The sequence below is a fragment of the Herpailurus yagouaroundi genome, unplaced genomic scaffold, assembly GCF_014898765.1.
Source record: "Herpailurus yagouaroundi ecotype Mexico unplaced genomic scaffold, PumYag 203, whole genome shotgun sequence".
NCBI lineage: Eukaryota > Metazoa > Chordata > Mammalia > Carnivora > Felidae > Herpailurus > Herpailurus yagouaroundi.
The window spans coordinates 20,321,230-20,392,616 of record NW_024412434.1 but is presented as its reverse complement, the minus strand read 5'-3'; the positions used below and the strand labels follow the sequence as shown (position 1 = coordinate 20,392,616).

At 44.9% G+C, this 71,387-nt stretch overlaps 2 protein-coding genes across 7 annotated transcripts; one reads left to right on the top strand and one right to left on the bottom strand.

The window, feature by feature from the left end:
* The first annotated feature begins 11,571 nt into the window (after positions 1-11,571).
* RPP38 (ribonuclease P/MRP subunit p38) lies at positions 11,572-16,189 on the top strand. Of its 6 annotated transcripts, none has more exons than XM_040451334.1 (4): positions 11,574-11,683; positions 12,028-12,117; positions 13,184-13,399; positions 15,244-16,189. In XM_040451334.1, exon 4 carries the CDS (start codon positions 15,254-15,256, stop codon positions 16,097-16,099), a length of 846 nt encoding a protein of 281 aa, XP_040307268.1. In that variant the 5' UTR covers positions 11,574-11,683; positions 12,028-12,117; positions 13,184-13,399; positions 15,244-15,253; the 3' UTR covers positions 16,100-16,189. The 6 variants fall into 6 exon arrangements, with proteins under 6 accessions (XP_040307267.1, XP_040307268.1, XP_040307264.1 ...); XM_040451330.1 differs by having other exon boundaries at positions 12,028-12,136; positions 13,343-13,399; positions 15,242-16,189; XM_040451333.1 differs by lacking the exon at positions 12,028-12,117 and having other exon boundaries at positions 11,572-11,683.
* A 2,673-nt stretch (positions 16,190-18,862) lies between these two features.
* NMT2 (N-myristoyltransferase 2) lies at positions 18,863-63,324 on the bottom strand. The gene is made up of 14 exons (XM_040450954.1): positions 63,290-63,324; positions 62,085-62,254; positions 49,487-49,622; positions 49,042-49,084; positions 44,933-45,077; positions 41,703-41,821; positions 41,515-41,606; positions 41,273-41,389; positions 39,566-39,736; positions 38,285-38,393; positions 29,159-29,329; positions 22,220-22,387; positions 19,884-20,021; positions 18,863-19,712 (listed from the first exon to the last, which is right to left on the bottom strand). The coding sequence occupies exons 1-14, from the start codon at positions 63,322-63,324 to the stop codon at positions 19,692-19,694; spliced, it is 1,635 nt and encodes a 544-aa protein (XP_040306888.1). The 3' UTR covers positions 18,863-19,691.
* Positions 63,325-71,387: the final 8,063 nt, after the last annotated feature.

The window sequence follows — 71,387 nt, the reverse complement described above, 5'->3', positions numbered from 1 at the left end:
TAGTCCCTCAAAGATTCTACATGGGATGTGAAGGAAAGAGAGGAGTCGGGATAATTCCAAGAGTGTTGGCCTGAGTCACTGGGAGGCCCACTGGTGGAGTAGGTTTGGCGGGGAGCAAAGATCGGAAGTTTAGTTCTGGACATGTGAGTTTTGAGATATCAGACATCCAAGTGAGATGTCAAATAGGCAGTTGGATAGCAAGTCTAGTTTGGGCGGGGTACATTAATGTGGTACTCATGAACAGAGAGATAGTATTTAGAACCCTCAGACTGGGTGACTCTAGAAACTGAGTGTATATAAATGAAGAAAGAGGATTGAAGACTAAGCCATGGGAAATCACAACATTAAGAGCTTGGAAAGGAGAGGAAGAATGAGCGTAGGAGACAGGGAAGAAGTGGTCATTGAGTAAGAGAAAAACCAAGAGAATGTGGTGTCCAGAAAGCACATCAAGTGAGAAAGCATGTCGGGGGGGAGGAGGACTGAGAGTTATCGACTGGATCTTGGTCATTGTCAAGATCACTGACAACCTGGAGAGAGAAGTTTCAGTGCAGTGGTGGGGGACAAAGGCTGATTAGAGTGTGTTTAAGAAAACACCAGGTGTGGCGCACCTGGGTGGCTCAGTCGGTTAAGCATCCAAATTTGACTCAGGTCATGATCTCATGGTTTGTGAGTTCGAGTCCGGCATTGGGCTCTGTGCTGACAGCTCAGAGCCTGGAGCCTGCTTCCAATTCTGTGTCTCCCCCACTCACACTCTGTCTCTCTCTCTCTCTCAAAAATAAATAAAAACATTTAAAAATTTTTTTAAATAAAATAAAAGAAAAAAGAAAACACAAGATGCAATTATATAATCGTTTTTTTGGACTCTCCCTTTGTTTATCCCTCCACTCATGTCACACTGTCTTAATCATTAAATCCTACCTATTCTGTTCATCTTCACAACGCGTTTTTCTGGCACTTTGCTCTTCCCTCTAAACTCTAACATCCATGAGTCATGTTCCACAAAAGAAAATTCTTGAATTTTTCTTAGAATTGCATTGAAAAGCTACATCAGTTGGGTGGGGGAGGAGAAGCAGATATTTTTGTGACAGAGTTTCACTATTCATGACTCATATCTTTTTCAATTAGTTTTCTTTAATGTTTTCAGAGAGTTTTCCAATTTTCTCCATTAAAGGTCTACACATCTTATGTGTATTTTTTTTTTTTTTTTAAGTAGGCTTCATGCCCAGCACAGAGCCCAACTCGGGGCTTGAACACACCATCCTGAGATCAACACCTGTGCTGAGATCAAGAGTCCGATGCCTAACTGACTGAGACACCCAGGAGCCCCTTAAGGGGATTTCTTTCTAAGTATCTTTGTAATTTTTTTATTATGTTATAGATGAAGTCTTTAAAATATTTGCATTGTTCATCCTTTTGTAACTGGTACAGAGAAAGGGAGTTGATTGTTGTCTATTGACTCTTTATCCAGCAGCCTTGATAGATCTCTTAAGTTTTAATTACTTTTCAGTAAACGATTTGGGGTTTTCTATTTATCAAACAATAGTCTATGAATGATGATAGTTTTACTTAGTCCTTTGCATTCCTCAAATCTTTCTTTTCCTTGCCTTTCTGCACTAGCCAGGACCTGAGTATAATAATGGCTAGGAATAGTATATGGTTCCTTAAAGGTAACGTGTTCAGTGTTTCACCATCAAATGTGATATGTTCACTGCAGCTGGCTTATTTTGATGGATATACATGTTTTAGTAGGTTAAGGAGGTTTCTTCCTATTTGTAGTTTGGCAAAACTTGTTTTCATAAATGGATGTAGAATTTCATCAAAAGCTTTTTTTAATGTCTCTGTTGGGATTGGGATGATCATATGTTTCCCTTTTAATCTTTTCAAGAGAGCTTACATGAATTGATTTTCGATTGTTAAACCAACCTTGCATTCCTTATTAATTTTGACTTGAACTTGATGAAATGTTTCTCTTTTTTTTTTTTTTAAATTTTTTTTTTCAACGTTTATTTATTTTTGGGATAGAGAGAGACAGAGCATGAACGGGGGAGGCGCAGAGAGAGAGGGAGACACAGAATGGGAAACAGGCTCCAGGCTCTGAGCCATCAGCCCAGAGCCTGATGCGGGGCTCGAACTCACGGACCGCGAGATCGTGACCTGGCTGAAGTCGGACGCTTAACCGACTGCGCCACCCAGGCGCCCCATGTTTCTCTTTTTTTAAATACATGACTGGACTGTGAGTTATATTTTGAGGGATTTTTCATCCATCTTTATTTTGTAACTTCCCTTCCTCATACTGTCTTGTTTTGTTTTGTTTTTTTCCTGTATCAGCATTATGCCGGCACATAAAACGAGCTGGGAAAGCATCCTCCTGTCTGCGCTCTGGAATAAATCGTGTAGAATGAAGACAATTACAAATGAGAGAAGGTCGCACAGCGGCCAATGACACTCAGGCTGATTTTCTGCTTGCTGCCTCCTTCACTTCCAGTCCCTGAGGTTAAAGCCACTGTCCAAGCACAAGGGAGTCTAATGCTTATGATTCTTATGATAAACTCCAAACTATTTTTGGCAGCAGACTTCGCGCTAATGCTAGTGAGGCCCTCGGTGAAAGTCACCCGGGAGATTTTTCCCAGAAGAACCCATTAAGGGTTCTGACGCCCTGCCAAACTGCCCTGTGGAAACACCAACTGGCCTCCCCCGTGAGCACACGAGAACAGCGGGCCAAGCGCTGCAGAGCTTTGGCGGCTCCGGCACAAAGAAGACCACAGGGCCTCCGCGGTCTTGCCCAGGTAGGGGTGCCGGTGCCCGCCCCTCCCCTTGTCTCCCTGGAGGCTGCTGGCAGCCTTTTAAAGGTTAAGCTGCCGTGGTTTGGGAAGCGATGCTTTTGAATGCCGCAGAGGTGCTGCTGTCCGCTTAAATGGAACTCCACTGAGAGATAGCTGTGAGCGCGTGGACCCTTCTATCCACCGTGCAAAATCCCCTTGGCCGGAGTACGCTGCACACACAGGGGGGCAAATTTCTTCCTCGGCTCCTACTGGCCACTCTTTGTGTGCAGCCTCTGGCCGGTCTCCTGCACCTTCTCACTGGGCTGCATGAAATTCACGTTCTTTCTACCCCATGTCAAGTGTAATGAGCACGGCTTGGCCTCCCCACAGTTCTCCTTTATCACTGTTTCTGCTCTCAGTCTGTGAGGTCTGAGTGTCTCCTATCAGTGTTTGCTTTCAGGTTCCTTCTGGCAAACCTGAAACACAGATGTCTCAGTATGAACTTGAACCTGAACCGGCTGAAGAAGTTCTCAGTGGTCCCCTGCCGCCCCCTGCCCCGGGAATGGCTCATCTGTGGGAAGTTGCCAAGGTAGATCGGGTTTCCTTCGGCCGCACCCGGGAGGAAATTGGTTCCCTCTGTCGCTTTGCCACTGCTTCTGATGTGTGGATGGAAGAAGTGGCCGAAGGGACACAATTGGGAGGCTGTGCTGGGCTGGGGCACCTGAGAGGTCTGGGGGGCACAGCCCTGAGGCCTGACTGGGCCGTGGCACTTGGGTCCCTGCGGGTGCGGCCTTGTTGGGACACTGGGGTGCAGAGGTGGAGTGTGGAGGGGAGCACAGGTTGTGGAAGCCCCAGACTCTGGCGGCGTGAGGCTGTCTCTGCCCTTCTGCATGGAGGCCTGGCCGAGGCCAGCCTCCTCCCAAAGCAGGGAATTCAGAAGTTGATTTGTGCTGGTGGAGGGGCCACTGCTTCTGAAGGTGAGGGTGGTCTCTTCCTCTCCAGGCAGGGTGGGGGACTGGTGGAACTTCTACCCTGACACCTGACCATTGTCAGGTGGCCCATGTTCTGTGTTGCTCCGCTGAGCGCTCTTAGAGCAGGAATCAGAGGTGAGAACAGCCAGCTCACGGCTACCTTGCTCCGTGTTGCAGACTCCACGCCGTACCTGGTGAGACGAGAAAAGCATGCTGCTGTTGGTTAGCTCAGCCGAAGCCTGGGGTTTCTGGGCCACGACATGGCCCTCCAGCTCAGCTCCCTCGTAACTCAGGAGCAAACAGGAGGTCATTGCTTCCTTGTGCTTACGGCCCATCAACGAGTCTTGATCTCTTCCCTGTGTGACTCCCGGGCACGATCAACTCAACCAGGCTTCCTTGTAGTCAGGGAGTGGCTCCACATAAGGGTTTTTTAGTTCGTCTCCATGACCTGTATTCATCCATAGATCTTGGGCTCTAAAGTGCTCTCTTGCTGAGACTGACAATGAGAGATTTCTTGAGCAGTTTTTCACATTTCCTGCATATGTAAAAGGGGATATGGTATATTCCACTGAGTACTCCTTGGAGGCAGGGGTCCGCTGACCAGTGTCTATAGAACACCCTCAGATTCCACACACCCACCACGGTTCCATCTTATCTGACCCTGGAGGGGTTCCGGGGCAGCACGGAGAGGGGGCTGCCAAAGGAGGCACCCAGCTTGTTGCCAAAGGTGAATTGTGACTGAAGCCAAAATCTTCAAACTTACCATGTCAGCATCCAAGAACATGCCTTTAAATCTACGGACAACACACTCCTGGTGACCATACCCCACAGACATCATCTGATGGAATTTGCCTGTGGCCTTCTTTTCTTGCAGACTGCCGTGAGCCAGTAGGAACTCAAGTTCCTCTCTTTCACTAGAGTATTCCAGGACAAGGCAGAGTCTGGATCACTTCAAATAATTGTTTTGGGATGGTTCACGGCCTTCCTGATTCTTATTCACAGGATAGTCTCTTGAGTTTGGAGGAGTTCTGCTAAGTCTTGTCAATGATTTTCATGACCACCTCTTTCCTAAGGCAGGATGCGTCAAGCCAACTTCAGCTTGGCCAAGTTAACCCTTGATGATGGTCTTGAGAGCTGGTGGCTGGCCATATGGACCCTCATCAGCAGAGACAGCAGAGAGGCCCGGGGGCATGTTGGACTTACTGTTGACTTTGGAGTCAAGGTATCCCAAGGCCAACTTAAAATTGGGAGAAGTTGGTGAGAAGCTTGGCCCACGTCACCTCAAAAGAAAATTCCAGAGTCCACCTGATCAGCTGATCTTTGTAATGGAATCAAAACACAATGCTAGATGAGCATAGAAATAAACAAAACTGAACACTAACAAACTAAATAAAAGGAAAAGATGAGAAAAAAATTAAAAGGAAGAAATGAGAAAAAAGTAAAGAAAAAAATGAAAATGAGATAAAAAAAGGAATAGTAAAGAAAAATGAGTGAAAAAACAGTATTTAGAGTGGTATTAAGTACATTCATAATGCTGTGTTAACCATCGCCAGTATTTCCAATATTTTTTCATCCTCCTAAATAGAAACTCTGTGCCCATTAAACACCTTCTCCCCTTCCCCCCAGCCTTGGTAACCTCTCTTCTACCTTTTAATCTACGAATTTGCCTAGTCTGGGGACTTTATACAGCATAATTGCACAATGTTTGTCCTGTTGCAACTGGCTTATTTCACTTAGCATAATGTTTTTCAAGTTCATCCATGTTGTAGCAGGTGTCAGTATTTTATTCCTTTTTATGGCTGAATAATATTCCATTGTATGTAAATAGGACATTCACTCATTCGTTGATGGACATCTAAATTGTTTCTACCTTTTGGCTCTTGTGGATAAAGCAACTATGGCCATTGTCATACTAGTATCTGTTCAGTCCCTGCTTTCAATTCTTTTGGGTATATCGTAGGAGTGGAATTGCTGGGTTATATCATCATTCTACGTTTTAACTTTTAGAGGAATTGACAAACTGTATTCCACAGCAGCTGCATCATTTTACATTCCAACTGGTGATGTAGTAGGGTTCAGATTTCACAGTATCCCTCACCAACACTGGTTATTTTCTGCTTTTTTTTTTAATGTTTATTTTATTTTATTTCTTGAGAGAAAGAGTCAAGCCGGGCAGGGGCAGAGAGAGACGGAGACACAGAATCCAAAGGAGGGTCCAGGCTGTGAGCTGTCTGCACAGAGCCCAAAATGGGACTTGAACCCATGAACCATGAGATCATGACTTGAGCCAAAGTTGGATGCCTAACCGACAGAGCCAACCAAGCTCCCCTCTGTTGCTTTAATAATAGCCACCCTCATGGATGTGAAGTGGTATCTCATCATGGTTTTGATTTGCATTACCCTAATGATTAAGGATGTTGAGCATCTTTTTATGTGCTTATCGGACATTAGTATATCTTCCTTGGAGAAATATCTTTTTCAAGTCCTTTGCCCATTTTTGAGTTGGCTTTTTGGGAGACTAACAACCCCAAGATCAAGAGTTGCATGCTCTACCAACTGAGCAAGCCAAGGGCCCCATGGTTTTTTGTTTGTTTGTTTTTGCTTTTTGTGATTGAGTTGTTGTTCTTTATATATTCTGAATATTAGTCCCTTATCAGATATAATTTGCAAAAATATCTCCCCCTGTGGCTTTTCACTCTCTTGATGGTGTCTTTCAATGCACAACATTAATTCTGATGAAGAACCAATTTATCTATTTTTTTCTTTTGTTGCCTGTGCTTTTGTTGTCAGATACAAGATATCACTGCCAAATGCAGTGTCACAAAGATTTTCCCCTATGTTTTATGAGTTTTATGGTTTTGGCTCATAAGTTTGGATCTTTGATCCAGTTTGAGTTTCATTTTTCATGAGGTATAAGTAAGGGTCCAACTTCATTCATATGCATGTGGATATCCAGTTTTCCCAGCACCGTTTGTTGAAAAAACAGCTCTTTCCCCATTAAAGGGTCTTGGCCTCCTTGTCACAAGTTAATTGACCATTTATGTGAGAGTTTATTCCTGGGCTCTCTGTTCCATTGATGTATAAGTCTGTCTTTATACCAACACCACACTGTTTTGATTACTGTAGTTTTGTAGTTCGTTGCTAATATCTGAAAGTGTGAGCCCTCCAATTTTGTTCTTCATTTCCCAAGATTGCTTTGGCTGTTCAGGGGTTCTGTGAGATCTGATATGAATTTTAGGATTAAAAGCAGGCTCCAGGCTCTGAGCTGTAAGCACAGAGCCCAACGCGGGACTCGAACTGATGAACCATGAGATCGTGACCTGAGCTGAAGTCAGATGCTTAACAGACTGAGCCACTCAGGCGCCCCTAGGATTTTTTTAAATTCAACAAAAACGCCCATTGGGATTTTGATAGGGATTGCAATGACTCTTTAGGTCACTTTGCATAGTATTTATCTTAATTGTGGCTGAGCATTTAATCTGGAAGACAAACCACAGACACAAACCTAATGCCTGATTCCTGCCACCAGAGATTATGTTAAAGGCTGTGGGGTGCAAGCACCAGGAGTGACACAGCAGGGCTGAGATCTATTGTCTGAAGCAAAACGGTAACTCTTTTATTTATTTTTATTATATTTTAAAATGTTTTTTATTTATTTTTTGAGAGAGAGCACGTAAGCAGGGGAGGGGCAGAGAGAGAGGGGGACAGAGGCGCAAGATTATGACCTGAGCCAAAGTCGGAGGCTCACCCAACTGAGCCACTCAGGCGCCTGCTAACTCTCCTTTTAGAATAGCCTCTGCATAGTGTATGTGGTGGTCCGGGATTATTCAGGTCCTATTGACCTGTTCAACCTCATCTTTCACTGCTCTCTTTCCTCACATGCACATCCCACCCCCAGCTATCCAGGCCCATGGCTAGCTACCACCCCACTGTCTGGAATGCTCTTTCCCATCTTCTTAACTGGCCAGGCCCTCTTTCAAGACTCACACCTCCTCCTCCAGGAAGCCTTCAGGGTAAGAATTATCTTTAGTGTGGGCTACAAGCCTAGAGCCACTTCTCTCCTCTCCTGTCATTCTCACCTTCCTTCCGAGGCTTCCCCCTGCTGCTTGGGTCTCTTTCCCCGTTCTAACAGGTCAAGCACACTCCTGCCTCAGGGCCTTAACCTTCCCCCACTCTTCCCCGGCTCAGTCCTCCACTTCCTCCAGGTCTTGGTTGAACCGGCACCTCTCTGTGAGGCCTTTTAGCACCCAGCCCAGCTGAGACACAGAGAGAGAGGGAGACACAGAATCTGAAGCAGGCTCCAGGCTCCCAGCTGTCAGCACAGAGCCCGATGTGGGGCTCGAACTCACGAACCATGAGATCATGACCTGAGCCGAAGCCAGATGCTTAACCACTGAGCCACCCAGGCACCCCAATATCAATGTCTACTTTAAAAAAGTCTAAAATTATAGGTTTATGTTTATGTATATCTATGGTACATTGTGAATAGTTACCTGTAGCTTATTTTGTATCATACAGACACTTTATTTCCAAAATTACTGGTGCTGGCTCTTTAGGACCTATAGAAAATCTAAAGCCTAGATTCCTATCACATTAGGCCTCTGCCCTTAAAAAGAAAACAAAACAAGGGTACCTGGCTGGCTCAGTCAGTGGAGCGTGTGACTCTAGATCTTGGGGTTGTGAGTTTGAGCTCCACATTGGGTGCAGAGGTTACTTAAAAAAAAAAAAAAAGAAAACCTCAAAAAATAAACAAAACAAAACTCTAATAAATAGAATCTATTAAAAAAAAAAAAAAAAAAAAAAAAAGAGCATCCCCAGACAGCTCTTTGACCATTTAAGATCTTTCAAATATCTCTTTTTGAATAGGACAGCTCTCCTCCAAGGCCCCCTGACAACCTTGGATGTCTCCATCTAGCCATGTAGGCAAAGCTTGGCTGCAGGGGCAGAATGCCTGAGAACCCTTCTGCAGCGAGGGTCCCTATCTTGTGGAAGACTCCCACAAAGGTGTTTCTCTTCGGGGCGCCTGGGTGGCTCCGCTGGTTAAATGTATGACTTCAGTTCAGGTCATGATCTCATGGATCGTGAGTTTGAGCCCTGCCCTGCATCAGGGTCTGTGCTGACAGCTCAGAGCCTGGAGCCTGCTTCGGGCTCTGTCTCCCTCTCTCTCTGCCCCTCCCCAACTCTCTCTCTCAAAAATAAACATTAAAAAATTTTTTAAAAAAGGTGTTTCTCTTCCATATCCCTAGTTTTAGTGGAGACTAATGCTTTTCACCTTGCCCCCTGCCCTCTCTGCTCGCCACCTTAGGGTATATATAGCTGCAGGTTTCTGTGTAAGTCTATGAAACTGCTCAGCTGAAGTTTAAAGCTGGCTTGTCAATGCAGTGACCCCATCACTCATGACACCTATGGTTAGTGATCTCTGGGACTAGGGATGTCCCATGGGCCTAGGGAGGCAGGGAACTGATAAACATGCTGATCTTGCTTTTGCTGTCTCAGAAGTATAATAAATGGCCTACATCCAATTAGATTCTTTTTCTCCTTACTGGCCTTATCTATGGATGTGTGGCACGTCACCATGCTGTTGCTTAGAGATCGCTTAACGGCTTGAAATGTCTCACGTTTAGGTTGCATCTACAGATACCTAATGACATGACTTATCACCAAGGCCCTTAAACCACTCTTACATCACGACAAGCATATAAATCTACCAATAGTCCAATTCTGGAATTAATGTAAAAAGTAGACTTCATTATTCAAAGACCAAATTGAGGCTTTACAGGGCAAAATAACTGAATAGCTGTCATTACAAGGTTATATATACAGGGGCGCCTGGATGGCTCAGTCCCTTAAGCATCTGACTTCAGCTCAGGTCATGATCTCACAGTTTATGGGTTCAAGCTCCTTGACCGGCTCTATGCTGACAGCTCAGAGCCTGGAGCCTGCTCTGGATTCTGTGTCTCCCTCCCTGTCTGCCCCTCCCCCACTCACACTCTGTATCTCTCTCTCTCTCTCTCTCTCTCAAAAATAAACATTTAAAAAAAGGTTCTATATACATATGTACATATATATACATATACACCACGTGAGTTAAAGTGATAATTTGAAGACTATGTGAGAAACATTGAAAAAAGTTATATGGAAAGAAAATCAGAATACAAAATTTAATCTGTATCATTTCACAATTTAAATACATGCACAAATGTGAAACAAATCAGAAAGGAACACTGAAAGGAAATGTGTTTTGAAGTAACTGGGTCACGGGAGAAGTGTTTGGTTTTTTTCTTGCAATGTTTGTGTGATCCAACTTCTTTGAAGTGTGGTTATTCATTTTAGCAAAATTCTTGTGGCAATTATATTGGCAGTCTCAAAATAAAACACATGCACTAAAATCATAGAGGCTACTGTTAATTTTTATTAACTCTTAATTCAGATTGTTCCTAGATTCATCACAGTTACACTTATCCAGCACTTTTTCTGTGCCACTGTGCTAATCATCTTACAGAGATGATCTCTTCTAATAAGCACAACAGGTACTATTTTTATCACTTCATGGAGAGGGTTAATTAGCTTGCTTTAGGAGTCAGATACTTGGCCAGGGATGGAGTTAGGATTTCAATCCAGGCAGCCTGGCCCCAGAGCCATGGGGTGTAAATGGTAGGTAATACTCACAGAGGGAATGCAAACTGAGAAGATGCTACAAATCTAACTACACAGTCTGGAACCTTAGGGGGACAACAATTTATTCACATTTCCTTCCCATCACTCTTAGCATTTCAATTAGGTATGTGCGTCTGCATTTCTGTTACAGCTTAAAAGCTAGAGATCTAAGACTACTTTAAAACTGAATGTTGGCAGTTCATCACGAACCAATAAGATTCATTTTGTGAAACAAAAGCCTGTTGTTACACTCAAACTCATTGTAACTTCATTCTTCTTAATCTTTTCAATTGTGATTAAGAAAAATCAAACTGTACTTTAACCCTGTGTAACCTGCAATAATTTTTGACCCAAGGGAACACAGTTTTTTGTTTTGTTTACTTTATCGCCAGTTGGGCGCTATGTAGGTGACAAAAACTGAAAATACAGGAAATAGATCCAAAAAATGGAAAACAAAACGAGCAGCGAAGAGATTGAGGACGGAAAATTTTTGAGAAAGATGGAGAGAGGAAAAGTAAAGTGGGGGAGGGGCGCTAAATTGGGCTGGAAAAGAGAAAGGAATGGGGTGGGGAGGGAGCAGGGTCTTTTAAGTCAGAAGCAACCTACTTTCTTCTAAGTTCTCGCCACAGCTAAATCAACAGGTTCAGAGGCCTGACCTTGCAAACGTCCTTCAGCTGTTTTGCGGCTGTCCGTGCCTTCCTAGCGACTCCATTCATAACCGGTAGTTTCCACTGGTCGGAGTTGCTACGGCGGACATTTGGAGGACTTTTCTGAGCCGCTGTCGCAGAACGCAAAGTCTTCTTTACTCTCTCCTTTCAGGGGGCTCATGATCGCCTACATTGTTGCCTGTAAGCACTTTTTTTTTTAAATCGCAAACCACCCCTCATCCCCCGTTTATCTTGACTTTCCTGGTACTGGGGATACGACGGAGATGGGGGCACTGGGACAAGGACTAGGGTTTTGCGTCCCCTTAGGCAAGCCAAATACAGAAAAGCGGGAAGAGAGACAGCCAACACCGCCAAGCGCTGAAAGGTAGAAACTGGATTAGAAGGGCGTGGGCGACGAGTGAAAAACCAGCCCTCCCGCGACTACCGTAGAAGAGCCCCCAGACCTAGCCTCGGAGACGGTGAGCGGCGGGTTACCACGGCAACCGTGATGTCTCGCGAGACAGACATTGCGCCTGCGCACTGACGCGATAGGACGCGGTCCTGAGCCTCCCAACCCCGCTCCCAACCAAACTCGGGCTTTTTGCAAGTTCCTGCCTCGAGACGCTGTGGGCAGACTCTCTCCCCGGTGAGTGTCAAGGCGGGATGACGAGATGGGAAGCTCTCTGAGCGTTTGGAAGGCGGAGCCGGGTAGGGCGAGGGCTCTGCGCACGCGCGTCGCGGCGCACGTGGGCGCCGTGGGGTCGCGGTCCTTAGTGGAAGTCGGACCAGGGGGACGCGGAGGACGGGAGGGGCGCGTCGGGTGGGATCGAGCCCGGGACGCCGCGGAGGGCGGAGGCCTCGGGGCGGTGGGCTCGCGAGCTCCCCAGGTCTTCCCCGGGAACCCCGTCTCCTGGGCGGCACCCCCCTCGCCCGGACCCGCGTACTTTCCTGCCTCCGGCCCTCGGTTTACTCCCCTCTGTCCTCCTGGAGTTAAGTGTCTGTAGGTACGAGAAATAGTAAGACATAGTCCACCCTGGTCCTTCAGTGCTCCGCTGCCTAGAAGCGGGGACGGACCACAAGGTAACTACAGTTCGGTATGGTAAGTAGTGAGGAACGAGGGTACTAAATACGGGGGGGAGGGGGGGGCATGCACGGGGAAGGGGTGACTCCGGGACAGGAATGCAGCCCCCGGGAACTGAGGCTGTCCTCCCCTCTGCTACCGGATCTGAGACCGGAGGGCATTTCTGAGGCCTTCCTCTGCTCTGCTCTGCTCCCAGTTGCTGAGACTAAGCCGAGTAGATTCTGTCTCTTAACTGTTTGAGCTAGGATGTATTTCTGTGCCTTTCCCTCCGCGGCGACTCTAGTGCAGGTCACCGTCAAGCCTTCTCTGGGAACCTCTTTGCCCCTTCCACTCTTGGCAGAGGACGCCACCAGGCCGGGAATCCGCGAAGATCTTCCCGCATTGCCTTTCTAATCACTCCACTCTTCTGCTTTAAACGTTACGGTTGCTTCTCATTACAAGGCTTGCAAGGACTTTCACCCTCTGGTCTTTGTCTACCTTTGCTAATAACCTCACCGTTTCTAGCATCTCTGCCCCAGAGACCTTGGTGAATGTGTTCCCTGGGATACTCTTTCGGCTTCCTACTCCCTTTGGCAGGCACTCTTCAGATGTAGGGTTAAAAAGGTCACTTTCTCCAGGACTTCCGTGCTGACCCCCTCAATTAAGTCAGGCTTCTGCCACGTGCTTACTATCCTGCAGTTTCCAGACCTCAGTGTGCACATCTTGTTTTATTACCTGCTGATACGTCTTCTTCATGGGCTCTAAGCCTAGTGAGGCCAGGAATGGTTTTTACTTGGTACTTTATGGCTCCGTGCATTGTGGATAATCCAGAAATACCGGAAGAAAGAACGGCGGTGGTGGGGCTGAAGGTGGGAGAGTATTGCAGGCAGGCAGAGGGAATAGCGTGTCTGAACATGTAGAGCTGGGGAACCGGAGGCCTCCTTAAACAATAAGTGGTTCCGTGGCGGGGTGTGATGGTGCCTGGTGGGGCATAGAAGGTGAAAGGCTGGTGGGGAGATGGGGGGGGGCCCCGAGGGGGGAGGGCCTTGTATGTCAACCTTAGAGGGTTTGCACTTGATCTTCTAGGTCGTGGATGCCCCCAAGACATAGCGCAAAAGGCACCTCAGCAAGGCCTGTTTTTCTCCTCCAAAACCGTTACTTCTCATCAGTCAGTATTTTGTTTTCTGGATCATGTGACCTAAGACTGTGCTTATTGAACTGCTTGGTTCTCATCTCCCCGGCTAGATTCTGAAGGTGGGAGTTCCCACACCTGTCTTGGCCTCCCCTCCGGAGCACATAACTGTAAGTATCTACTGAAGGATTTAAGTATTCTGTGCTGTTCGAATACCCAGGCACGCGGACAGACTCGCGGTTTGGCAAGAGCCCTGTTAGATTTGTCTTGCTCGTCTTCATGACCACCTTCAAGCTGATGCCAGCCTCCCGCAGTCCCCACTTCCTGATTCCCGGAGCTTGAGGGGAACACGGGGAAAATGCAGGACGAGGAGTGCTGTGCAGCGGGCTTCTGCGGCAGATACGGAGGCTCCGGCAGAACTGGCACGAACAGGGTCTGACCTTGCCTGAAGGAGCCGAATTTTGGATTTCTGTTAGAAGGTGACTTAGGAGGAGGAGTGACCAGTGGAGGTCAGGATGCCATTTCCAAAGGCCGTCCTGTTTTCCACAGCCCTACCCCAGCAGTTCCTAACCCTGTTCAGTATCAGATTCACCTGGGCAGCTTTTTACAAGTATAGACGCCCTGGCCCTATTCCCAGGGCTCCCAGTTCAGTACATGCGGTATAAGGACCAACCCATCCGTAGGTTTTAAAAGGCAACAGGTTATTTTTGAGGTGCAGCCAGGATTGAAAGGGCATCAAATTTGGGTCCGGAAAACCAGTTGTGACTTTGGGCAAGGCGCTTAAAGTCAAGGCTGTTTTCTTACCCACACGTTGGGCAATCATATGGGAGTTGTGTGAGAATTCAAGTGATACATGGAGAAAGTGCCTTCTCGCTTCTGACACGCTCCACAGAGACGCCTGTCACCATCAGTAGTAGCCAGCCTGGGTGAGCGGAAGTTTAACTGGAGCGGACTTCATGGTGCAGGGGGCATGTCGGGGAAGGCAGGCCTCGGTGGGATACATGGTTTGGAATGAGGGACTGTCTGGAAGGAGAACATCTGGTTACCTGAAAACAGGGACAGTTCCAGACGCCAGACTCGTCGGGGGCTGGCTTGTTTAACCCCCTTCAGCTTTGCCACGTAGGTCACTATGGGCTGAGCCCCAGGAAGAAGGGAGGCATAAAAGTGAGGGAAGAGAAATGCGCTTGCTCTGGGAAGGAGAGCCAGGATGTGCTTCCCACATCAGTGGTTTACAACAGCTTCCCAAGAAGGAGCCTTCCTATTTTTCTTTTTCAAGTTTCATGACAAAATTCCCCTGATTTTCACCAGATTGCCAGTTGGAGGAGCAGTCTCTTGGAATAACCGGCAGGGGGAATGTACGCCCGTGTCTCTAGATGTTCGAGGAGGGTCACACAGAAGCTTAGGGTCTGGGGAGGGAGGGAGGCTTACAAAGGGCACAGAACGAAAATGTCATTTGAGTGTTTAACCGTGTGCGTGGATTAACTCACACCTGGTCGGTAATCCTGAATGGCAGAGGCTTCCGGGCGCTCACAGTGAGCTCTGTGCAGGTGGCCTTGGTTTTGGTTCCCTGCCGAGCCCAGTGACTGGAACGCTGCCTGCACGCTGGAGGTGCTCAGGGAGTGTTTGCTGAATGAAGCCTGACTGGAGAGCATCTTAGAAAATGTTGGCAGAATTGTTAAGATTAATACCACACAGTCCTTAAAAGAATGACCATGAACAGGTAGAAACATGGAACATTTTTAATAAAGGAAATAAATAAATAGAACGTCACGGTGATTGCAGTAATGCAAAAACATGTATATATTGCCTGTGTACGAATAAAGACAAAGTCATGAAAAAATGGGGAAAATAAATGCCTTAGTCTTAAAAGAGGTCTGGTGTATGGTCACGTAATCAGTTCTGTGGAATGAGGCTTGCTGTGGCCCATCGAGAACCAAAGTACAGGTAGGATACTCTTATGACATGCACTGCCAGTAACACAAGTTTTACTTTGTCGTTTGCTTCTCCACGAGAGATTTTTCGGAATGGCCGCGGCTCCTCAGGCACCGGGGAGGGGCTCCGTTCGGAAGACGAGACCCTTAACCGTAAAGACCTCGCTGAACAACCCTTACGCCATCTGCTGGAGCGCGCTCGAGAGAGAACACATGCACTTCATACTGCAGACGCTTGAAGACAGATTTAAATCTCTTGGGCTTCGGAAGATGGAGGATAAGAAGAAAAGGAGAAAGCAGTTTTTAAAAAAACCAAGCCCAGACAGGTGTGGCACAGAGGTTGAGAAGAGCGAGGGCCCGAAGGAGAAACCGCCAGAAGGTAGTGAGCAGGGGTCAGGGTGGACCCCCGTGGACGTCAGGAAGCAGCTCGCCATTGGCATCAATGAAGTCACCCGCGCTCTGGAAAGGAACGGGCTGCTGCTGGTCCTGGTGTGCAGGTCAGCCAAGCCCGCCATCCTCACCTCGCACCTGATTCAGTTAAGTCTGAGCCGGGCGGTTCCCGCTTGTCAGGTTCCCCGGCTCAGCGAGAGGCTCGCACCGGTCATCGGCCTGAAGTGCGTCCTGGCCTTGGGGTTCAAAAAGACCACCACAGCCTTTGACGCTGAAGTCAGAGCTATAATTCCCCGAGTACCCAGCTTACACGTGCCCTGGCTTCAAGGCAGACCCGAGGACTCCGGGGCAAGTTTAGACACTGCGTCCTCAGAAAGCCGAGACAGAGAGGTTTTGGACACGTCCTTTGAAGACCTCTCTAAACAGAAAAGAAAGCTTGTTGGAAGTCAGCAGGCTGTGGTGTTACAGCCCCTTAAAATAAAGAAACTGATTCCAAACCCCAATAAGATAAGGAAACCACCCAAAGGTAAAAAAACGACCTCAAAGTAATCTTGGGTCAACTTATCGTTTCGCACAGTTGTAAGAGGACACTTTACGAAGAAGCCTTGGAACTAATAAAATTTGTTATTTTTACGTATATTCTCGAATACTTTTGGTAACATCCGTTTCATACGTATAAGACTCTTTGTATAGCCAGATGGGCTGACGCTTGAAAACACTAAGTGCAGAAAATATCCAGAAGTACGAATATCATAACAAAAGTTTATTGCGACTAAGGTCCATGCTTGTATAAATTCACTTTCCAAGAGGCTGGTACCAATGCTAGTAAGCAAGAAAATCTGCATCCCACGACACTTAACATCTTTCTGGCAGGCTTGGAAGGTGTGCCACAGTAAACCGGTTCTAGTTAGTGCTGCCGGTGAGAGCGGACTGCAGATGCATCATCAGCTTTAAAAGAGCTATGAAACACCAAACAATACATCGTCTTTAGAAACATCACAAAAACGGGGCACCTGGGTGGCTCAGTGGGTTAAGCGACCGACTTCGGCTCAGGTCATGATCTCGCGGTTTGCGGGTTCGAGCCCCACATCGAGCCCCACATTGGGCTCTGTGCTGACAGCTTGCACAGAGCCTGGAGCTTGCCTCTGATTCTGTGTCTCCCCCTCTCTCTGCCTCGCCAATGCTCATGCTCTGTCTCTGTCTCTCAATAATAAATAAACATTAAAACAAACAAACAAAAAAGAAACATCACAAAAAAATCTTTTTTTCTTAACTTCCTGTTGATTTAACTTTGTAGGTAGGCAAATGCATGAGCTTGGGAGAAAGGCTTAATGTCCATAAAAAAAAGCCAGACACGGTATTTTGAATGGCTGAAGTTCACCCCTTTACGTGGTTAACTTCCTTTCTTGGAAATATAACATGGGTACAAAGTAGGCCGGTAATTAGGTGCAATAAGTCAGGAAGAGAATTAAAAAAAGTAAACTGATGGGGCGCCTGGGTGGCTCAGTCCGTAAGCATCCAAAGTCGGCTCAGGTCATGATCTCATGGTTCATGAGTTCAAGCCCTGCATCAGGTTCTCTGCTGTCAGTGTGGAGCCCTCTTGGGATCCTCTGCCCCCCTTCCTCCCTGCCCCTCCCTTCCCTTTCTTGCAAAAAGAAACATTAAAAAAAAATTTAGTCCTAATAACTTTATCAACACAAGTGATTTTACTGATTTTCAATTTTGAAATATTTACTGGTAATCTGCCTAAATTATAAAGAGGGAAATGTGACATTTATTAACTAGTGCATTTAAAAACGACAGGAAAACTGAATTCTACAACTGAATTATGTAAACAAAGGAAAAGTGCCATAGTCTCATCACGAGGGGAGCTTGTGATAAAATTTGGCAATTCTGCAATTATTTGAAAACCTGCTTCATGTAAGACTGTGCCATAAAAATGAGCGGAATATAATTCCCAACTATAGTCTTAAAGCCAGATTAAATTAAAATCCCTAATTCCCAGCTAGAGCCTTGAGTCCAGATTAACTTAAAATTCCATTTACTTGGGGCGCCTGGGTGACTTAGGTGGTTAAACTCCTGACTTAGGCTCAGGTCATGATCTCGAGAGGTTCGTGAGTTAGAGCCCCGCGTGGGGCTCTGTGCTGACAGCTCAGCGCCTGGGGCCTGCTTTGGGTACTGTGTCTCCCTTTCCCTGCCCCTTCCCCGTTCATACTGTCTCTGTCTCTCTCAAGAATAAACATTAGAAAAAAATTTTTTTTAATTAAAAAAAAAATCCCGCTTACTTAATTCTTGGTGTTTCAATGAATTAGTTCAGTTTTGCTTCCAAAGCCACTCTCCTGTTAAGGAAGAATGGGGTAATGCAGTTGGGTCCGAATCCTTGGTCTTCAAAAACCATCCCCGTCCTCAGGCACTACTGTGGCCCCCCGGGCGCCCTCTAGTGGTGGTCTCAGGGCTGCCACGGCTGTGGGTTTAATCTTGTGCAGAAAGTGGCTTTCAGCTCTTTAGTGTAAGTCAGAGCTGACAAAATTTTTTTTTCTGTAAAGGGCCAGGTAGTAAATACGCTAGGCCTTTTGGGCCATACAGTGCTGTCAGAATAACACAACTCTGCCTTTTGTAGTGTGAAGCAGCCACAGGAAATGAGTAAGCAAGTGAGTGTGGCTGTGTTCCAATGACACTTTATATATGGATGCTGAAATCTGCATTTCCTATAATTTTCACATCACAAGATGTTATTTTTCTTTGATCCTCCCCCCCCACCCCCACCCCCACCCCCGGAACCATTCAAACACGTAAAAACCATTCTTAGCTCACGGGCTGTACAAAAAGAGGTGATGGGCTGGATTTGGCTCGTGGGCCATAGTTTGCTAGGTCCTGCCTGGTATAAGATACGACCAGTTTCATCTGACCGCTTACAACATGAACACTGTCATATTGTCGAAAATTCAATTTTTCTGGACTGAAGAGCCTAGGCACTGGTACAGTAAAGGCAGGAACAAGTATATCTACTTTGTGGTATTTGAGCCAAAGCCAGTTTCCACGTGGCCTCGTTCACGTTTTCCCCCTCCTGGACTACTGGCAGTTAATATGCACGTAGATATGTACACTGAGAAAACTGGTTTTCAAATTCTAGATAAAAACACCATCAGTAACAAAATTATGAACACTTATTTACAAATAACATTTTCCATTAGCATGACAGCTTTCATGATAAATTAAAGTCAGCATAAAGGAACATGTGCAATTTTGCATAAGTAATAAAAACATTCAAACTATCAATGTCCTGATAGCACTAATAAATTCCACTGAGCATTTCTTTTGGCTTTAGAGCTTTTATTTTCTTTGCCTCACATCTCTTGTTGCTGCCGAGAAGAAGCGAGTATGTGCAGCAGCAGCAAAGTCTAGTCAGCCACGGGTGTAGACTCACAGAGACCGTGTTTGCACAAAACTTTGCTTCTGAAACCAATCCACTGACCTGTTGAAGATCAAAGTACAAATCTATGTGTTTACTCATTTGGCGACTCTGCTCCTGGAGAAATAAATGTACTTACTAGTCCCCGGTACCTTTTGATCTCACTATATACTTAGACACCCCCCACTCCTCACTGAGTTACACACGTCCCGGTTCCATAAACGCTCTCAATCACACTGTGCAAGGTGGGGAAGTACCGATTTGCCAGACGGGTCCTTCATTCTGTTACATGGACAAACAGACCAACACTTAATCAAAGAAATGCAGCAGTTCATCTCCACACAACAGCAAAGATTTGCTTACACAATTCTGTGACTTCTGTTCAGTCCATAGAAAAACAGTCCCTTTTCTACAGAGAGGAAAAACCCCTTCTCTTCATCAGGAGACAGCCCAAAGTCTGACAATTCGAGGAATGTGCTCTTTGTACCCTTTCATCCCTCCTACAAATAGGTGAACAGTGGAAAAGAAGAATGTTAACATTCTAGCTAGAAAGATGTACTATTGGTCACGTATGGGTGTTTTTTCATCTTTTCTGATTGTTACCGACGACATCGATTTTGCCCAAGTTGTGCTTTTATTTTATTCTTCTTTGGAATGGCAGTTCCAGGAATCATTAAATAGAATATTAACAAATGATGATGCCAGAGTTCTAGAAATAGAAATATCCATCTACTGTAATACTAGTCCAACCTAGGGAGGGAAGAAACATAACAGGTAAGCAAGAAAAAATAAATTATCGTGTAACAGATATGTATGTTTTAAAACCTACTAAAAAACACCTCACCAATCCTAAGGGAAGCAAGTATGGGATTTCCTAGGTAAATGTATGAAGTTTATAAAGGGTGTGTCAACTTCACTTACCTTTTCAGAATCTGTTCCTGGACATCTCCAGTTGTACAGATAATACTGCAAATTGCCATCTCCTATGCCAAACTTGAGTTTTTCCAAGAAGGTCTTATTTTCCATCAAATCTAGTGCATTGAATACATCAAATCCTTTCTGCCAATATAAAAAGGATTTAAAATTTTAAATTTCAAAGGACCAGAGTGTTTCCTCTATTATGTATTTCAGTGTAGTATTTAATTCATCTACTAACAGCTTGAATATGCATTTCTCCTAAAGAGGTTTAATGTCTATAATCTATGTGTAGGTGAAGAACTCAGTTCAAATGGTCTTATAAAACTAGCAGCGAGTCTGACGGAGTCAGGAGGCTTACCCAGAAATGCTCAGTCCAAATCGGTAGTATGTTGGCTAACACCAACATAATCTATGAAGATCTCAGAGAATATTCTGTCCCTGTTTGAGAAGGAACATTTTGCCCAGATGGCTCTGTCTCCAGAACTGTTAGTTACTGGCCTTTTGAAGTTCTGACTTAGCTAGAGCTTTAATGACTTCAAGTGTATCCTTGTCTTGGGCTGCTGCTGGGAAGTAAATTTAGTAACATTTTACTAGTAAAAATCTAATTTCTTAAAAATGTTAAGTAATAATACCATGAAAGACGTGGTATAGATGAAGCACCTACATTTCTATTTCTCAGGGGTTTTGCTTTACATCATTTATTGTCGGCCTTTTATGGGGGGGGGGGAGGAAGTAGCTGAAAAAGAACAGGATCAAAGAATCTGGATAATGTTGACTTAGGGATCCAAGAGTACAATGTTAAAAAAAAAAAGTGTTTTCAGTTATCAAATGCCAGATAAATGCAGATATGTCTCACGTGTTGTTCCCAGTTTCTCACAAATAACATTTTCTCATGTTTAATAATTACATCAAAATAACTGTTAGCTAATTTCAACTTTTTTTTTTTCTCTTTCTTTTTTTTTTTGAGAGAGAGAATCTCAGGCAGGCTCCGTGCTCAGTGTGGAGCCTGACGTGGGGCTCGAACTCACCATCGTGATCATGACCTGAGCCAAAATCAAGAGTCAGACACTCAACCAACTGAGCCACTCGGGTGCCCCTCAACTTCCTTTTAAAAGAAAATGTTTATTTGTAGCAAGAATTTAACAATGATCCTAATTACTACAACTAGAAAAATACTGCAAATATAGGACAGCACATTTTGAATTTAATTCCTTTCATTTTTCTTTTTTTTTTCTAAATTTTTTTTTTCAACGTTTATTTATTTTTGGGACAGAGAGAGACAGAGCATGAACGGGCGAGGGGCAGAGAGAGAGGGAGACACAGAATCGGAAACAGGCTCCAGGCTCTGAGCCATCAGCCCAGAGCCCGACGCGGGGCTCGAACTCACGGACCGCGAGATCGTGACCTGGCTGAAGTCGGACGGTTAACCGACTGCGCCACCCAGGCGCCCCTCCTTTCATTTTTCAAAATGCCTTTTATTTTAAAATTCAGAGACTAGTTGAGTCCAAAAAAAGGTTGTTGTTGCTAATTATTCACTACAACACAAACACGTATGTTCCTTATATCAAGCATCATGTATTTTCCCTATATTCCTTGTATTATGAGTTTTATGCATTCTTATATGAGGGTTAGGAGTTTCTAATTTGGGGGCACCTGGGTGGCTCAGTCGATTAAACATCCCACTTCAGCTCAGGTCATGATCTCAAGGCTCGTGAGTTCGAGCCCACGTCAGGCTCTGTGCTGACAGCTCAGAGCCTGGAGCCTGTGTTGGATTCTGTGTATCCCTCTCTCTGTCCCCCTCCCCTGCTTGTGCTCTGTCTCTCTCTGCTCTCAAAAATAAACATTAAAAACAACAAAGTTTCTAATTTGCACAAAATGTTTTTGGTTAAGTTGCAAATAGAATTAATGATGCAAACAGTCACTGAAGTTTTAAAAGAAACTCTTATCAAAATTGTTCCTCTGATGGGCAACAGTAAAAAAACATCTCAAATGAGGGGCGCCTCATTTGAGCCACCTGAGTGGCTCAGTCGGTTATGCAACTGACTTCAGCTCAGGTCATGATCTCGCAGTTCGTGGGTTTGAGCCCTGCATCAGGCTCTGTGCTGACAGCTTGGGGCCTGGAGCCTGCTTCGGATTCTGTGTCTCCCTCTCTCTCTGTTCCTCCCCTGCTGGTTCTCTGTCTCTCTCTGTCTCTCAAAAGCAAATAAACGTTAAAAAAAAATTAAAAAAAAAAAATCTCTAATGAATTGCACCCGTGTGGAGGAAAATACAGTAAGAGGTTTTATACACACTGACACGCAGATATGGAGAAACAGACAAAAAAGGAGTCAGTCACTTACCAGCTTGGCTATAATGAGTGCGTCACTCATGAGGTCCAGCAGGGGCGTCTCGGTGTGAATGTTGTAGAAGGAGTAGGCAGCTTTGAGGCTCTTGTGAGCAGGGTGGTGCATGACTGTGGAGGGGAGTGTGTAGAAGCTCAGGAAGTCAGTTAGTTTACCACTGGAGTTCTAAAGGACAAAGGTAAGTCAGGTAAATACCTCCTTGAACACGCTGCATCCGTGCATTTAAGCGAACTTTTTGATTTCTGACTTGTACGGGAACTTTATGAAAAAAGGCAGCACCTCCTACCTCTCTGTCAGCAGTCTGGGTCTGGGGGGCCCTTAGGGTATGTTGGGTAGAGCCTGAGAAGCAGCATGGAGTTAGACCCTACTTAGCCTAGTGCTGGCTGGCAATCTGCCTGACATTCTTAAGAAGCAGAATGTTCTAACAGGGAAGTTTCCCTTAGCTTGACTAATGAGTCTCCCTAGACCCTTGGAACAGAGATGAAAGCAGATTCACTGTTTTTGCAGAAACAAGAGCTCCAGGGACTGGAAGGCCATCTTCCCCAACTAAAAGATACTGTATCAATCTAACATCTTCTTGGCACAGAGCAAGAATTTTATCAGCTTAAAGTGAGGTCAACAGAGTGTAGCAGCTGTTTTGAGAAGCTTTTGAAAGGCAGACATACCTGTGAATCTGAAGCAACCAAAAATCAAAAGGGACCCAAACAATGGTCTTGATTTCACCATCACTGGTATACCTTTTAATATAAAAAGTTAGCCAGTATTGTTTGGGTTGTTTACATTAGCTCTGGTGGCCTATGCGGATGGCATACAATTCAAACTGTGATATGCCTGAATTATACACAGCTGAAGAGACTAGACAGCACATATTCTTGCTAGTATTTCTTTTGGCAGAAAATTCCATAAGGAATATACTGTTTTTCTTAATGCTTCTGATATACTAAACCGGTTTTCAGACATTAAGAAACTAACCATGTTTTGCTAAAGTGATTCTCTACTGCTCTCTATTAGCAGCTAGCTCAATATTTGAGTTGAATTAAAGACCTCAATTTTCAGCTTTAATAAGGACTTCCAGTTGAAAAACAAAACTCACTCGATGGGCTCAATAGTGGAGTGGAGATGACAGAGGACAGAAATCACTGCACTTGAAGAATTCAGTAGAATTTACCCAGTATGAAAAAAAAAACAGAGAAAACAGACTGGGGAAAAAGAAAAAAAAAAAAGAATTAAGTCTCAGGGATCTGTGGGAGAACGACAAAAGACCCAACAATCCTATCAGAAGAGTCCCACAAGAAATCAAAGAAAAAGAAAAAATGTGGAGCTACAAAAGCAGAAGAAATAATGACTGAAAAGATTCCCAGATTTGGCAAAACACACACAATAAATTCAAGAAGCTGAGCGAATCTTAACAGGAAAAACCCAAAGAAATCCACTCCAAGATGGATCCTAATTACAGTTCTGAAAACTAAAGACAAAGAAAAGTCCTGAAAGTAGCCACGGAGAAATGAGACATTACCAAGGAGAACACCATCACATTACCATTACCTTACATTACCATGACCAAGAGATTCACATTACAGCAGGTTCCTCATCAGAAGCCACAGAGGCCAGGAGGAATGCACATGGTTTATAAGTGCTGGAAGAAAAGAACGATCAACCATGAATTCTGCTTCTGGTGAAACTACCCTTCAGGAATGAAGGAGAAATAAGGACATTCTAGGACAAATGAAAACTAAAAGAATTTGCTGCTAGAAGACATACCTTTAAGACTGGCCAAAGGACATTCTCCAAATAGAAATGAAATAATAACAGAAGGAATCTTAGTGCATCAGGAAGTAAGAAGGAACAACAGAGCGGAAATCCTGGTACATACTGTAAACTATGCTTCTCCTCATGAGTTTTATAAATCTACTCGATGACTGAAACACAAGTTGTAAAACCATCTGATACTCAAGACCATATTTAACAGTCAAAAAGATGGAGAGTTGGGGCGCCTGGGTGGCACAGTCGGTTAAGCGTCTGACTTCAGCCAGGTCACGATCTCGCGGTCCGGGAGTTCGAGCCCCGCGTCAGGCTCTGGGCTGATGGCTCAGAGCCTGGAGCCTGTTTCCGATGCTGTGTCTCCCTCTCTCTCTGCCCCTCCCCCGTTCATGCTCTGTCTCTCTCTGTCCCAAAAATAAATAAACGTTGAAAAAAAAAATTAAAAAAAAAAAAAAAAGATGGAGAGCCTGGTGGCTCAGCCAATTGAGTGTCCGGCTCTTGGTTTTGGCTCAGGTCATGATCTCACAGTTTCAGGAGTTTGAATTCCTGCATGGGGTTCCGTGCTGGCACAGTGGAGCCAGCTTGGGATTCTCTGTCTCCCTCTTGCTCTGCCCCTCCCCCAACTCGCACTGTCCCTGTCTCTCTCAAAATAAATTAACTTAAAAAAAAAAGTCAAGATAAAGGGATCTGATGGAAGTAATGTCACTTGAAGAGGTAAAATGTTGATTGTTGAGACCAGTTGCCTGTGATAAGTCACACATACACACACAGACATGCCCACAGCAACCATCATGCAACCTACATAAATATGCTCAAATGCACCATAAATACATCAAGATTAATCCTAAAGAAATGTTCAAGTAATCCACAGGAAGGCAAGGAAGAGAAACAGAGGAATAAGAACCAGAAGAAACAAATGGAGAATAATAAAATGGTAGACTTAAGCTTGAACACATCAGTAGTTATCAAACGTAGATGATCTAAATACACCAATGAAAAGACTGGCAGAGTGGATAAAGAAACATGGCTCAATGACATGCTGTTTTTAAGAAACTCACTTCAAATTCAATGATGTGGGTAAGCTGAAAGTTAAAAGGCTATATGAGACATACCATATAAACATTAATTTGAAAACAGGAGTGACTATATTAACATCCAATCAAGTAGACTTCACAGCAAAGAAAGCTACCTTAAACAAAGAGGGATATTACATGTTGATAAAAATATTGATCCCCTGAGAAGACAGAAAGGTCCTAAATGTATATGTACCAAACAAGACCGTCAAAATACATCAAGAAAAACTGAGAGAGCTGGAAGGAGAGATGGGCAAAATACAAAGTTATAGTCGGGGACTTTCACACTCCTCTCATCAAATGACAGAACTGCTGGCAAGAAAACCATCAGGAAGCAGAAAATCTGAATAACAACAAAAGGATCTAAATGGCATATAGAGAACAAACACCCCACCTCAAAAGAGCAGAATACACATTTCACACACATTCACCAAGAGAGACCACATGGGCCTAAAACAAACCTCAAGAACCTTAATAGAGCTGAAATCATACAAAGTGTCTTATCCAACCATAATAGAATGAAACTAGAAATCAACAGGAAATCTCTGAGCGTGTCAAAGTTGAACAGAATTCTAAATAGTCCGTGGCTCAACGAGGAAGTTCCAAAAGAAATTTAAAAATATACATAGAACCAAACAAAAATGAAAATATGACACATTAAAATACTAGGATGAAGCTAGAGCAGTGGAGGGAGGGACACTTAGAGAACTACGTGCTCACACATAACAAGGAAAGGCCTCAGTAATCTAAGTCCATCCCTCAAGGGACAAGACAAGGAAGAGTATGATAAGCCCAAAGAAAGCAAAAGTAAGGAAATAATAAATATAAGATCAGAAATCAATGACACCAAACATAGGAAAACAGAGAAAAATCAATAAAACAAAAGTCTTGTTCTTTGTGGAAAAAAGTCAATTACAGTTTATGTGATGCAAACATAAAAAAAGAAGACACAAATGTATCAGTATCAGGAATGTAATAAGCATTATCACTATGGATCCTGTAGCCATTAGAAGGATGTGAGAAAAATGAAACAACTTTACTCTTATCAACTTGAAAATATAGAATTATAAAATGCTGATAAAATAAAATTGAAAAGATTAAAATAAAGAGAGACATATCATGTCTATGGACTGGAAGACCTGTCAGTCTCCCCAAATTAATTTATAGGTTAATGCATTCTTATCAGAATCCCAGCAAGGTATTCTGTAGACAAAGACAAGCGTATTCTACAATTTATGAAGGAAAGGTCAAGGAAATAGATCAAAATAATTGACAAAGAAGAATAAAGTGGGATGAATCGCTCTGCCTCATATCAAGGCTTCTACAGAGCTATAGTAATTAAGACAGGGTGGCAGGAACAGACACCACAGATCAATGGAACAGAAGAGAGAACCCAGAAATAGAGCACAATTCGAGTATAATTATTCAACACATGCAAAAACTTTTAGAAATCAAGATGATAGTTAAAAAAAAAAAGGCAAAGTATATGAGCAGCATACAAATGGCTAACAGACGATGTTCAAATTCATCAGTAATAAGAACAGATTAAAAACAAACCATGTGATATCCATCAGACCAACCTAAATTTAAAGTCTGATAATAACCAAGTGTTAGTGAGGATGTGCAGAAAGAGGAACTCTCGATTCGCTGCTAGGAGATACTTTGGTGAGCTATCTGGCAATCTCTAGTGATGGTTAAAGACGTGTCTGACCCTTAGACTCTGCAGTTAGACTTCTGAGTATGTATCCTAGGGCAGCAGTTCTCAAAATGTGGTCTGTGAACACCTGTGGGTGCCCGAGACCCTTCCAGAAGCCCGTGAAATCAAAACGATTTTTGTAACAGCACTAAGAAGTTCTATGCCTTCTTCACCGTGTGGACATCTGCACTGAGGATGCAGAAACAATGGCGGCGCAGCTCCCCCTGCCTCAGCACAATACAAGGCAGTGGCACCAAGCTGTACGGTGGTCATTTTACTCTTCACCGCCACCCCCTCGTAATTAAAAAGAAGCTTCACTGAAGCATGTCCGTGACTAAAGAATTATTAATTGTATTAGCTCTCGACCCTTAAGAACTCATCCTTCTAACATCCTGTGTGATGGCTTGGAAGGAAGCAACATCTAGCTCTTCTGTGTCTGGAAACACAAAGGTTGTCTCAAAGAGAAGCCCGAAGGTATAGAGTTTGGAAGATCTGTAACTCAGCGAACCAATTATTTCCCAAATGACCAATCTATGACATTACAAACTCATACACTGGTGAAAGAATGATCAAAGCACAAGATGCACCAGTGGGTTTTAATCTAACAGAATATGAGCCGTTCATTAACACGCTTTCAGATAGAGAATATTCAAAATGATTTGAACAGGCTGTTAAAATACTCATTCTTTCCCTTCATTTCAATACTTCCTGTGAAGGATTTTTCCCCACATGCTTCAGCCAAAAGAGCACATCACAATAGATGGGATGCAGAAGCAGCTGGGAGGACCCAGCTGTCTTCTAGTAAATCGGATGTTAGAGAGATTTGCGGAAATACAAAACGTACCATTCTTAATTTTGTTGCTTTGGAAAATAGGTGTTTTTCATGAAAATCATGTTATTTAGGTAACATGTTTATTCTTGTCCTATTGTTATTAAATAGTATATATATATTTCAATTATTTATCATCTTTTAAACTAAGATACAACTGACACATAACATTATATGACTTTCAAGTGTACAAGGTACTAATTCAATATTTGTATATACTGCAAAATGATCACAGTAAGTTTAGTTAAAATCCATCACCGCATGCAGTAATAATTGTTTTTTATGATAAGAACTTTTAAGATCTACTCTCTTAGCTCCTTTCAAATATATGACACTATGCTGTACATTACATCCTCACGACTTATTTTATTAACTGGAAGTTTATAGCTTTTGACCCTCTTCAACCCACCCCCTACTCTGGGCAGCCACCAAGCTGTTTCCTGCATCTGTCAGGTGTTTTTGTTTTTGTTTTTGTTTTGGATTCTACATAGAAGTGAGAACATACAGTATTTGGCTTTCTCTATCTGCTTTATAAAATAATAAACATTTTTGTTTCAACTTTCAATGTAATAAATATCTGTAAATATTATCCCTAGAAATAAATGAAAAATAAAAACAAAAAAAAAAAATTGGGTCCTCAATAATTCTTGAGTCAAGAAGTCCTGAGATCAAAAACTTTGAGAACTGCTGACCTGGAGAAACTTACACAAGTGCATAAAGACTTGAGTATCGAGATGTCCACTCCAGCGCGGTTTTCAGAAATAAAAGCTTGCTGTTCTCCAGAAAGGTCCTTTGAATTCACCCTGTCCATTTACGCCGCTTCTGCCCTCACTTGGCTGTCATCCCCTATCCGGACCGATGCCCGACAGGGCTGGCAACACACTTCCGGCTCAAGGCTCGCAACTGAACGGGTGAGTAGGCCACCACCAGGACTTCTAACTGCCGCCTCACTCCTCCTCTCCTCCAGGTACTTACCAGATTAAATCTCAACTTTCCAACCTAATCCCATGTCACCCAAAAGAGGTTCTAAGTGAAACGTCATTTGAACAACAAATTCCAAGCTTTAAAAAAAAAAGGGGGGGGGGGAGGGCTTAGAAAGCATCATGTTAAATCTGTCTAACCAATCAACAGAAAATCCAGACTGTCACTTTTCCTTCCTGAACAAGGGTTTCTTTCCTTCCTTTCCTGAACAAGGGATAAGTGGCTGAGTTTTGCCATCTCAACCAAAAAGCAGTTCAGTTAAGCCAGTTTTGTGAAACAAAAGGGTATTAAACTTTGGAGTGTATGTCAGCCAAACTGGCATTTTGAAAACTGGATAAAGCAATTGATCACACAGGGACCAACAGAAGAGCATCCTAATTCCCCATTAACAACTAGTAAAAATGTGCTCTACTCCAGGAATGGAAACTGTAAGAAGAAAGTCTGGTTCTATGAGGGTGAGCAGAAATCTGGTCTAGAAGCAGAGACACAAGAAAAGAAGGAAAGGGAGGGGGGCATTCTTTGATTCTTCCAGCAAACAGACCTGACCAGATGGTGTTTTCACACTTCTCTGTACTATCTTATCACCTCATCTTTACCTCCACTACAAACGTGTCGATAATGTGCTCCTGGGGGAGGAACCAGTGAGCTACATCCTCTTCATCCATCACCGGGGCGAGATGAAACTGCTTCAGGTAAGTGTTGGTTAAGTCGCGAACCGCCTTGATGTCTCTCGGTTCCATTGGCCTCAAGCCTGAAGTCTTGGTGGCCTTGTTGCAGTAAAAACAAAACAAATTGGGAAGTTTAAATAGAAGAAGAATAAAAGGCCAGCTGTCTCGGCGTCACCTGGGAGCTTGTCAGAACTGCTGAGTGTTGCGCACCACCCCCACCACCTGCACGGGTCAGAATCTGCAATTTAACAAGATTCCCTGGTGATCTGTATACACATTCAAGTTTGAGAAGCACTGACTGAGAATATACGTTCGACGGCGTACTGTTCCCTCTGTCCGTGTGCCTGCTCTTTGGTCAGTATTGCCCGTGACAATACTGCCCAAAGTCAGAGGGAACACTACAAGCTGATCCGCGTTCTAGAGCCGCGACTTTTAACAGCTCACATCACAGGGCAGAACGATCTTATCAGCATGTGTTCTAGAATACTGTGCTTTAAAAGTGCCCTGACATGTTGAAAATGCAGATGAAAACAGTTAAGAATCTTTATTCAATGGCCTGCGAAAAGGCTGTTGGAATTTTGTTCTTATGAGCAACAAAAATGAAATAAAAGTAAATCATGTTGGTCAGAATGGGAAGGGAGAGCGTTTTAACAGTCAGCTATTTTCTAAAGGGGAATGGCGAGCGGCCGAGTACTGGCCCTGGCCTCTCACGCCATCTTTTGATTAAAAGGTGATCAGAGCAGGCAACTGAATCCATCATTCCAGAGCATCACGATTTCTGTGAGGAATAGAATTAACCTAAACGTCCGAACAGGTCACCATGTGGATTTGTTCAACTGCTTGTCCTCAAGAGTTCCAGACATCACTTAGCTCCCTAGGAAACTGCCTGGACACCAGGACACTTGAGCCTAGAAGTGGGAAAACCCACTACATGTGCTTGTTTGTACAAAATATTAAAAATATTAAAATAGTTTCATTTCATTAAAAATATTAAAATAGTATCAGTTAACTTGATTTTCTTTTAGAAATAGTGGGCACATTAAAAAAATATTTTTAACGTTTTTATTTATTTTTGAGAGATAGACAAAGCATGAGCAGGGGAGGGGTAGAGAGAGAGGGAGACACAAAATCCAAAGCAGGCTCCAGGCTCCGAGCTGTCAGCACAAAGCCCATCATGGGGCTCAAACCCACGAACCGTGAGATCATGAGCTGAGCTGAAGTCAGTTGCTTAACCGACTGAGCCACCCAGGTGCCCCTAAATAGGGGGTACATTTTAACCAGTAAGTAACTATATATAAATAGTGCTAGTCTACCTTTCCTATTCTAAGTTATTTTTAAATACTTTAAAATGCAATACTGCCTCTAAAATTAGATCATTACAGTTCCTGCATGCCCTAGTCTAGAAGGACAGGAGAAGCCGATGGTGGAAAATAGGTTTTCATCCTGAGTGCTGGCTCCGATCCATCTCAGTGGCTGTGCTGAGGTTTCTAAGGGTCCATGACAAACAATGCTGACTGATTACTGATTAGTGGGATTGAGCAACTTGTTCTTTGTATTTACAGACCAAATGTCCTTACTATGTGCCATTCTGTTATGATTCATGTAATCTATGAAGACACAGGAATGCAGCTGAAATACAGTGTAATTGTCTAAACTGAGAGAATGTAAGTCCTTAACACTGTAGAGAACTCATGTGGCCTTTCTGTGGAGCACAAAGCGAGGACGGGAAATCTCCAGGTCCTAGCTTCCATCGAACGCTTAACCCCTCAAGCAGGCAGGGCAATAACGGCCCGAATACGTGCTGAATGAATGCATGAATGAATAAATTCCTATGTTTTGTACCACAATCATTTACCTAGTAAGCTGTGGTGAAGGCTGCAGACAGGGAAAAAAGTCACTGTCTGCTCTGCAAAGATGAGATTTCTTTGCCTGGCACTTATGCGTAAGCCTGGCGTAAATTCTTCTTTTTTTCCCCTGAACCAATTTTAGTGTTTGGTAGCATTTCTATACTGCAGATTCACGGGAAGATGGAACCCATGTGATTTCCAAATACTGTTAAATGTAATCAATACATATATATATTTTTAAATAGTTTTATTTATTTTTGAGAGAAAGATAGAGACGCGCAGGGGAGGGGCAGAGACGGGGGGCGGGGGGGGGGGGGCGGACACAGAATCCAAAGCAGGCTCCAGGCTCCGAGCTGTCACAGCACAGAGACCAATGTGGGGCTTGAACTATGAACTGCGAGATCATAACCTGAGCTGAAGTCAGATGCTTAACTGACTGAGCCACCCAGGTGCCCCTAATCAATGTATATTTCTCAATGCTAATAGGAAAACTAAAATATATATATAAAGAATGTATATTTTTATTTTTTTGAAGTTTATTTATTTATTTTGAGAGAGACAGAGCATGCACAAGTTGGGGAAGGGCAGAAAGAGAGAGAGAGAGAATCCCAAGTGGGTGCAGAGCCCGATGTGGGGCTTGAACTCACAAACCGCGAGATCATGACCTGAGCCCAAGTCGGATGCTTAATGGATCGAGCCACCCAGGAGCCCCTAGAAAGAATGTATTTTAAAAAGTCATTTAGGGGCGCCTGGGTGGCGCAGTCGGTTAAGCGTCCGACTTCAGCCAGGTCATGATCTCGCACTCCGTGAGTTCGAGCCCCGCGTCAGGCTCTGGGCTGATGGCTCAGAGCCTGGAGCCTGTTTCCGATTCTGTGTCTCCCTCTCTCTCTGCCCCTCCTCTGTTCATGCTCTGTCTCTCTGTCCCAAAAATAAATAAATGTTGAAAAAAAACTTTTAAAAAAAAAAGTCATTTAAAAAGATGATTTTCTTCCATGAGGATGACCTTGATAAATTTTTAAGCAGCCCTGCTCAACATTAAACTGCTTTTTCTTTTGCTACTGGTTCAGTAACAAGATCAAGCGATTAGATTCACTAATGAAAGCAACAGGATACATGCATCTGTTAAGCAGACATTCAGAAATGAAAAAGCTTGCCAGCTTCTTCCTAGACCAGAACATTCTTCTGCAGGACAATTCTCATTCACTGAATATTTATACTGCAAAATCACTAAAATCAACATCTTTTGCCCAGCAGACATCTTTAAAGCAGCAGTTCCCAAATATTTTTGTCTGAAACCCCTTTACCCTCTTAAAAATTGAATATTCCCAGAAAGTTTTGCTTATGTGGGTTCTATCTACCTATATCTATCATACTAGAAATTCAAACAGAAAATTTTAAAACAAAACAATACTGGAGCACACATTCCATACGACCACTGGTAGACTTCACAGCACATCTGCAGGGTAATTTCAGCGAAAAATGCATTTTATGTTTCAATGTTATTACAAAAATAGTGTTGACATCACAGACTCCTCTAGAACAGACTCGAGGACTTCCAGGGGTCCCAGGACTACACTTCGAGAAGTGCTGACTCAGGTCTCCAAAGGTGAGAATAAGGGGTGGTAGAACTGAGAATGGAAAACTCAGGGAAACAGTGTTTGGGCAAACAGGCAGAGAGAATGTATATGCACTGGGCAATTTGTAAGCACTTCAAGTGCTTTTATGCAGAATTTTTTTTTTTTTTTTAAAGGAACATCAGACAGTGTCAGCTATAAGAAAAATGCAAGGGGAGCCTGGGTGGCTCAGTCAGTTAAGAGACTCTTGGTTTCAGCTCAGGTCATGCGATCTCACAGTTTGTGCTTCACACTGGGCTCTGCACTGATGGCATGCAGCCTGCTTGGGATTCTCTCCTTCCCTCTCTCTCTGACCCTCTCTTGCTCACACTCTGTCTCAAAATAAATAAATAAACATTAAAAAAAAAAAAAAAAAAGCAAGATCCCAGAAAACCGAGGAAGAATATTTATTTTTGCTGGCTCATAATGGCCATGTGTCTCAGGCCCTAAACTTGCTTCTAACATCATAAAGTCACACACTCTCCAAAACATCTACAGAAGCAAGAAATAAATTTTAAAATGTGAAATAAACCCTCAAGTTATAGCTGTGGTCCTCAGAAAGAGGGGGGGAGAACGCTAAGCCTGGATAAAAAATGATTAAGTTTTGGCATAACCCGAAAGAGTAAGGTGGTCATGTTTCGGAGAATTCAATAAAAAACAAAGACATTTCTAGTGACTGAGAAAATCCAACGTTTCATAAGCAAACTCTGTGGTCTCAATCAGACTTACTTTCCCAGGGTCCAACTAACATGCATCATTCGGACTCTGTTCACTGAAATATGTGTAAAATCTGCTTATCAGTACATCAGAGAAAAAAGGCTCAGCGCTCTATTAAGAAACAGAAGCTGTGTTGTTCTCTGTCGAGCTATGTGGTGTAAACTGTCTTAGAGCCAAGATTCCAGAGCAGAGATGGAAGCAGTGATTACGGTTATTGGCTTTAAAAAGGCAGCAGGAGGGTGCTAAATGGCAAAGAACGCTTCTGTGGCTACTGAAGGTAGAACACTGGGTCTCAGGACGTCTTCCTAAGTGTGTCCTGCCAGCAGCACCGAGGGGGGACACTGGGACATTAACCTGCCTCCAGTGTTTTGCCTACATTAAGTGCCTTCACCTTTAGGAGCACTGACCAAAATAAAAAAAAATTCAACAGCAAACATAAAACAAAGCCAACGTTTACAGGGCAGGGACAGGCTTAACTCTTGGGAAGGCCCCAGCATCTCAGAGAGCAGAGGTCATGGCATGGGCCTGTGCGGTTCTCTCCCACCTAGGAGACTCTGGGCAAAGCAATTTCATTGCACTCTTCCGTGAAACCGGGCGAACGCCCCGCCCCTCTCTGTTCCGAGTAAGAAATGAGGCCGTGGACACGCGGTGTCTATCTAGTACCGCGCTTGCCATAACAATCCTAGCTCCTGTGTTAAGAACTCCACGAATACGACAAGTAAGACATGAAGCGGAAACAGTAATGACAAATCGGAAGATGAGACTGACCCGGAGCAAAAGGTGTATTCAGGACGGTTCTTCTTACACGTCATGGTACAAAAATGTTCTTAAATCACACGATTGCTTAAAATCACCCACCTGGGCCCCTAGGAGGGGCAGCCGTGGTGTGGTAAGCACTGCAGTGTCCCCTGCTGCTGCTTTTTAAGATTTTAGTTTTAAACCCTATGACCTAGCAAATGCACTAGTAGGTATTTATCCAAAGGATACAAAATTCCTGACTTGAAGGGCACATGTACCCCAGTGTTTACAGCAGCACTCTCAACAATAGCCAAATTATGGAAGGGGCCCAAATGTCCATCAAATGACAAGTGGATGAATGAGATGTGGTGTAAACGTGTACACACACACACACTCACACTCACACACGAGTATTACTTGGCAATGAAAAAGAATGAAATCTTGCCATTTGCAACGTGGATGGAACTAGAATGTATTACGCTAAGCGAAATAAGTCAGTCAGAAAAAGACCGATATCCTCTGATTGCACTCATATGTGTAATGTAAGAACCCAGATGGATTAATATAGGGGAAAAGAAAGAAAAATAAGATAAAAAACAGAGACGGAGGCAAACCGTAAGAAACTCTTAAATACAGAGAACAAAAACTGAGGGTTGCTGGAGGGGAGATGGGTGGGGGGTGGGCCAAACGGATGACAGGCATTAAGGAGGTCACTCGCTGGATTGAGCGCTGGGTGTTGTATGTAAGAGATGAATCACCGCATTCTATTCCTGAAACCAATACTACACTATGTTAACTAACTTGAATTTAAATAAATAATTTTTTTAAAGAAGATTTCATTTTTAAGTAATCTCTGTACCCTACGGGGGGGCTCAGACTCACAACCCCAGGACCAAGAGTCGCATGCTCCACCGACTGAGCCCGCCAGGTGCCCCAGCACTGTCCAGTGGGCCCTCAAGAGGCAGGCCCTCAGGTGGCTGCCGTGGGCACCTTCCAGTTTTCTAGTATCTGTACTCTCACCTCTTCTGCCCTTTCTGTCATTATCTTACTCTCCCTTTTCCTCTCCTTCCCTATAACGGGATGCAGGGAGTGCGAATGACACACACACCAGAGAGCTCCCGCCCGGACCCCGTCGACCATCCTTTGCTGTGTGTGCCTGTGCTCCAGTGACGGCAGGTAGGGACGCCCGATGGGACCGGGCCATGCCGCCCCCCGGGGGCGTCAGAGGTGAAAGAGGCGGGAGCTCAGGGGTCTAACAGGCGAAACGCGGGTGTCTGGGGTGCGCACCCCGAGTCCCCACCGGTCGGTGACGGGCCCGTGTCAACCTGCACGGGCCTCCATCTTCTCACAGGAAAATGCAGATGAGGCACACCAGCTTCACAAGGCTGTCGTGAGAACACAGCGAACGACATGCGTGACAGCACTCTGTCAACTTCAATTTACTGGGAAAAAACAAGAACAAAAACCCAGTGCCTGACCAGTCAGTGACTTGTTACCAGCTTGTTAGAACTGTTACCTGAGTTGATCGATTTTTGTGTAAAAACGTAAAGGACGAAGGACAAAAGTCAAAAATCCTCTTACCAGCTCAGATTCTAATCACCCTGAAAAAAACCTGATGAGAGGTATTAAAACTCCTTCTACAACCTACACGTAAGCAGGCACTTTCCTTACACACAAGCCGGACGGCTTTGGGTTCAGAAAAATGAAATTCGGGGAGACTACCACAGCACAGCACGAGCCCCCCCGTGAAAACTGTAGGCACGCCTGCGGGTTTCCAACTCCAACGCCCGGACGGCGGAGTCTTTCTAACAGCTGGAAGGAGGATGCTGACGACAGCCGGTGCCCGCAGAGGGGGTGTTTCGTCTTAGCTGTGTGCTGGGCTCACGGCTGCCTGCGCCTCTACGTGACTCTGTCCCTCTTGGGTCACTCCAGGTCTCGGTGGTTGGCTTCAAAAGAATCCTGGCCAGCAAACATTAGCTGTCATGTTGACAGTGTGACATCTTTGAAGGTCTTCCTACTTCTGCAGTTCGGTGCGTGCATCTCCACACGTGGGCCCACCCTCCCTTCTGCTGCTCCAGCCCAGCCCCAGGGCATGTGGACCCTCCCCTGTCCTGTTGTCACAGTTTTTATCTTCCTCTCTTCTGATCTATGTTTCCTCTCCCATCATGGCCTCAGAGGAGGTGAGTTAATAGGCTTGCGCCCCACTGTCTACAAAAACAGTTAAGACAAGGGAAGAAGAGGCCTTCTGATCCTTCTGCCACGTTGCGAAGCCTGGAATGATGATCTTGGTATCTCTGGCGATTGGTTTCCTTCACCTCCGGTTTTGTCCTTATGAAATTCTGCTTAAGGTCAGAAGTTAGTTGATTCCTGTCTGTCATCAGAAAAAATACATCAAGGGGCACCTGGGTGGCTCAGCTGGTTAAGCGTCTGACTCTTGGTTTCAGCTCAGGTCACAATCTCACGGTTAACGGGTTCAAGCCCCGCTTCGGGCTCTGAGCTGACAGCACGGAGCCTGCTTGTGATTCTTTCTTTCTCTCTCTCTCTCTCTCTCTCTCTCTGCCCCTCCCCTGCTTGCTCTCTCTCAAAATAAATAAACATAAAAACAAAACAAAACAAAATACACCAATTCGTGTGGCAACTACAGATTACATGTACTTGGTAAACACGCAATGGCCAAATGACAAAAGGAACTAGGGTCTACTGAACCCAGAAAGGCCACTACAGACAGCTGAAGCCCTCCCAATCTCCCAATCAAGCTAAAATATTCACTGAACTACTTTCTAACAACCCAAAAGAAAGAACAGCTCTGATGAAATCAAAACTTCAAATGAAAAGATCCCATCTGTGATGGACAGATTCCAAGATGGCCCCCAAGTGATGCCACCTCCTGGTGTTCACACCCCTGTGCTCCTCCTGAGTGTGGGTGGGAACTGTGACTCACTTCTAAACAGTGAAATACAGCAATGGTGGTTGGCTGTCACTTTCATGAACGACTACATAAGGTTCTAATTTCCATCTTGCTAGCAGATTCAATCTGTAGACTCTCTCCCTCACTGGCTTTGATGGAGCAAGCTGCCATGTTGTCAGCTGCTGCCCTATGGGGAATCCCATCTGGCAAAGAACTGAGGGAGGCCTCTGACTGGCAGCCAGCAAGGAATTAAAAGCCCTCGGTCCCACTGTCTGCAAAAACTCAAGCCTGCTAACAGCCATGTGAGTTGGAAGTGGACCCCAGTCAAATTTTCAGATGAGACCCAGCCCTGGCTGATACTTGAGAGAACTTCACGAAAGACCCTGAGGCAGAGGCCTCGGGCAAGCTGGGCTTTGACTCCTGACCCACAGAACTTGGGAAATTATAAATGTATGTTTTAAACTGCTAAACTGGGGCCCCTTATGGCTCAGTTGGTTAAGCATCCAACTGTTGATTTCAGCTCTGGTCATGATCTCATGGTCATGAGACTGAGCCCTGCGTCAGGCTCTGCACTGGGCATGGAGACTGCTTAAGACTCTCTCTCTCTGCCCCTCCCTAGCACTTTCTCTCTCAAAAAAATAAATAAATAAAATAAAATAAAATAAAATAAAATAAAATAAAATAAAATAAAATAAACTGCTAAATTTGCAGTAATTTGTTACACAGCAATAGAAAATTAATACACCATCCAAGCTCCACTAGTAAGCACGTTTAACCACGTTTAACTTTTCCCCTATTAAAAGACAACTTACCATGTTGAGAATTTGCTAGTTTAAAAAGATAATTTAATGAAATATTATTTCCTCTCCTTGGCCTCTCCTCTAAGCCTTATTCCTTAGTTCCTTTGTGTTAAGACAGCATCAGAAGCCTCAACTTTTCTTTCTTTTTACGTAACAGATGGTAAACACTCAAAATTTCAAAACTTACATGTCTTGAGTTCAATCCCATCCAACCACAAACTGAAGACTTAAAAAGCCTTAAACAAAACAAAATAAAACCCTGGTATTTTCAAATAAGCTCCCTGATTTTCCTCATCCGGAATTCTAAAAAGCTACATATTCACATCCTCAAACACATGAGCCAGTTTTTAAGACTCTTGCAAATAATCCTTTTCTACATTAAAAGCTTTAGCTGTTACAGCTTCGAAAAACTCCAGAACATTCTTACTTACATCCGGAAGTCTGTAGAGCTTCATTGTTCTCTGTAAAGTCATATTTCTACTCAAGTGAGAAAATTTCACTTCTACCAATTTTCTGGGGTTTAGCGATCGATGCCAGTATCTGGAATACAACGAAGGTTTTAAAATCTGATCGATTTTCTAACTCTACCAGCTTTTACCCTTTGTCTCAGCTCAGTCGTCAGAGAGGCATTTAACGAACACCCTTGCTGCCCCCTGTGCAGTGTTGGATGCTGGCCCTGTTCTTGTATAATTAGCTTGGTTTTTTTACATCTAAAACATGTCCTGCTTTCCAGTTACATTCCTTTGTAGTTTGTGACCTTTCATCTCTGCCAGTAAAGGGCTATCATAAAACTGTAAGATAAAGTTAAAAATGCCCGGTCTGCAAGTATTTAACGACCACTGCTGATTCTAGAAGGCAAACTAAGAAGTTCTAAAAACACAGGAAAACATCCCCTCTAAATTAGTAGCCGTTGCTTTCCTATAACGCACATCAAAGAAAACAACTTTCTGAGAAACGACCTTGAGTTTCTTAAGTGATTCCAGTTTAGACAGACGATTTGTATTAAGATCTACCTGTGAAGTATATAACTAATTGAATGGGAGACAAGTCATTTTACAGTTTCACATTTTTTACTGTTTAGTGGAAATTTCATCTTATTTGAGTCAAAAACAGTCAAGGGAGAGAAACTCCTTCCGATGTTTCACAAACAGGTTAGTCAAGGGAGAAATCTGATAAACCATTTTCTCCCAGGATTAACCTCTGAAAGCGTGATGAGAACAGATGAACTCCTACAAAGAGCTTAAGCTCTTCCTGCTCTTAGCAAGCAAGTCTGTTTGGGCTTCTCAACTGGTGTTTACCAAACTTTTGGAACAGTTCCTGAGAGCGGTGCAGAACAACGCGTAAATCTAAGCGTTTGGAAGGAAGAAAAATGGTAGTACTCTGGACATTTGAATTTCAAGACCACGGTGCCCTGGGTTCCCCAAGGTAGGGGCAGCACTAGTCTTTCCAACAGAAGAGACGCAGACGCAGGAATACAGAACCGGCACTGTTAGCAGGAAAATGTTAAAAACTCTTTTTATCGCCAAGTGGCTGTATGGTAGAATGGAAAGAACACTGGTCTCAGTGGTGCTTGGGTCTGGTCTCCACCTCTGCTACCAAACCAGCTACAAAAGAACAGGTAAAAGGCAAAGTTTCCCAGTTACATGTGAGAATACTACTGGTAGCCACATGGCAGGGAGGCAAGATTCAAGGTGAGCGTGTGGCACTGTTACCTGCATGTGGCCACTGGCTTGGGAAGAACCACTCCAGCGGTATAAACGGCCTGAAAAATACCTTCCAGGTTTACTCTTCTGGTTATTTCTCGAATTAACACTGGGGCTACCCGCTTTGATCTCAATTTCTTATGAACACAAAGAAAGTTGATTTCTACCATCTTCTTCACACTAAGAAAGATGTCAAAAAGTAGAGCAAACATAAGACGAAACGTTTTTAAAAACAAGACAACTCCCATAAAATTGCAAAGAATAAGAAACCGAGAGACCTCCTTCAACAGAATATTAAAGAAAAACAGCCCATCGTTTAGACATTTCACAAACTCCGATGGATACGCTATTCCCCATATGTCCCCTGCCAAAATAACTATCACTATAGGCCATGGAGACCCAGACCCCCTTGTCCTGAAGACACTTGAGGACTTTGGTCTTTTGTAAGTTTTCACTTTAGAAAGTGGATAAGATGTACCTCCACGTTTCTACATCTGTTTTTCCTGTAATGTATGCAATGAGGACAAGAACGGGGTCACCCAGATGCAGAATCTGGTAAGATGTTGCACCGGAATCTAATGCAATTCCTAGGTCCCCAACAGGTACCTTGGCCAGACAGAAGCCAGTAATTTTCTGAGCTACGGTAAACCTTTCAGGGCTTCAAAGCCCATTTCCTGCGCTGGTTCTAGATACACGGGCATTTCATTTGGCACCAAGATACCTTGACATCAAAAGTTTTTGAGCAGCGGGGCGCCTGGGTGGCGCAGTCGGTTGGGCGTCCGACTTCAGCCAGGTCACGATCTCGCGGTCCGTGAGTTCGAGCCCCGCGTCAGGCTCTGGGCTGATGGCTCAGAGCCTGGAGCCTGTTTCCGATTCTGTGTCTCCCTCTCTCTCTGCCCCTCCCCCGTTCATGTTCTGTCTCTCTCTGTCCCAAAAATAAATAAACGTTGAAAAAAAAAAAATTTTTTTTTATTAAAAAAAAAAAAAAAAAGTTTTTGAGCAGCAAATCAAGTAACCCAGTACAATGAAAGGTAAACAGACCTGTTATGGATTAGCTCTCTGACTTTCTGGGCTAAAGACCGGAGCAAAAACACAACATAGTTATCCAATGGATAAAAAGATTTTTTAAAAATCTCTCCTAAAATTAAGATAATTTTTTTTCTCTAGAAATAAGTATGAAATATCTATTTATATCTTTATTCAGACACACACATAAAATATCTGAGTGTGTGGGGTGCCTGGGTGGCTCAGTCGGTTAAGCATCTGACTTTGGGTCAGGGCATGATCTTGAGGTTCTCAAATTCGAGCCCTGCATCAAGTTCTGTGCTGACAGTTCAGCACCTGGAGTCTGCTTTAGGATCTGTGACTCCCTCTCTCTTGGCCCTTCCCCTACTCAAACTCTCTCAAAAAATAAATGTTATAAAAAAAATTAAAAACAAAAAAAATAACATCAGAGTGTCTGCATGTATGAGACTGAGAGGCAGAGACACAGAGCTGCCCTTTTTTTGTTGTTCACGGTCCAGTTTTCTTTGATTAACTCAACTTTATCTTTTTGAGCAATTCTAGGTTGGGCAAAACTGAGCAGAAAGCAGAGTTCCCGTAACCCCCTGCCCCCCACCGTAAACAATCTGCAGGAGTAATTTTAAAAGCCCGTTGGAACTGCAACTCTGGAAAAGTAACACATCAAAACTGACACGGACGAGCTTTAATACGTACCTGTCATAAATCCGAATGTTTGCCGGGATGGCACTGATGAACCCCACTAGCTTTTTGTTCGAAGACACTCTGACCCCACAGTGCCACTGAAGGAGCCAGCCTGGGGGACGCAGAGCCCTGAAGTCCATGCAGGCAAGGGAGACAGGTGCCGGTTAGTGTCCCGGGACCCGGGGAGAGACGGAGCCACGCGGTCCCGACCGCCCGCGCCCGGGGCCGCCCCTCGTGGCGCCAGCGACACTCACCAGAGCAGGAACTCGGGCGAGTAGTCGAACCGGAACATGCTCTCCTCGTCTTCCACGTAATTCTCATTTAACAGCGTGTACAACTCCTTGAGCTGCAAGATCAAGCGAGCGTCCTTTCTATGGCGCTCGGAACCAACTCGGAAGCAATTTGTGCGAAGGCAGGTGCTGAACGGAAGGCCTGTACTCACCACGTCGGCATTACCCAGATCTAAAGTGTCCCACATGAAACCCTGCGGCAGGGAATACGGCTCCCGACGCACGTTGTCCTTATCCGCTTCGATGGCACCGTGCGAGGTTATCACTTCATCTGGAGAGGGACACAGAGAGAGAAAGGCAGAAGGACAGAATATTCAACGACAAAGTATTTGGATGACCCAAAATGGTCCGTTCCGTCAAACGACACCATTTTTAGGGGTCTGGGGTGGAATATAATCTTTGAAACCATGCTACCGTTTCAGCCACTTCTGGAGTGACAACAGGGCAGCTGAGTAGTGGAGAGGGGCTGCTATCTCACCAATTAAATAAAAGGAGAAATCCTTTGTCATGCAGTGACAAGGTGTTTATTACGAAATGACAGGGACTTCTGAGCCTCAACCCCCAGATTACAGAGCCCCCACAGAGCACAGCTTGGAGTCGGTGTCCTCTTGCTCTGCATTTCAAAAACCTGGTTGTGGGGGAGGGAAGGGCTGCAGTGACCTCTGACCCCTCCCAGCAAAATCTACAACTAATTTCAGGACTGTCCACTGCTCTCCGCCTGGAATGTTGCCACTACAGCCAAAGTCATAAACGTCGCTAGCGATTTCCACAAAGGTGCCCTTTCCAGGTTCCTTCCCCACGGCTTCCCAATGCAACTGGAAGAGAACCCGGGCTCTTCCTGTGGCTGACGTCCACCTGGCCGCCCACCTGGCCTGGCTCTCCAGATCCACCCTCAGGGACCACCCTCAGGCTCATGGCTTCCCTCCCTCTGAGCGTGAGGCCCTTCTCCTGCTCGCCACGTGGCTGGCAGCTTGAGTGTTTTCAGATAGAAGCTTACACATCGCTTTCCCCACAGTATCTTTCCCTGACTAAAGCTTTTTCCTGCCTGGAGGATGCTCTCCCTCCACCCCCACCTGGCCACCACTTTTACCGTCCTTTCCCATCACTGTTTCCCCGGTACGTTGCCCACGGCATTTAATAATGGACACTCAACAAATAACTGATAAATCTTACTCAGCTGTCAAAAAGAAAGAAACCTTGCCATCTGTGACAACACGGATGGACCCTGAAGGCATCATGGGAAGGGAAGTAAGTCAGAGAGAGAAAGACAAATACCGTATGATTTCACTTATATGTGGAACCTAAAAACCAAAAATTCTCAACTCACAGACACAGATTGGTGGTTGTTGGGGGGGGGGGGGGGGGGGTGTGTGAAATGGGTGAAGGGAGGTCAAAGGTACAAACTTCCAGTTATAAAAACAAGTTCATTCTGGGGATGTCATGTACAGCCCGTGATTTATTTGGAAGTTGCTATGAGAGAAGATCTTAAAAGTTCTTACTATAAGAAAAAGAAAAACTGTAACTTTGTGTGGTAACGGAAGGTAACCAGACCCACTGTGGGGGTCATTTTACAATGTATGCAAACACCGTATCCTTATGTTGTACACCTGAAATTAAAACAATGCTATATGTCAATTATACTCCAATGAATAAATAAATAAACAGAACCGGAAGGAAAACAAGGAACAAATACCTGCTGAATTAATGACCCTCAGGTACAGGTTCTTGGCATCACCTTTTTAGGGGTGGAAGCCACAGGATCTGTACCAGCTACAAGGGGGTTCGTTTTCTCTTTCTAACCCCTGCCTTTGTCACATCCCTCTTTATATCCGCTCCACCAGCTCACCCCCCCCTATGAATACCTGAGGCTCCATCAAGCCAGTCTGAGTGGTCAGGTTCTCAGCTGCTCCCTTAGAGTCCCTCCAGGACCTCTGCTTAGAGTCAGGCTACAGGAGGCTTTCTTGTCCCCCAGGGCACTGACCTAAAAACCACCAACAGCTTGCCAAGCAGCACTCAGCTAAACCCAAAACATTCAGTCAATAGACCTACACTGCTTTAGCTACCAGTCCCTCGATTCAATGGCATTTAAAATCCTGTAAATTCATGCTAGAGCCTCCCTCCACTACCAAATACATTTATTTCTAGAGCCTGAAAGAAAAGACCAGTGAGGATAACTGCTCTCTTCTATCTTTCACACTCCAAATCCCATGCTTTTTAACATGTGTGGCTGCGAGATGAGCGGTAACTTTAAAAAGTGTGAAAACCACTATTTGAAGGCACAGACGATTGTTCCCTGATTTTTATACGACAAAACTGGTTATTTGTACGTAAGCGAACTATTATGAGATCTGGATGACACGTAACCCTTTACCTCACACAGATGCTGGAAGCTGAACAATCAAGAAGGAAAAACACAGAAATAATTATCATCTATCTTCATATGAGGATAACAGTAAGCAGTGGGTTTAGCTTTTAATGCAGTTAAAACAATTTTAGTGCATTTACATCATCACCCTTTTTACTGTGAAAAAGAGAACACTTCAAATGATGTTTATGGACGTGTAACAGGAGAAAGAGTGATGCCCGCTGCCCGAGGGGCCCCCGGAGACCGCCCGAGGGCCCCGTCCCCTCGCTGTGCTGCCATGTTCTCCCGCCGCTAACAATTAACACCAGTGGTGAGTGTGCAGAATCCTCTTGTTAAGAGGCATAACATTTTCCATTTCAATTAGGTTTAATAGGACAAATTTCCTGTGTCTTTTGGAATAACTGAGATGTGAGACGGCTAAAAATTTATGTACAGGGAAAACTCTTCCGTGAAGCTTAAAACCAAAACTGGTTCTGAGACTGTCTTTTATATATATATATATATATATATATATATTTTTTTTTTTTTTTTTAAGTTTTTTTAAAGCTTTTTTTATTTTGGGGGAGAGAGAGAGGGCATGCAAACAGTGGAGGGGCTCAGACAGAGAGACTCCCAAGCAGGCTCCACACTGTCACTGAGGAGCCCGACGTGAGGCTTGACCTCACGAACTGTGAGATCATGGCTAAGCCAAAACCAAGAGCCGGATGCTTAAACAACTGAATCACCCAGGCGCTCCCTTTTACACATTTTTAAAAATATACGAATGTTTCAAGTGAGAAACCTGGGTTTTTTTTATAGGAAGAGGAATGCGACTCTAAAACTGTTTCCCCTGAAAGCCAGTATCACGACACAATATTTATATTTTAAAGAAAAATATGACTTTTGTGTAAATTTCTGATCTGTGACATAAAGCAAATATGTTAAGTGAAGTTCCTTTTGTGTTTTTTGTTTGTTGTCAACCCAGCTGTGTTTTGGGGTGGGGGAGGGGGGGGGCGCGGAAAAGGCAGAAAAGCTTACTTAATTTGGGTACCGGCTGGGTGTCCCAAAACTGGTATCTGTGTTTGGCAGCCTCATCAATGTTCCTGGCAGGGCCCTGGCATGCGGACAACAGCTCCATTGCTCTCTGGATATCCTGCAACTTCTGCATTGGAATGGTGGGATTCTATAACAGCAAAGACACACAGACACAAAGATGAGGAAGCTTACGTGGCTCCAAAACCTGGGCCAGACACGTCTGTATCTGCCCTGGAGACTACAACACCAAAAAACACAATCTTCCTCTAAGCCTGGTCAGGGTCTTGGGCTCAAGCGCTAACGCACTAAAACAGAAGTGAACGCATTATGTTAAAGATCACAACAGCTCTGTAGCTTTAATGGGGCTGTGACAGTTTTGGAAATCTGAGGTAAAGCCAACCACCCGCTGGCTTCAGGGTCCCACCTGGCTGCGAGGGGTCGTCACCATCACTCATCTGGAAGGAGCGGCAGGGAGGAGTGACACGCACGCATGAGTCACTGCCCTACAGCAGCCAGTCAGGCACACCCTTGGTGTCACTGTTAGGGTTAATGCTCGGCAGCAGCAACGTGGGGACAAAGGAAAGGACTGCTAGGATGCAAACCAGGCAGAAAAGGGAAATTTTAGTTCAAAAAAAAAAAAAAAAAAAAAAAGGAAAAAGAAGACGGAAAGAACTGTGAATTGAGTGCTAAGCTGGGAAGGAAGTTAACCAAGAAAGAAAATCTCACTGCGTATGCCTTCCTCCTGGACCACCCCCTGCCCTCTCCCAGCCCGGATCCTCCTCCAGAGACAAAACCTTCCAAAGAGCAGTTTCTTCCAAGAGTTTAGCTCTTTGGCAACCACAGCCTGTTTTCCCCAACCCAAGTGTTGGAAACTAACCTTTTTAAGTAAAACATATTCTCAGTCTGGAAAAATGAACATATCTTTAAATTCTAAGGTTCCTTCCTCAAAGCCAATATTCCTCTTATCTCTAAAGATTCCCAGCTCTTTTTTTTTTTTAATCCCTCAAATAATGTAATTCCACATGGAAAATGAGACTATTCCTAAAATGAGAGCATGCAGTGCTGAATAGTAAAATCACGGAGTTTTTTCAACACACAAAATGATTAGTTTTTGAACTCTGATGCCACACGAAGAATGCTCTTCATGTAGTTCAGAAGTGGTTGACGAGAATTTCAGAGCCCTTCGGTTTTCCTGTATGTCAACACACCATGGGCACCAAGGAGAGGTACCATCGACACTCGCTGGTTTATTAACAGTGGCTCTGGACTTCTGTTCAACTTTGAATCTGAGGTCTGTGGTCTGGGGTTGATCCTTTGACTTGGGAAGCTATACCCATGTGCCACAGTACAAAACAGGGTTTATTTAACACGGACTGCCCTGTCTTTGATTTGTCACTGGGTTTGCTTAGGATTCTTGCCACTACAATAACTCAAGGAAACAAAGTGCTGGAGTCTAACCAGAGATGGGTTGAGGTCAGTATCGTCTCCACTTCTAAGTCCAACGGCATCACCCAGGACTGCCACAATTCTGTAAGCTGTTTATCTGGTACTTTCATAGAGGTCTAAGTCACGAAGATCAGATTTCAATTACACATATTAACTTGAAAAAATACTTTGGCTAGTCCCATTTATTGTATTTTTAGATTTCTCTTGCTCTGGTCTCTTCTGAACCTCCAACATAAGAGGGACTGATTGCCAGCAAAATGAAATTTACATGCATTTGAACCCCCAACAAAGCAGTCTCTTTGAAGACCTATAATTTAACCAGGAACTCAGAGCACAGCATATTTCAACCAGTAATGCTTGAACACGCACCCGTTTATCTTTTTAAAAGCAAATTTGAACCTACACAGTGCCTGCACTGAATCTGTCATGCGAATTTTCCTTTCCTAATTTTGGAGTTAAATTCTCAATCCCTAACGTACCAAACCCAAGCAGTTTTGTACTGACATGAATCAGCATCTTTGCTCCAAAGGAGCCAATCCTATCTCAGCTCCATAAAGACCTCAGAGTGGTGTCAACCCTACCTCATTAGCCTCATCAGGTTGACTAGCAGTCTTTCCACAAAATGACCATTCATGAAATATTTATATCTGAATGCTCACTATTTTAAGTGCTTTCTTAAAGTAGATACAAGTGAGCACAATTTTCAAATCCGTGGTCATAAAGCAGCAAGGAAAATTCAGCTATGATATTTTCTTTTTTTTTTTTTTTAATATAATTTATGGTCAAGTTAGCTAACCTACAGTGTATATACAGTGTGCTCTTGGCTTTGGGGGTTGATTCCCATGATTCATCGCTTACATACAACACCCAGCACTCATCCCCAGCTATGATATATTCTTAAAACTATCCATCCACCTTCCACACAGCAGCACCACCTGAGGGGAAACGATTTGGTGTTAGGGGAGGTGAGGACGTATATCAACCCCATGTTAGCTTCCCGCTACCATATCCCTACGTCGGGCACACCTCTTTTCGTCGGTGGAATATTAAATACCAACAGTGCCCTTTACCCTTTATTTTCTCAATTTAATACCTTGGAAAAACGTCCAGGCCCTCCACCACTAAGATGTCTAAAGAAAGAATCCAGACAAATACCATCTTATTCTGGCCCGTGAGTGCAGAGGAGGGCATGTCCGAAACACCACCCGCTGTAATTTACAGGGTTATCCAGAGCCAGCATCTAGTGTAAGGGAAAGAAGCCCCAGTTTAAAACAAAATGCAATGGAGGGGCGCCTGGGTGGCTCAGTCGGGTAAGCGTCCGACTTGGGCTCAGGTCATGATCTCACAGTTCATGGGTTCAAGGCCCACATCAGGCTCTGTGCTGACAGCTCAGAGCCTGGGGCCTGCTACAGATTCTGTGTCTCCCTCTCTCCCTGCTCCTCTCCCACTCACATTCTGTGTGTGTCTCTCTCTCAAAAAAAAATTAACCTTAAAAAAAATTTTTTTAAACAAATGCAATGGAGAAAGGCCCGCGTTAAAACATTGCGATGTATTCTCAACTTAAAAAGAAAATAATTTCTCTACCATATGATGCAAGCAGTTCCTCCTGTGGTGACTAGCTCTGGTTTCTTGTAAGTGACCTTCAGAAGTAAAGGAAGGGTACAAAACCACTGGGGGGTGTGGAGAGGGCAATAGGCTGACGGTGATGGGAGAAGCAATACGGAGGGTCACAGCGGCATAGAAGTGACACCGCAGGGATCCGACGAAGCGACTGAGGAACGGGAAAAATGAGTTTACGGTGCACCTTAATTGAGTGACCTCAGAAAGTATGCCTGGTGGACAGAGTATTTATTACCTGAGAGACGAGCTGAAAAGCGAGGGGTGGGGGAAGACCCCGTTTTCTTCTCACCCCACAGAGGGAAAACTGGGCAAAGTTAAGTATCCTCTCAGTGACTCCTGGTCCTTACGAGGAAAACGGTAACAACAAGAGAGACTGCCTGCAAGATTCGCTTCTCGCGATCAAGTGTCAACTGTGCACAAGGAAAAAAACCTTCAACCCCACGAAACTTGCATAGTGCTAATAACCACCATGTAGGCAGTGCTTTGCAATACAGAGATCATTTAACTGTAACCTCCTCCTCACGGCCCCGTGAGTTGCGGCAGGAGGCAAAAGGCATGACCCCCACGCCGCAGGTGAGGACACAGGCGCAAAGGGGGTGACACCCACGCGTCTCGTGAGCCCACATTCCCCGGTCTGCTCCCGAGCCCTTTCCGCTATACCACGCGCTACCCAGGAAACCCACACGGAGCTGTGACCATCCACGTCATCTCTGCCTCGTCCTCCTTCGAATCTTGCCCCTTTCCACGCTGTGAGTTTCTTGCATCTAGAGGGCTCTGTGCGTCCCTGTGGCCAGCACACAAGGCCTGCGTTCACGGCCAGGGGGACCGCGGCTGGCCACACAGGAAGGGGCGCCTGCCATCTGTCCCACCAGAGCCCCACGAGGCCGGCAATCTGCCAACACGGGGCTCAGCGGGACAACGGCTGGTTTGGTCCTGGATGGGTGTTTCTCCAGCGGGAATGTTAGGAGCGATTTCCCACCCTCGGCAATGGAATTTGAGAACGGCCACTGAAGACTGCTCAGACCCAAAGTCAACGGAAGACTTACCCGTGGCTGCTCCCGCTGAAATCTGCTGCCAGATGGTGTTGTGCTATTCAGGTAATTAGACAGACACCCAGAAAAATTACAATGTGAATATCTTCTGAACTAAAAGTAATTAAATAGTAAGTGTAACTTAAAAAAAAAAACGGCACACCTAACAAGCTCCCAATGAGACTTAACTTCTTTCGCTACAATCTACGTACTAATTTGCTCTGAGAAAAAGGAAAACTGCAGGCTCTGTCCACATACACACAAAAACTCCGTCTGTACCTCTTAGTTATTCAGGTACTTAACATCAGCTTCAGGAGGCTGTAAATGGCCTCCAGGTATAGTGCCCTCCAGCACACAGTCACAGCAAATTCCTAAGGGTGCCCCAACACGGCACCAAGCTGCACAAACCAGCTCTCACGTGCTTGAGAAACCACAGAGGTGACAGTAAAACGGGGCTCACTTTTGAAGGCTGCTGGATTTTAATCTCCTGGGAATCAGATGCCGAGTCTGACTTGGTGCCTCCGGAATTTGGTTTCTCCTTTTTTCGCTTCTGCTTCTTCTTTTTCTTTTTGGCACCCAAGTCTGCTCCGGGACTTCTGTTAGGAAATTTACAGAGGGCAAAACAAGAACAAAAAATCATTATATAAAGTTAATCATTTAGGACAACACAAATTAGACACAGGCAGGGGGGAAAAAGCTGTCAGGATGCATGATACCGTGATTTATAAGAAACAAAGATATTTGATCATTCAGATGACCAAGTATATAGCTCTCGTACCTATTTCCTACGTGACAATAGCTTAAAGATGTCTCTTATGTTAATGATGTGACTTTTGGAAAGCGTCTAAGGATGGGGGCTGGTTGCCAGCGGTGCCTACCATGTGTTAGACGTTTGGAACTTTCAGTCCCAGCCCCCAACCCCCAGGGAGGAGAGAAGGGGGGCAGCAGAATGGCCAATGACTTCATTAGTCACGTCTACGTATCGAAGCCTCTATAAGAACCCAAAAGGGCAGGGTTCGGAGAGCTTCTGGGCTGGTGAACACGGGGAGGTTCAGGGAGAGTAGCGGGCTCAGAGAGCACAGAGGCTCCACACCCCTTCCCCACACCTGGCCCTGCGTATCTCTCCCACGGGGCGCACCTGATTTCTTTTCTGATAACCCGGTGATCTAGTAAAAAAAAAAATGTTTCTCTCGGTTCTGTGGCTGTTCTAACAAATGGAATCAGAGCAGGGGTCTTGGGAACCTCTGATTTACAGCTAGTTGGTCAGAAGTTTAGGTGACAACTTGGGTTTGCAGCTGGCGTCTGAAGTGGGGGGACAGGGTAGGTGGGAGCAGTCTGGCGGGACTGAACCCCTACCCCAGGGAATCTGATACTACTTCTGGGTAGACAGTATCACGGCACAACTGTATGAGAATTCTACTTGTGACCTAGAACTGCCTGGTGTCGTGTGGGAAGCCCCACCCCCTCACACACAGGATGGGATTAGATCCAGAAACTCACAACAGGATGTAAAGCAGGAAATGAAAGTTAGATGCGAAGTTAACAGGACAAGTAACAAAGAATCATCAGTCTACACTCAGTCATAGTACAGGTGCTTAGATCTCAGATATCATTAGAGCAGGAAGGCTGTAGATACAGATCATATTTTATCATGGAAGTCAAACAGCTCTCACATGTATCACTGGTCTGCTAACCTACTTTTTAGTCAGCCCTTTAAGGGAGAGATACATGTAAGAAACTCCATTATAAACATCTCTTGGGTACAACAAGCCACTAATCTCAACACCACAGAGCCAAAGAAACCACTTCTCTGCAGAAGGGAAATTGTCCTTAATAAATAATTTAACAAGAGGAATGAACAACAAAAAATTCTACGTGAAAAAAAAAAAAGTTCACTGGTAAAACATTTCTGTCTGGAACTCTTGTCAACTTATGGCTGTCACCTTCTGAAAGAGCAAAAGAAACACAGAGAGATTTGCAATTTCCAGTTAACTGGGTCTACACTACCAAAGTATTCCCAGAAGGTAAGTTAAAATTCAGAGTCCAAGATTACTACTGCATTATTGCCTGGATGTAGGTTAAAGTGATAGAAACAATCAGTTCCATTCTATTGTTCTCAATTATCTGTTGCTGCCTGCTTTCTCTCTTGAATTTTTACCTAATTATCAAATATACATGCATCATACAAGACACAAATCTTACTGATATATATTAACAGCTTTAGAACATTGTCCTTCAAAGGCAGCCAATGGTTTTTCTGGTATATATTCTTCCAAAATATTCTTTCTTCTCTAAGCATGGCTTAATTTTTACTATGAATAAGTTGGTTTTTTTTTTTCTTTTTCTTTTTTTCCTTTTTGATGGACCATATGTGTGAGAGCAGGGTAGGGGCAGAGAGAGAGGGAGAGAATCCCAAGCCGGCTCCACACTGTCAGCTCAGAGCTGGATGCAGGGTTCGACCCCATGAACCGTGAGATCATGACCTGAGCTGAAATCAAGAGGTGGATGCTCAACCGACTCAGCCACCCAGATGCCCCCATCATGAATAAGTTTTAAACAAAAACCGAATCTTAAAAACATACCATTTGCTGGGGCCCCTGGGTGGCTCAGATGACAGAGCGTCCGGGCTCAGTAATGATCTCACGGTTTGTGGGATTGAGCCCCATGACAGGCTCTGTGCTGACAGCGTGGAACCTGCTTGGGATTCTCCCTCTCTCCCTCTCGCTGCCCCTCCCCCACTCACACAGGCTTGTGCACACGTGTTCTCTCTCTCTCTCTCTCAAAAATAAACAAACATTAAAAAAAAAAAACAACATACCATTTGCCAGCTTGTTTTTTCTCTCCTTCCACTTAATGTTCCTTAGACTCCTTTCCATGTCAGGATACACCGAGCTACCTCATTTCTTTTTAGCAGGTGGAGAGCATTCCGTTGTGTAAATATATATTTTATTTAACCAGTCCTATATTAAAAAATGCTACCGCCAAAAAAAAAAATTCTGGTATTTACATCTTTATGCTTTCACCAAGGTGGAAATGCTAGGTCAAAGAGCATGCACATTTTTAGTTTCAGTAAGAAAATTAAGATCACTTTACTAAACTGCACCAATAGCCTCTCCACCAACAGTAAATCAGTTTCTGGTTCTGCATGTAAAGAGCTTAGAAATCACTGCTCCATCCTAACAGACTGAAAAATCAACAATTCCTACTGGATCCAAGAGAAAGGCAAGGGTACCGGGCAAACTAGAGGCCCCAAGACTGGAGGTGGACGGGTGAATACAGGGTATTGAGCAAAGCCAGAGGAGTAAACATCTCCATGGGAGCCGCTGCTCAAGGAAGAAAACCCCAAATGTAGGGCGTGTGGGTGGCTCAGTCGGTTAAGCGTCCAACTTTAGCCCAGGTCATGATCTCACGGTCCGTGAGTTCAACCCCTGCATTAGGCTCTGTGCTGACAGCTCGGAGCCTGGAGCCTGCTTCGGATTCTGTGTCTCCCTCTCTCTCTCTGCCCCTTGCTTGCTTGCAATCTGTCTCTCTTTGTCTCTCAAAAATAAACATTAAAAAAAAAACGAAAGAAAAAGAAAGAAAGAAAGAAAGAAAGAAAGAAAGAAAGAAAGAAAGAAAAGAAAAGAAAAGAAAAGAAAAGAAAAGAAAAGAAAAGAAAAGAAAAGAAAACCCCAAATGTAACAGACCACGTGCTGGGGCCTGCGTGTGGAGAAGGGGACCCACACTGTACCTCCAGGAGCCCAATCAGGTTCCCACAGCAAATACCAGACAAAACTCCTCACACACGCCTGGCAGTGGGAGGCGAAGAGGTGACGTTCTGAAATCCGCCAGCGCACTGTTCTCAACAAGGCCTGGCCCCGGGAGAAACCAGTCGACCAGAGCCTCACAGACATGGGGAAAGGAAATACCCGACCCCAGCCCACTGTGGCATCCTGCCCCACACACGGGGGGAGAAGAAAACTGAGAAAGCACAAGTGAGTGCGCAGTCCAGAGGCACAGGTTCACTAAAGGCCGGCAGGGGCCCAATCGCGGGACCACGGAACTTCCCTGGCCCACACCGTGCCACCATGCTACCAAAGGCCCACTTACAGCCATTCCTCTTACCAAGTACCTCGCGTCTGGCTATCAAGAGAAAATTACAAGGCGTACTGAAAGGCCAAATACACAGCTGGAAAAGAGACCAAGCACAGAAACCAGATATGTGAAACAGGGGCGCCTGGGTGGCTCCGTGGGTTAAGCGTCTGACTTCGGCTCCGGTCACCATCTCACAGTTTGTGAGTCTGGGCCCCACATCAGGCTCTGCGCCATCAGTGGGAGCCTGCTTCGGATCCTCTGTCCTCTCTCCCTCTCTCTGCCTCATCCTGCTTGCACTCTCTTTCTCTCTCAAAAATAAATAAGCATTAAGAAAAAATATTTGAAAAAAAAAAATATTTGAAGTAACATGACTGAGAATTTCCCCCATTTTGTCAGACACCAAACCACAGACCCAGGAAGCTCGGAGAACACCAAGGAGGATACATGTCAAAAAACATTCCGCCTCAGCACAGGCGTTATCATTTTCAAACTACTGAAAATCAAAGATTAAAAAAAAACAACAACCCTGAAAGAAGTCAGAGGCAAAACACACCTCACCTATAAAGGAACAAAGAGCCATAAGTAGACGAGAACGTCAGTGTCCCAGCCTCTCTGCCAATACTGAAATATTACCATTCTTTTTCATCCCTGATCGTCTGACAGGTAGAAAAGTCTCACTGCAGATTTAATTTTTCTTTGTTTAATCAGGAGCGCGGCTGTACATCTTTTCGTGTTAATGGACCACTTCTAGTTTTCCATGAATTGCTCACTCATATCCTTTTTCTGTTACCCCTCTCTTTAAAAAATTGATTTGTAGGTGGTCTTTAGAACCACGTGGATGGAACCTATCAGGTGTTAAGTATTTTTACTTCGGGCACTTTTCTTTCATCCTTCCAACGGCCCTGGGCAATACTGCTTCATGTCTGCGTCACACTGTCTAGGCTGTTGTGTATAATTTAGATTGCAAATACTCTGCCCGGTGTATTTTTTATGGTATCTTCTCCTGTACAGACATTTAACATTTTGGTGGAGCCTAATATTTAAAAAATTTTCCCTTGTGGCTTCTGGGGCTTTTAAACATTGCTTATTAGAAAGACCTTGCCTATTCCAAAACTATATGATCATCCTTCTGTGTTGTCCCTCTATTGACTCTATGACTTTTGGAAAATAATATTTAGCTTTCTAATTCATTTGGAATAAAAGCGTGAAGTACCATGTCTCTGTTTTTCAAGAACACATTATAAACACAAGCCCCGTTGTAACATAACTTGTTATTACTGGGTCACACTGCACCTGCTAAAGACTGATAAGCAAACACAATAAGGGAGGCAGACAGGCCGATTTATTGGATGCAATGACCTAGTGAGCTTCTCTTTTTGCCAGATACCATGCCGGGTGCAAGCAATTTCCAAACATGTCTGAAAATTCTTTGATACTTTTCCCAACGAGAGGTGGAGTCAATTCCTCTCCCCTCGAATCTGGGCAAGCTTGTCACCCCTGCTCTTTACCCAGCAGGAGTGACACCGTGTGATTCTGGAGGCTAGGTCACAAAAGGCCATGCAGTTTCCACCTGGCTCCCTGAGGATGTCACTCTGGGGGCAGCCAGGAGCCATGGAAGAGGTCCAAGCACCCCAAGAGGGCCGGGCCAGCGGACGGCAGACAGCGCACCGGCCTGGCCTCCGGGCAGCTGCCGGCAGCAACGGGGGCGGGGGGAGGGAGCCCGGCAGGACCACCAGCTCGGTCAAGCCTGCACCTGCACAAGACACCAAGCGAGAAACTGCCTTTCCACCTCCTTACCCACAGCAGGTGCGAGCATGACGAAGTGACCGCTGTTCTGTGTCACTACCTTGGCGATGATTTGTTACACAGCAATAAATCTGGATCAGAAATGCGGTGCCTGGAAATGGAGGGCCACTCTAATAAATCCCCAAAACACAAGGCAAGGGCGCCAAGAAAAAGGGAGACAGTATTTCATGTCATGATTATTTCAGTGACTTTTTCATTTTCAAATATGGAATCTGATCGAGGAAGGGAGACCCGTGTTACATACTACAGGAACATTTATAAAGCTGTGGCCGGTGATGATGTACAGAAAATGTACCTACGAGCTGATGATCTAACTAAAAAGATTTCTGGGCAGGGGGTTGCAGCTGCTGGCTTTGCCCAGCTGTTGATAATGGCAAGAGAGAGATCAACTGAAGAATAAGCTATTCCGTTTCCGAGTGGAAGTCAGAGAACATATAAACTCACCCAGTACTTTGTAGGTTAAAAAATAAGTGTTCCTCATCCCCAGCATCTCCAGAAGGCAAGGGGTTTGCATATTAAGAAATGGCCTCAGGACAGAAACTCAACACTAGGGTGGAGCTGTATGACCCTTTGTGAGGACCTGAGAAAGATCGAAGGTGGTGCCTCTGGACCGTTCCAGACAGACAAAAGGCCTTCTAAATCTCTTGAAGGATGGGACTTGTCTATCCTCTGTAAACAGAGCTTCTAAGAATCTCTGTCCTACAGCATCCTTACCAGGAACCCAACAAAGAGAAAAGCTTATCTGAAAGAAGAGAATTCTGGGTGGCTTTTGTCTAACAGAGTGGATTAAAATGAAAACTGCAGGACAGCCCCCAACACCTTTCTAAAAGCATTATACCCGCTTGAAAGAGAGCAGAACAAAATGGAAACAAGACTTTGGACCCTCAACCTTTTATAGGCAGGAAGCAGACAAAGGTTACTCACTCAGGTGCAAAGTCCATTTTCTTTTGGAAGGGTGATTGGAAAGCCAGCACCAAGAGCCCGAAAGACAAGACACCAGAGCCACGGAGGACAGCTCCCAAGGACTGGGACTGAACTTGGATTCAGGAGCTGGAGACACTGATGAGGGAGCGTGAGGCAGGTTGAGGGCAAAGTGCAGGCTAACAGCAGCCTCTCCCCCTGCCCCTCACCATGGGACATGTATGATATTCCTTGGACACTCCAGGCTACCCAAAAACAGGAAAGGACAAAAACAAACAAAAAAGGTTAAACTGATAAGAATATCCACCAGTTTACCAGAAAAAGGCAATCCCATCATAGCCTAAAGTCCAGGAACTCCCGACTGTCTTAATACTTTGCAACAGGGAGAAACAACTTTAGCTTGACAATAGGTAGGCCTCCAGAAAGTCTTTAGCATGTGAGAAAGTCTGTTTGGGAAACTCCCTCTTGACTCTATGTCCCCCCACTCCATAAAACAATGTCTCCCCACAACCCCGATGCAGCTCTTCCTGCCCATGGTTCCCGTCCATGAGCTTCAATAAAATCACCTTTTTGCGCCAAAGACATCTTCGAGAATTCTTTCTCGGTCATCAGCTCTGGGACTCACAAACCCATCACCCCAAAACCTCATCAATACGCTCCTGATTGGATTTCAGAACTGCCACAGACCATTGAGTATGGTTTGCTCTCTACTAACCCGCTCTGGGATGGAAATATCCACCAGGGCTCTCTGACATCTGTCCACCATTTCACAAGGGATGTGTAGGAAGTGGACACGATCACACCTAGACTTAGTTTACATGATGAGATCCTAGACTTAAAGCTTGAGCCTGATATATAAGCCAAAACACAGATATGATTCTGGAAAGGGTCTTAGGGAGCGTAAATGTAGTCCACATATGGGAGAATATAATTTTTGGCCAGAAGATGGACTGTGGTAGTTTTCAACACGCACTCAACACTTTTAAGACTCCTTCCAAATGAAAGATGGTGTAACAGACAGTTCACAATTGGTTACTGCTTAGTTTTCACCGGAGACTAACGTTTCTAAAAGTAAAAGGTCTGATCGACGTAATTGAGACTGCCAAGAAATGACCAGGAAAGCAACTCTGTATGCAGGGAAAGTAAGACATGTCTTTTATAAGAAAGTTATGAAGAATGGGAATACATTTTTATTGAGGGAAAAGTAGTAACTTGTCCTAAAATGAGACTGGCTATTTAAAGAGGGAAAACTTAAAACAAAATCTGAATGTGAGAAGAAAGTTGTAGACGGTCTGTGAAAGAAATCATTGCTTTTTGGGTTTTGGTTTTTTTTTTTTTTTTTTTTGAGAGAGAGAGAGAGAGAGAGAGTGAGTGCATTCGAGCTGGAGAGGGACAGAGGAAGGGAGAGAGAATTCCAAGCCTGCTCCACACCTAACACGGATTCCATGTAGGACGTGATCCCAAATCAAAAGGTGGATGCTCAACTGAGCCACCCAGGAGCCCCGTGAAGGGAATCTTTGGAAAAGAATTTTATGTGTGGTTAGGACTCAGGCAGGCATGAATGAATTTTAAAAGGACACCTGTATTAAGACTGAAGCTTGGCTCTTCTCTCTGTTAAAAAGACAAAGTTTTCTCGGATTGTTGGTCTCCTCTTGATAAGAGATTGTAAACAAAGCTTTTTTTTCTTTATCTGCCCAGGAAAACAGTTTTTATGCTGTGTCTTTATCAGGTGTTTGATTACTTACGAGAACAGAAACTTCTCATTATTAAAGGACCTAAGTTTTGCTAACAACTTAGGTACCCTTCCACCCTTGGTTAAACAGATAATTAAATATTAAGTTTTGTAATGATCTGTAATCCTATTTGGGTATGTGCTTTAAAACCTTCTGAAGTTTTTAACAAAAGTTCCTAAATACCCAAATCTAAATGAAGTCTTTTTGACTAATTAGGCATGTTCATTTGGAATGTTATTTGGGGAACACTGTTAAATAAATGATGATAAACCTTCTTAGGTTATGTTGTATGGGTAAATGGTATCACTGTTCTTATATAAAATCTCTCAAGTTTTAATATGTCTTGGTATAAGGTCATCACTTGGCATTGTTTTTTTTTTGTTTAATGTTTATTTTTGAGAGACAGAAAGAGGCAGAGTGTGTCTGGGGGGGGAGGGGCAGAGAGAGAGAGGGGGAGACACAGAATCTGAAGCAGGCTGCAGGCTCTGAGCTGTCAGCACAGAGCCTGAGGAGGGGCCCGAACTCATGAACCGCGAGATCATGACCTGAGCCAAAGTTGGAAGTTTAACCGACTGAGCCACCCAGGCGCCCCATCCCTTGACATTCTAATTGGTGAAAGGCTGCATGTCACAGAAATAACCTGATTTCCTTGCCAACTGCATTATAATGAACTCTCATCAAATCTTTAAACATGGCCATTTTTGAGTCGTTTATACTTTGCCTTTGCTCTTGGAAAGTGTGTTTCATGTTCAAGGAGATTCATTGAAAGGGCTTTTGATAACTACAGGTTTCTGATATCTTTAAGATCGTAAAATTAAACTGGGTAAGAACTAAAGGAAAAGCTGAATTCAAACAGAACAAGAAGTGGCAACAAGGGACTGAATGGACTGAGGAAGATGACAATAGTTTTGTGACTCTGGTTTGAGCTGGTTCTCTAACGTTTGCTCTTCCAGATTTAAGGAAACTGTCATACCTATGACTTGCATAAACATGATAAAATATTCCTTTGTGAACAAACTGAAACATTTATCTTTCCTCCCTTCCCAAACCCTCTAGATTTCGGAAACTCTCAGCGAGCCTTCTTTCCTTCATGGCAATTAAAATTATTTGCATAAGTTCAATAAAAATCTGTCCTCCTTGTAACAGGACACCACTGGAAATGCTGGTTACGCTATCAAGGTTTTGACTGGAATGTCATACTGGAGAGACACGCACAGACTCCAATATGACCACACAGCTTCAAGGAACTAATTCAGGTTGACTTCATGCAGCCAACAGAGCGCTTGAAAATGGTGGCCTGACTCTGCTTAGAGTTCCCAGCAGTCTTAGGAGGTGAGTAAAGAAGGTCACTTCCTGATGGCTGCAGGAAACCGTAGGATGTTTTGGGGACCTCAAGAAGAGGAATTCGTCCAAATCTATAGGTATTTCAGGCGATCTTTTTTTTTTTTTTTAATTTATTCATTTTGAGAGTTAGCATGCACGTGAATGGAAGAGAATGTGGGGGAGGGGCAGAGAGAGAGAGGGAGACAGAGAATCCCAAATAAGCTCCCTGCTGTCAGTGCAGAGCCTGATGGGGGCTCAAACTCACAGACCATGAGATCGTGACCTGAGCTGAAGTCGGACACACTTAATCGACTGAGCCACCCAGGTGCCCTACTGCAAGGCAAATCTGAAGGCAAGTATTTGGCTTGGTTTCTGGCCCTGAGAAGCTATTAAAAGTTCAATCTAAAATTCATCATAGGGGCGCCTGGGTGGCTCAGTTAACCGCCAGACTTTGGCTCAGGTCATGATCTCCCAGTTGGTGGCTTCGAGCCCTGCACTGGGCTCTGGGCTGTCAGCTCAGAGCCTGGAGTCTGCTTCAGATTCTGTATCTCCCTCTCTCTCTGCCCCTTCTCAGCTCACACTCTGTCTGTCTTTCTCTCTCTCTCTCTCTCTCTCTCTCAAAAATAAATAAACGTTAAAAAAATGTTTTTTTAATTCATTATAAAAAGTCCCAGCAAAGCAGATTTATAAGAACTTATACAATGACTATTCTTGCTGTGCTTATGCCAATAATTGGGCCAAGTTTGTTAAAACTGGACTTGTTTTGCAAACAGATTAGTCTACTTTGGCTATCTCTGATGAAAATGAGAATGATTTTAATTTTTTTTTTAATGCTTATTTATTTTTGAAAGAGACAGAGACAGAGTGAAAGCAGGGGAGGGGCAGAGAGAGAGAGAGAGAGAGAGAGGGAGACACAGAATCAGAAGCAGGTTCCAGACTCTGAGCTGTCTGTCAGCACAGAACCTGATGCGGGGCTCAAACCCACGAACAGTGAGATCATGACCTGAGCCGAAGTTGGACACTCAACCGACTGAGCCACCCAGGCACCCCAATAGAGTGATTTTAGAGAGAAAATTTATATTTCAGAAACACACCTTTTGGGATATAAAATTCTAGCTTTGGTGGTTTTAGGATGTTTGTCGCTTGCCTAAGCTAGACAACTTGAGGTAAACTTCAGAGAATGGGCACAATAGCTCATGTATAGAGACAATCTTCTTGCCTATTACTCAGTGGGGATAATAACAGGACCCCGTGGACGCATGATTATTTTAACAGCTGGACAACAGGATGGACTCCTCAACGGTTGTATAAGTCAACTATCACCGTGACTTACTACATGGCTTACTTACTACATGGCTGGGATAGCAAAAACGCTCCTCAAAAGCCGGAGCAAACCCCACTCCATGGCTTAGCTATGGACTTGTGGAAATAGTGGATGGCCCGCCTTCCTTATGATTAAATTGGATGATGCACTTAGGGATGCCCATATCTCCCAGAGGAGTTGTCTCCTACATGCCAGTTGATTCCTTGTAATCAGGACATTGTTAAAGCTAGACATCAGGCAAAGAGGGCTTCTTGATGGTTTTACCCTTGATCATGTTTGTCCCAGGAGCTGCCTCTATCAATGTAGAATTACAAGTAAAGGCTTTGGCTAAGCATACAGTGGCCACCTTTAATTAAACCCAGCAAATAGTCACCCTCCTAAATGATGAAACCACATAAATTTGAAAAGCAGTCCTTCAAAACTGGATGGCCCTTGGGGCACTGGGGTGGCTTAGTCAGTCTGACTCTTGATTTTGGATCAAGTCATGATCCCAGTGTCATGGGATCAAGCCTCACATCAAGCTCCATGTTGAGCATACAGCCTGCTTAAGACATTCGCGCGCTCTCTCTCTCTCTCTCTCTCTCTCTCTCTCTCTTTCTCTCTCTCTCTCCCCGCACCGCCTCACCCTGTCCCTCTCCCCTGCTAGCACTCTAAAACACAAGACAAAACAAAACAAAACACAGCATGGCCCCTGATATTATGACTGTAGCCCAAGAAGAAACCTATACTCTCATTAAAACAGAATGTTATGTCAGGGGCCTACGTGGCTCAGGTCTTGATTTCAGTTTGTGGGTTCGAGCCCCACATCAGGCTCTGTGTTATCAGCGTGCATTGAGATTCTCTCTCTCTCCCACTCTGTCCCTCCTGTGCTCGCTCACTCTCCCCAAATAAATAAAGTTAAAAAAAAAAAAAAAAACCAGAATGTTGTGTCTACACTCCAAATTACCCGAAAACTGAAGCCACAGAAGATTTAAACAAACATATCACTGCTGTAAACACTCTAGCTCTAGATTCTTTTAGTACTTGGCTAAATTTGATTCCTTCCAAATGGAAACATGCCCTGCTTAGCATTGCTATATTTCTTGTTCTCTGTGGTTGTTGTTTGACTTTTTTGTATTTGTCAAATGGGAGCCTATGCTATTTGCACAAGCGTGGAGACGGCCTTACCGTATACTTCGGGAGGGACTAGGGAAACGAAATCCTACCCTGTCAGAGTCCTCCGGTCTGAAATCCCTGTGTCATCCCTGGTCAGCAGGAAGTGGCTACAGAAGACACAGGCTTGTCCTTCCATAGAACTGGGATGCTGTTCTGCCGGTGGGGATGTGAAAGGAGACCTCCACTACCTCTATTTTGACCTCAGTCAGTACTTCCTAATTAAGTTCTTTCCAGCTTATCTGTCAACTCAGGCAAAAGACCCTGCAGGCAAAGCATCCCACACAGGGACCAAAACTACCTCCTCAAGCAATAGGGACTCCCTAGACACCAGCGAGACCCCTAAGACAATGATCGACCTGACCTTGACTGCCCCCCTGCATGTACCCGCCGACCTCTGTCTCATGTTTTCCTTATATAAACCTGGAAGTACTTTGGAGACACTCTTTGGAGACACTCTTTGAGGCCTCACCGAAATAAATTCCTTTCTTGTTTCGCCTCCACTCATCTCTCTGCCTTTGGATGTTGTCAGTGGTGAGGGACTGACCCTGGTCTATTTGGGACCCCTCGAGCCAGGTGCTCTTGCACCCCTGTGCCCTGGGAATAGTCCCACTCCCCGGAATGTGTGCACTTACAGTCTTGTGGCTCACTCACAACCAAGCACTCACAACGGATGTGTCAATATGTGACTTCCAAGTCTAGTGAGAACGGCAAGCGGCCCCCACCCACTTCTTGTGGAAGACTCTTTCGGTCAGGCGACCCTGAATCCAGCCCTGCTGGGGGGCCAGAGGTGGGCACGCGGAGGGAGGAACACACTGAGCCACAGCTACCGGCCAGCCACGCGAGTGAGCCACCTTGGGTGAGAAACCCTTGCAACCGGGCTCTTTCCAAATTCCTAACCCACAGGATCTGTGAGCCTAATGAGATGTCTGTTGTTTGTTACAGAGCACCAGTTACTGGAACAACAGCAAACAGAGCAAACTCCTGTCTTATGAGGCATATCATCCTAAGGCAGTAGGTAAGACGCAAATGGGAGGCCCACGGGAAGCTAAATGAGACAGGGCCTGTAGTGTGCAGTCTAGCGGCTTGCACAAAGAAAGCTGGCCAATAAGCAGCAGGTACTGCTATTACTACGTGGATAAGCATGTTGTTTTCTCTGCCAGGACATCCGTGTCTCCTTTGCTGCCTGGTAAACTGCTTATCACTCAAGATTCACGCCAAGAATCACCTCCTCCGAGAAAGCTTCTTGCTCCTCCCCTAATCTGATTAGGTGCCCCCAACGCAATTGACCCCCCTGTCATTGCCATCTCAGCATCTTTCTATGTAGCACACTCTAACCTGGTGCTCTTATCTGCTCTTCCCACTACAATGTGAGCTCCATAGGAACAGAATGTCTGTCATTTCTCCGTAAAATGTATGAAATAGTAGAAAAAAATATATCAGTCTCTGATCATCAGAAAGACCAAGCCATGATTGGAAGCTTGGAATTTTCAGGGGCGCCTGGGTGGCTCAGTCAGATAAGTGTCCAACTTTGGCTCAGGTCATGATCTCACGGTTCGTGAGTTTAAGCCCCACGTCAGGCTCTGTGCTGACAGCTTAGAGTCTGGAGCCTGCTTTGGATTCTGTGTCTCCCTCTCCTCTCTCTCTGTCCCTCCCCTGCTCATGTGCTCTCTGGCTCGCTCTCTCTCTCTCTCTCTCTCTCTCTCTCTCAAAAATAAATAAACAATTAAAAAGAAAAAAAGAAGCTTGGAATTTTCAGCCCTCCCCTCCATTCTCCAGAGAAGGGAGAGAGGCTGGAAATGGAGTTAATGACCAATCATGCCTACTCACGAAGCTTCATAAAAATCTTCCAGGTTGGGAGTACACGGAGGTGCTGGGAGGGTGGCGCACCTGGAGAGGGCATGGAAGTTTCATGCCTCTTTCCACATACCCTGCTGCATGCACCTCTTCCATCTGGATGTTCATCTGTACCCTCTATCACATCCTTTTACAGTAAACTGGTAAACAGTAAGTCACCGTTTTCTTGAGTTCTGTGAATTCAAACTAATTGAACCTGAGGAAGGAGTCGTATAATCTCCCCAACTTATAATTGGTTGGCCAGAAGCAGGGGTGATGACCGGGGCCTGAGAGTGGCATCTGAAGCGGGGAGGGGAGGAGTCATGTGAGATGACCTCCAGGAAGACAATATCAGAAAGGAGTTAGTATGTAGGGCACCCAGCTGGTGTCGCAGAGCTGCTAGGTGGAAAGCCTGCACCCCTGGTGTCACAGTGCTGTGATGTGGCAGGAGTGGGAAGGTAAAGGAGAAACACAGCGGGGAGAGCAGGGTTTTCCTACTCAGATGTGTGGTAAACATTATTCCTGCTCACCAATATTTTTTTCTCAAGTAATCTCCACACCCAGCGTGGGGCTCAAACTCACAACCCGGAGATCAAGAGCTGCATGCTCAGGGCACCTGGGTGGCTCAGTGGGTTAAGCATCTGACTCTTGATCTCAGCTCAGGTCTTAATTTCAGGGTTGTGAGTTCAAGACCCACACTGGGCTCCACAGTGAAGCCTACTTTAAAAAAGAGAAAAAAAAAAAGCGGGGGGCAGGGGTGCGGGGAGGGGGGTTGCATGCTCTACTGACAGCCAGCCACTCTCTTTACCAGTATTTCTGAATCTCCTCCCCCACGGCCACTGGAAAGTACCACACGTATACATCCCCATCCCCTGGAAACTGATGTGCGAATAGGCAGTTCACTCAGCCAATGGGAAGTTAGAACAAGTGACAGGTGTCACTCCTGGGGGAAAGGTGGAGAGTCATTACACTTTCCTCTTTGCTGACTTCACCCTCCCTCCAAGCCCTGCAGCCCTGACACAGGAGCGGATGGAGCCTCCTACCTAAGCGACACCCCTGATACCTCTAAGGAGTGGGGGACCCTGCCTGCACGCACACAGTGTGGGTGGGAAACAAACCTTTGGCGACCTACACAACAGAACTGTGAGCTTTTTTTTTTTATTTTAACCCACAGGATACCTCAGAGTATCCTAATTGATAACAAAGCCTTATCACCCAATAGCAAGGTCATAAAGGGACTCTTCTTTCCTTCAGTTATTATGCATTAAAATCATAAACTTTTCCATTTAAAATTGACAATTCACTCCTCTGTAAAGTTGAAATATAAAAGGTATCTCCCAACTTTTAAAAAAAAAATCACCCCCCAAAAAAAGAAAGGTGGGGGGCCCGGGTGGCTCAGTCAGTTAAGCGTCCAACTTCAGCTCAGGTCAGGATCTTGCGGTTTGTGAGTTCGAGCCCCACAGTGGGCTCTGTGGTGACAGCTCAGAGCCTAGGGTCTTCTTCGGATTCTGTGTCTCCCTCTCTGCCCCTCCCCCACTCCACACTCTGTCTCTCAAAAATGAGTAAATGTTAAAAAAAATTTAAAAAAAATTTTAAAAACATACATAAATAAAAGGTATCTTCCATAGTGAGAAAAACTATTGAAGAGACAGTGCTTGAGATACAGATTCATAGTTCCCTGTTCCTGATCCTAAAATAGAAAGCAGTGCGCATTTTTGGAGACAACATGAAGACCCAGCCAAATGGCACCCAAGTGGTCTAAAAACAGTCATGCGTTCCTACCCCAAAATGAGTGGTTTATTTTCATCAAATTTGTACTATTGTGATGTTTATATTTAAAATCATCTGGTGGCTAAAGACAACCATAAATATCTGACTAGCAACTGGGCTTAAACACATCAGAGCCACATACTGGCGCAGGAAGTACGCTGCGGGTAAGTATGGTTTTGCGAATTCTCTGATTTGGGAGTCTGAATATTTCAGGAATGCCCTGCGTAGAGAGGGTATGGCTGGCACCTTTGTAGAGTGGTAAACTTGCTGAACTGTGACTGTGTGGTTAATGGATGTACCACATCGTGGTGGGGGGGGGGGGGGCGTGTAACAGATGAAAGCTATTCACATTTGCATCCCTAAGGTCTGTGTCGCTCTAATGCCTGACATTAGTAGATTTTCATGACCAATGCTTGTTGAATCAATGAGTGAATAATTCTGGCTCTTGAGATGACTCTAATCACCTATTGCCAGGTGTTAAAAAACTCTGAAAGCTACAGTTCTCCTACCTACAGGGTAAACTTACTATTGAGAAGAAAAGCTGGTAAATGCAAATAAAAAGGGCCAGCCAGATGTCCGAGGCCAGATACTCCCTTAACATGCTCTGGGCTTCTGTTATCAGGCTTGTCTCTGACATTAGCCAGCAGCCAGGAACCAGAAGCTTGACTATACTAGTCCCGCCCAACCCAGAAGCACATTATGTATAAAAGATCAGTAAAACCCGAGCTGGATGCTCAGCTTTGGACATGAGTCTGCTGGGCTGGCAGCAGTATGAAATAAACAGTCTTTTCTGGTTCCCCAAGAGCTTGATGCTTGTCTCTTCCTGGGTGCCGAGTATCTGCTGTAACGCTATAGCCTATCATCACGTCTTTATTGTGCATCTACTATGTGCTCAATACTTTGCTGGGTGCAGGGGGTGGGGAGTGGTAACTAAAGTCATCAAGACATGCCCTTGGCTTCCCAACCCAGGGAATTATCCCTGTCCTGCCTCAATTCTTTTACTCTGCTGGTTATGGCTTTTCTGGAAACCACTGGGAGCCTCTTCTGTCTAATACACCTACTTTAAAGTATCTCCAAATCTCTAAAATGCTTTAATCCAGAGGGATAGAGAGTGAGAGATTATGACTAGTCTGAATGCCTGCCTACTCAATTGGACGGAAATTTCTCCACCAATGAAGAATCCAGAAATTTTTGCCCTGAGTGTCAATTTTGTTCTATAAAAGATAAATCAGGGGCGCCTGGGTGGCTCAGTCGGTTAAGTATCTAACTTCAGCTCAGGTCACGACTTCGCAGTCCCTGAGTTCGAGCCCTGCGTCAGGCTCTGTGCTGACAGCTCACATTTTGTCTTCACAAATTTGCTTCACATTCTTTGTCTCCTTCTCTCTGTCTGCCTACCCCCCACCAAAAGTAAATAAACATTAAAAAGTTTTTTTTTAATTATACTTATTGTGGTAGAATGGAGAAACTGCAATCATTTTCGTTAACTCTAGCTCACCAAGAATTTTTTTCCCCCTTTTCCTCTCCTTCTCACTAAATTAGCCATCCCCTCCTCCAAACTCCCAGACGGATCTGATGGCAGTGACACAGTGATAAGCAGCAGAACTTCCTCACCCCTCAACGAGGAAGAACTACTTTTCCACTTTCCAGAAGCCTCTAGCAGATTACAGTTTGGAGATGAGAACTGACAGGCATACAGCTTCACACTCACAAGAACAAGTGTAATCCCCAAAGGTAACAGAGTGCCGGCAGGCACGTGGACAAAGCGGAACCCTCACTCGCTGTTGGCAGAAATGGAAAACAGTCTGGCAGCTTCTCAAAATGCTAACCACTGCCAGGTGGTCCCACTCCTAGGTGTATGCCCGAGAGACGTGAACCAGCCACGCAGACACTTGTCCACGAACGTTCAGAGAAGCATCATTTGTAACAGCCAACGAGCAGAAAGCACCCAAATGCCCACCAACTGACAACTGAATAAAGAAGACGCGTTACATCCATGCAATGGCGTATTTCTCAGCAATGAAAGACGAGACACTGACACGTGGATGGAGCCTGAGAACATCAGGATAAGGATTCCGTTTGCACAAGATGTGCAGACCAGGCAAATCTATGGAGACAAAATAGATCAGTGGTTGTCAGGGGCTGGGAGGATGAAGAGGGCCGGGGAGTTACAGCTAAGTGACACAGGTTTCTTTTTGGGGTGATGAAAATGTTCTAAAATTGATTGTGGGATAGTTATACAACCCCGTGAATCTACGAAATGCCACAGAACTATACACTTTACTTATTTTAAAGTGGGACAGCCCAGGGGTGCCTGGGTGGCTCAGTCTGTTAAGCGTCCGACTTCGGCTCAGGTCACGATCTCACGGTCCGTGAGTTCGAGCCCCGCGTCGGGCTCTGGGCTGATGGCTCGGAGCCTGGAGCCTGCTTTGGATTCTGTGTCTCCCTCTCTCTCTGCCCCTCCCCCATTCGTGCTCTGTCTCTCTCTGTCTCAAAAATAAATAAACGTTAAAAAAAAAAAATTAAAAAAGAAAAAAAAAAAGTGGGACAGCCCAGACTGAGCCAGAAAGTCCAATCAGAGTCCACACTTTTTTTTTTTAATATTTTATTTTTGAGACAGAGAGAGGGAGGGAGGGAGGGGAGGGGGGAGGGGCAGAGAGGGGAACAAAGGATCCAAAGTGGGCTCTGTGCTGACAGGCTGAGAGCAGCAAGCCCGACGCGGGGCCCTCAACTCACAGACCGTGAGATCGTGACCTGGGCCAAAGAGGGACGCTCAACTAACTGAGCCACCAAGGTGCCCCAGAATTGTACACTTTTTAACGTTTATTTATTTTTGAGACAGAGAGAGACAGAGCATGAACAGGGGAGGGGCAGAGAGAGAGGGAGACACAGAATCGGAAGCAGGCTCCAGGCTCTGAGCCATCAGCCCAGAGCCCGACGCGGGGCTCGAACTCACGGACCGTGAGATTGTGACCTGAGCCGAAGTCGGACGCTTAACAGACTGAGCCACCCAGGCGCTCCCAGAATTGTACACTTTTAATAGGCGAATTGTAGGGTATGTGAAGTATATCTTAACAGAACTGTTAAAAAAAAACCAAACTGGCAGGTGAAACTCCTTTCACTGGAGATGTCAGGATGATGTCAAGGCCCACGTAGATCAAGCGTTGCCCGTGGTGGCGTATCTGTGGTCTGCCTTCTGCAGACCAGGAGGAGTGTGTGACACTCAGATGTCATGGCCCCTGGGTAGGAGAGATGCTGCCGGATCCTCAGAATAATAAAGAAAAAGCCCTGCTCACGAAGACTCTTCTTAACAGGGCGCCTGGGTGGCTCAGTCAGTTAAGCATCTAACTTTGGCTCAGGTCACGATCTCACGGTTTGTGAGTTTGAGCCCCTCATTGGGCCCTGCACTGACGGTGCAGAGCCTGCTTAGGATTTTCTCTCTCTCTCCCTCTCTCTGCTCTCCCCCACATACTTTCTGTCTCTCAAAATAAATTAATAAACTTAAAAAAAAAAAAGACTCTTCTTGGAAATCCAATGAAGAAAAACGGACTCAGACTCTCAGGGCTTGAGAGTGACCACTGAACCACAGTTTAGCCATGGAACTCACCCAGCCCTTTTATAAAGATCTCTCGGTTCTGGGGCACTTGGGTGGCTCGGTTGAGCGTCCAACTTCGGCTCAAGTCGCGATCTCACGATTCACGGGTTCGAGCCCTACATCGGGCTCCTCACTGACAGCCTGTCAGCATGGAGTCCCGCCTTGGATCCTCTGCCCTCCTCTCCCTCTGCTCCTCCCCTGCTCACACTCTCTGTCTCAAAAAATAAATAAGACATTTTTTTTTTCAATTAAAAACAATATATAAAGATCTCTTGGTTCTTAAAGAACAGAAGCTGCACTTCCTGGGTCCCCAAGAATTCATACAAAAGGTTCACAAAGAAGAGCCTCTCCATTTTCTTACTGCAGGAAGGACAGCTACTTCCGTCTGTGCCTACAGAGAATCCTTGCCATGTTCAAACCCCATTTATCCTTAAAAGGTAAACCAATAAACTCCTTCTCGGCCATAGAAATGGCACATATTTCATAAGCATAGCCAGCAAATCTCTTCAAGGAAATCTTCAAGGATTCCACGGACAGGACTCACTGGAATGAACAGGGCAATACGGCCGTGCAAACGTTCTGCAGATGCTCCAGGAGAAACAAGCGAGGCAGAGGTTGCTAGCGAACCACAAGATCCATCTCGCCTCTTCTCAGGCTCACAACCAGACTACATCTCGCAGCTCACTCACAGGCAGGTATGGCCATGTGACTAAGTTCTGGCCAGAGGGATGGGAGGGGGAGGGGGGGTTCCGCCCCTTCCTGCTGGCCCAGAGACCCCCCTGGGTGTTCTCCCTTCCCACGTGCTGATGGTGGGTGTAGGATGAGACAACAGAGGATGGGAGAGCCATGTGATGGAGAATTCTAGGCTCTGGCTGGCAGAACGAAGGAGACTCTTCTTGCCACCCATCTGAACACCTGCCCGTGGCTGTCACGGGAATAAGCAAACTTCGGTTGCACTGAGCGAATTACACAATAGGGTCTAGATGACACAGCAGTTTAGCCTATCATAACTAATACATTAATTTTAAGAAAGACATCAAAGGAACTAATTTAGGCTTTGTGAATCCCCGAAATAACGATTTTAGGTTTCACAGGATTCCACTAGAAATCACTGAGCTCCTCCCCGCAAAAACCATTAGCAGTTTGATATTTTAGTTATTTTATAAATTCTTCCCCTTGATTTACTATTTCTGCACAGAAAACGATGGGATTATCGGTATGCTTGGTTGTACTTTTATGCATTTTCTAAATCATCTATAATAATTACAATGCCTAAGACGGTCAAGAACAAAGGCTCTGGAAAAGGACTCAAGATGGCAGCATAAGAAGATACGGAGCTCAGGAGGAGTCCCACTGACACAACAAATCTTCATCTACATACAGAAGGAGACCTAGAAACTGGACAGAGAACCCACCACAACAGCGATGGCACGAAGATGGGTAGAAGGGGTAGAGATACAGTCTCAGTAAGGGGGAAAAAAACCCACACCCCCAGCCATGGAGCTCCACAGTCAGAAGGGACCTTAACAGTAAGAAAATTTTCTCTAAGGAACAAGAGATTTGAACTCCAAACCAGGCATGCCAACACTTAGATCCTGCACAGGAGCAAGAAGCCCCTAAAACACTTGGCTTTGAGGAGCACTTGGGTGACTCAGTCAGGTAAGCGTCTGACTTCGGCTCAGGTCATGATCTCGTAGTTTGCTGGTCTGAGTCCCACATGGGGCTCTGGTGACAGCTCAGAGCCTGGGGCCTGCTTCAGATTCTTTGTCTCCCCCTCTCTCTGCCCCTCCCCTGCTCACACTCTCTCAAAAATAAATAAACATTAAAAAAAAATTTTTTTTAATACCTGGCTTTGAAAACCAATAGGGAGTAAATTCAGGAAAACTATACAACTGTAGGGAAAGAAAAACCCACTCTTAGAGGGCTTACGCATAGACTCACTAGACCTGGAAATGAGTACAAAGGCTCTAGAATGAAAAGTGCATAGATTATAGGTAAAGGAGACTCATTTACTAATCTTGAGGGCTTCCAAGGTAGGCAGGAGGCAGCTGGGCCCCTCCACTGGTATTAGCCATTTTGCTGTCTCATTCAGCTCTGCTGATCCTGGCACTAGCAGGCGCCATTTTGAAACTGTTCCTGTGGACTGCTAAGGCCAGGAGGCATGTTCTGCTAAGAGCCCTGCACAATCCCATTCCTCCTCAAACCCCGCAGCCCAGAGGCTGCTATCCCTAGCGTACCTGCAGCAGTCCCAGGCTGCAGGACAGCCCTGCCCAGCAGCAAGCCCCCTGCAATGGAGGCCTGGCCACAACAGAGGGGCACATGCAGCCCACACAGAGAACACACCTGGAGCAGCTGGCTCTGGTGGTGAGGGGGACCGAGCTTCTAGACCCCACAGGACATCTCCTATGAAAGGACATTCCTTCAAGACCAAAAGACATAGTTGAATTACCTTATACACAGAAACAAACACAGAGTTAGGCAAAATTAAAAAAAATTTTTTTTTAACGTTTATTTATTTTTTGAGAGACAGAGACAGAGCATGAGCTGGGGAGGGGACAGAGAGAAGGGGAGTCACAGATTCTGAAGCAGGCTCCAGGCTCCGAGCTGTCAGCACAGAGCCTGATGCGGGGCCCAAACCCATGAACGGTGAGATCATGACCTGAGCTGAAGTTGGATGCTTAACCAACTGAGCCACCCAGGCGCCCCAGAGTCAGGCAAAATTAAGACCCAGAATAATATGTTCCAAACAGAAGAAAAAGACAAGGCCTCAAAAAAGACTAAATGAAATGGAAGTAAGCATTCTTCCTGAAGAGTTCAAAGTAATGGTTAT

Excerpts from the sequence above, each read along its gene's own strand:
- RPP38 (XM_040451330.1), top strand. Across the intron at positions 13,400-15,241 it reads CCCCTCCGGAGCACATAACT|AGATTTTTCGGAATGGCCGC; the intron begins GTAAGTATCTAC and ends CTTCTCCACGAG.
- NMT2 (XM_040450954.1), bottom strand. The coding sequence starts at position 63,324 with ATGAACATCCAGATGGAAGAGGTGCATGCAGCAGG. Across the intron at positions 49,623-62,084 it reads GAGTCTTCCACAAGAAGTGG|AAGTCCCGGAGCAGACTTGG; the intron begins GTGGGGGCCGCT and ends ATTTCCTAACAG. Across the intron at positions 20,022-22,219 it reads CACTCATTATAGCCAAGCTG|AAAGGATTTGATGTATTCAA; the intron begins GTAAGTGACTGA and ends TTATATTGGCAG.